The 72,089-nt window shown below is 38.3% G+C and overlaps 4 protein-coding genes across 6 annotated transcripts; 2 read left to right on the forward strand and 2 right to left on the reverse strand.

The window, feature by feature from the left end:
• The first annotated feature begins 12,559 nt into the window (after positions 1-12,559).
• Positions 12,560-15,519, forward strand: LOC145034581 (uncharacterized). The gene is made up of 5 exons (XM_078983027.1): positions 12,560-13,152; positions 13,240-13,410; positions 13,516-14,589; positions 14,685-14,892; positions 14,973-15,519. The coding sequence occupies exons 1-5, from the start codon at positions 12,691-12,693 to the stop codon at positions 15,287-15,289; spliced, it is 2,232 nt and encodes a 743-aa protein (XP_078839153.1). The 5' UTR covers positions 12,560-12,690; the 3' UTR covers positions 15,290-15,519.
• An 11,619-nt stretch (positions 15,520-27,138) lies between these two features.
• On the forward strand, positions 27,139-28,763 carry LOC145034598 (protein NUCLEAR FUSION DEFECTIVE 6, mitochondrial-like). 3 transcript variants are annotated; one of them, XM_078983061.1, is made up of 4 exons: positions 27,139-27,342; positions 27,629-27,750; positions 28,024-28,076; positions 28,262-28,444. In XM_078983061.1, exons 1-3 carry the CDS (start codon positions 27,197-27,199, stop codon positions 28,029-28,031), a joined length of 276 nt encoding a protein of 91 aa, XP_078839187.1. In that variant the 5' UTR covers positions 27,139-27,196; the 3' UTR covers positions 28,032-28,076; positions 28,262-28,444. The 3 variants fall into 3 exon arrangements, with proteins under 3 accessions (XP_078839187.1, XP_078839172.1, XP_078839179.1); XM_078983046.1 differs by lacking the exons at positions 28,024-28,076; positions 28,262-28,444 and adding an exon at positions 28,564-28,763; XM_078983053.1 differs by lacking the exon at positions 28,024-28,076.
• Positions 28,764-28,852: 89 nt separating this feature from the next.
• Positions 28,853-31,155, reverse strand: IDH-V (isocitrate dehydrogenase V). Its single transcript, XM_078983035.1, has 6 exons — positions 30,829-31,155; positions 30,087-30,407; positions 29,824-29,985; positions 29,649-29,723; positions 29,382-29,564; positions 28,853-29,313 (listed from the first exon to the last, which is right to left on the reverse strand). Exons 1-6 carry the CDS (start codon positions 31,018-31,020, stop codon positions 29,122-29,124), a joined length of 1,125 nt encoding a protein of 374 aa, XP_078839161.1. The 5' UTR covers positions 31,021-31,155; the 3' UTR covers positions 28,853-29,121.
• A 17,130-nt stretch (positions 31,156-48,285) lies between these two features.
• LOC145034619 (ethylene-insensitive protein 2.2-like) lies at positions 48,286-54,492 on the reverse strand. The gene is made up of 8 exons (XM_078983075.1): positions 54,233-54,492; positions 52,994-53,457; positions 52,789-52,875; positions 52,370-52,480; positions 52,062-52,274; positions 51,770-51,955; positions 49,172-51,652; positions 48,286-49,078 (listed from the first exon to the last, which is right to left on the reverse strand). Exons 2-8 carry the CDS (start codon positions 53,243-53,245, stop codon positions 48,737-48,739), a joined length of 3,672 nt encoding a protein of 1,223 aa, XP_078839201.1. The 5' UTR covers positions 53,246-53,457; positions 54,233-54,492; the 3' UTR covers positions 48,286-48,736.
• Positions 54,493-72,089: the final 17,597 nt, after the last annotated feature.

Here is a 72,089-nt window from a genome sequence, read left to right on the forward strand (position 1 = left end):
TTTGACATCTATAGAAAGGACAAAGATAGATTAGAACAAGAATCCCTAATCATCACCCAATAAGAAAAATTAGGGCTAGGATCCAACAATAACATTTACATACTAGAAAAGGGATGCCGTAATCTAATATGCAAATAAATTGAAGGTAAGTGAATGACGATTCACTAATTCTCCATTACAAAACTTAAACTATTAGTCCTAAGTGTTTTTGAGAATTCCTAGGTTCGGATGAGATTCATTGAACTATTCAATGGCATGTTTAAATCTCGATATGCCCCTCTTGTTTGTGACTGGGATGCCGAGGATCACAAAGCGGGTGTGAATTACCATGCAAATTCACATGGTGCCTTCATTGTAACGATCACCTATTCGATGTGCCGGTAAACCACACACGCTCCATCAAACTATGATAAACAATGAATCACCCTTTGCCACCTTCGCTTAGAACCAATTAGTGTGTCGGTAAACCACACACGCTCCACTAACTTCTTAGCAAGGTGAAAAGTGTAATTTCATGGGATTGCATCAATTCACTTTTCCTAAAGTAACTAAGATTGGGAAATTTTTAAAACGTGTAGTTACTTTGTGTTTCTTATTATACTTTTAATGAGAGGACGAGGTTGCCCTATCCTACCCGTTCGGCTAACGACCCTCCACCAATCAAGCAAGCGGTGGGTGTGAGTGTACACCCATTAAGCGCCATTTTATAGGCCGCAACCTTATACCCACCTTATAGATCGACTTCGTGAATGAGGCCTACTAGCGGTAAGACTAGCATTTAGTTATACATATATATATATATATATATATATATATATATATATATATATATATATATATATATATATATATATTATTCTAGTAATATCATATAAGTATAGGGTTGTATTTTAAAACCTTTTAAAATCTAGGGTTTGAAATTTAAGTTGTCTAAATTAAAACTTTTAATCACAAATATAAATTTCAAAACTTTAGGGTAGGTTTTAAACATTTAAAACATGGAGGATCAAATAAAAAATAATTCCAATTAACAATTAATATCCTAAGTATCTTTATTTGATTTATCTAAGATTTCTTTCAAGATAATTATCAAAATAATTAATCATTATCATATAAGGAAATTAAATATTTTATTAGATGATAAATATCTTTAATTAGATCAAGATAATAATCATATTTAGCAAAAAATCGGATTTAGATTGATCTAATTTGATTAAGGTAAGTTTCCATAAGATAATTATGAAAAAATCCCGAATCTGGCCATTCCTGACGCCTGGACTCGCCGAGTACACAAGGGGACTCGCCGAGTCAGGTCTACTCGCCGAGTCCACCTTGGAACTCGCCGAGTCAGTGACTCATAAACCCAAAAATCGAATTTTGCAGGTTTGTTTCAGTTAATCAAGCAACAATTTAAAGAAAACCAAGCTAGGCTCTGATACCACTGATGGGTTTTAGCCATAAGAACTTTCCTATGTGCGCATGCAAAACCCTGTTGCTCGGATCTAGGCTTTCTAATTAAACATGCTTTGAATCCAAGACTTCTAATAGCTAATTAGGTTAAATAACAATGATGAAACAGATCTAGAATCATACCTTTGAGTTCCTTGTTGATCTTGTTTGTCTTGGAGCTTCTAGAGTCACAAATGTCACTCCTCTAATGGCTTACAAACACCAATAGCAAGCAAGATGATTTAGGAGAGAGGAGAGGGGAGGAATTCAGCCAGAGGTTCCTTACTTTAGGTTGTGTGTCGAATTCCCTCACCCCTAGGGTCTATTTATACTTGTAGACTCCTTAAGGGTTTCAACCTAAACCCTAATTGGATAATCTTCTCTTAAGGCTATCCAAATCCATTCCATAGATAACCCTATGGACGATTTTGGCTTATCCAAGCCCTAGAAATCGTCCATCCTATCTAGGATAAGGATTTATAGTCTAAAGTGTAACTATCAAACAATTGACAGTTTATACCGTCTTATTTAATTAATCTCTTTAAGTCACCAAATTAATACCAATTAATTTATGACTTATATTAATCAAATAGCCATATATTATTCCTTATAATATTTACTCTCTCTTAACAAATCATCCTTCAAGTTGCTATGGTGAAGGCAACCCAAAAGTACCATGCACAACCGGATATAGTTATAGCCTTAGACACTATTCCAACAATAACAACTAGATCCTTGAATTTCCTTAGCTCTTGAAAGCAAGTACCACAAGTGTAGTACCTATAATGGCTCACAAACACACTAGGTGAAAGGATGAATATGGGAGACAGGAGAGAAGGGTATCTTGCCTTAGATTTCGTCCCTTTTAGGGTTTCCCAAGGGTTGGACGAAATCTTAGTGCCTTAGGGTGCTATTTATACTTAAGGCTAACTAGGGTTTCAAGGTGTAAACCCTAATCCCTTAGCTTAAGGCCTAAGCAAGTCCATGGACTCCTTTCCTTAAGCCCTTGGACGAAAACTCGAAGATCCTTATAGGATTTTCTTCAAGCCTTAACAAAGGTGATCCAATGGCCCAAAGCCTCAACTATTGAATAATTACAAAATAGCCACTGACTTCCTTTAATCCCAAAATTAATTCTAAATTAATTTCTAATTAAATACTAATTAATAATATGATTCCAAATTAATATATTATTCATATAATATTAATAAATCATATTTATACCCTAATTTATTATTCTTAACAATAAACCAACCTCTTTCCTCAACAATCATCCTGTTTAGTCACCAGTGTGAAGGCAACCCAAAAGAACCATGCACAATCGGGTCAAGTACATACCAAAATAGTTATGGACTTAGACACTAATCCAAAAAGAATTACATACCTCTTTGATGTAGATTATCTTCATTAAGCTTGAGTGCCTAGTGACCCAAGTGTAACACCTCAAATGGTTCACAGAACACCAAATACACATGGAATGACTTGAGAGAAATTGGAACACTTCATAAAATCGGCTAGCTCTTTGTATCACCCATAGTGGCCAATTTTGTCAACAATAAGATGCTTATAGAGTTAGTGACAATTAGGGTAAACCCTAATTGTCATGGCTTTCCATTTCCTTGGATCTATGGGTTCAAATACACCATGAAGCATCCATGGAGCATCTTATGGGTTTTAGCCCATCTTGAGAATCCATGAAGCATTAGCCCACTATACAAGTATGGATGATTTACACAATCAACCCATATATTTAATTAGTCTTCTCTTGATCACTTAATTAATCCTAGATTAATTCTTGATCAATACTAATTAAATAATCTTATTAATGTATTAGAACTTATAATATATTAAAAACCTTAAGTGTTATTTCCCTCATTATAGTCTATCCAAATGCACGATGTCATGCAACCCAAATGGACCATGTCAGGTCGTGTCAAGTGTTACCAATTATAGTTATGGACTTAGACATTAATCCAAAAACAATACCCACCAGAATACACATACACTATATTCTCTCATCCTAGAGGAAAGCTAGACATTACACAACTGGTCGGCAAACCCCACACAACTCATCCATGAAACTTCCACCAACCCTGTAGCACTCGTGTATGCTGGTCACACATAACACTGGACTCTATAGAAAGCTGAATATTTGGTTCTACCCTAAGCCGTTCGTCAAACAAGAACAGGAAATAAGGATAAACCAAACATTCTCAGGCTATAGAATCTTAGTTATGTACAACTGTGTTGCATACATTAAGAAACTACAGTAATGATGTCAATTTCATATAAGAAGAACCCTAGGCTATCGGGCATCATATAATCAGGAAATTCTATCATGCAATTCTTGAAGACCACTAGCCTATCACTAGCATATTTTCTAACAAATCATGTATCAATAAGATCAAAACTCAGCAAATATAACAAGTATAGGTATTTTGGGAACCACTCTCCTATTCGGGCTCTGGCTGACAGTACACACCATATATTCCTGAAAAATCAAAGTTAAGTCAAGGTCCATGTTCCTGATCCCAAGCCAACAATAAAAAAAGAACATGATAAGAGACCGAGTCGATGCCCTTAACCCAACTATTTGAGTATAATTTCTTTTTCAAAAACATTTTGCAAAAACTCTCGGATCCTAGTTTGAGACTAGATTCACACAAGTGTTCCTCCATATCATTCAAACTAGCGCTCTAATACCAACTTGTAATGTCCCATTTTTCCCAACCAAAAAAGTTCATTTTTATTAAGGTAAAACTTCCCAATTTATTATTCATTAATTAAGAAAACCATTTATTCTGAATTACATTTATTAAAAATCAGAGTATTGTAGAAACGCGGAATCTTCAATGTTGCTGATGAGTGTGTACAGTCCCGCCTTCTCCATTTAGCAATAACTGGTGATACCTGAAACCAAAAAAACAACTGGGCAAGCATAAAGCTTAGTGATTGTCCCCCAAAATACCACCATGTAAATAGATCACATATACAATCAAACATGTCGGGCCCAGTCAACCTCCGGGTCCAATCATCCTCGGGATGGAATACCCCAGGTTGGAATGCCAATATACAACAAATAACACATATACAATAACAACATGCAATGGGTCCACAGCTAAAAGATTGGATTACCCATGAGCCCACAACATAAGTCTGGCTTGCCCTCGGCCATTAGCTTATGTTTGGCTTCCTCCCCGAACAGATCAGTCCTTGGACTGAATACCACTAATTCCTCAGTATAAGTTTGGCATGCCCTTCCCAACCCTCAACTCACATATGGAATGCTCGTGAGCCCTTAGTATGAGTTTGGTATGCCCTCCCCTGCCCTTAGCTCATGTCTGGATTGCTCTAGGATTTGTTGGCTACCGCACGGAGCAGTGCAACCTCAATCCAACCCATACAATATGTCGACATATAAACAATTAAGATCAAGTAGGCACATAATACAGGAAAACAACAATCATATAGATCATTATTGTCTGCTAATCCTCTCACAACATACAACCCTGCTACCAACTAACCTCCATAGAATGTGTAACCATAAGTAACCAGAGGTGAGATAGCCACCCGAACAGATGGTCCTACTTTAGAGCCACAACCAAACAAGGAACATGCAAGAGATCCTACACCAAGAGTTCTCAGGCTATCCTATATGACCGTCGACAGTCCCTAAGGGCATTCCATAGATGATAACCATCAAGCACAGATAACATACAGTTCTAAAGGTTATTACCGCAGAGCAACATACTTAATACCATGAGACAGATCCAACTGATCACTACAAAATAGCAGCATACTCGATACCAGAACACAAATGTAACAAATCACTACAGCATAACAACATACTCAATACCAGAACACATATCCAACGGATCATTATAGCATAGCAACATACTAAATATCAACAATCCAAGGAATGCATGGCCGTATATACTCATAGGTGAGATAGTCACCCGGACAGGTGATCCTACTCTACAACCACAACCAAACAAGGAACATGTAAGAGAGTTTAGATCAAGAGTCCTCAGTCTACCCTGCCTGACTATATACTGTCCCTTGGGCATCCAAAAATCAGTCACTTTCAATCACCATAACTAACTGAGCTAGCTCATAAAGTTGATCTTCAATGCAAGGAGTGTTCATTTCTGAACCATACTTTTTTTAGTTTTGGGGTTTTAAATTAGAGTACCTACACAATGAGATCTAATCATAGAGAAACAAACTGATTAAATATAAACCAATCCCCGGAAACAGCGCCAAAATTTGGTGGTTGTCGAGGCCATCAAAATAAATACACTAAATATTACACACTAAAATAGTGTATAGTGATAAAGGGATCGTATCCATATATATATTTGTTCAATTTTATAACTCTATGAAAAATCTCTTTGTAAAAATACTTGTAAAATGACAATAAGAATAAAAATGGGTGTTTCGGTCTTTTTAAATACTTGAAATAAAACTAGGATTAAACTAAGATTTAAATGAACAATTCAATAAAAATAAGAGTTCGGTGTAAAGTCAATAAAAGAAAGATGGTTGCCTTAAAGTTTCCTCACTTTGACTTTTGATGAATATATCATTATAATCCAATGGTGCAATACTTGTTTTAAATCCTTAATTTGGCTATAGTAACCCAATAAGCTTGAGATTACCTAGAATTTTCTTAGTTATTAAAATAGTTAGAGAAGCTCATAACAATTTCCTTAGTCAAAGTCACAATTTCCATTAAGCATGTAATTAGTGAAAATGTCTTTTTTTTTTTTTAGAATTAAAGGTTTCAACAAAAACTGTTGTAAAGTTATAATCTTTTAACAAAACAAATATAATGTTACAGTAAACATTTGTCTAATTTTCATGAAAAGATACGTATTATAGGCATTTTATTTTAAGTAATGGAGATGGTGTTAGTTAGTCGTGTTAAGTGGCGATATGTAGATTTGCGGTTGAGGTAGCAGCGGTGGAGGAAAGTGCTTCGGTTTATATGTAACAGTCATGGAGATGGTGTTGGTGGTGGAGGATGGTGGCAGCGGTGGTTAGAGGCGGTTAGGAGTTCTTGTGTGTAGAAAGAGAGTTTCTTGAGAGAGAGAGAGAGAGTGAGAAAGAGAGAAAGAGAGTGACGACATGGGATGGGGGTGGAGGCAGATAACGGTAGATGGTCGTGATGCCGGATGGAGCAGATGTCGACAGCCAATGATAATTTTAGGGTTTGTAGAATGTTTAGAGAGAATGTAAGAGAATAAATTTTAGTGAGAAAAATAGATTAGATATTTGGAGGGACGACTGATCAGTTGTAGAAGAGAGACGTGAGCTAATTTCGTTAACAGAGATAATAAAGAGATAATAAGGTTTATTAGGGTTTAAAAAAGTCCATGTTATATATAGTGTTATGTATATTTTTTGATTGGTCAAATTCATTTGACAAGATTATCATCATATTTTAATATATTCTATTGAAATTAGATCTAATGATCTACAATGGAGATCCTTATTTTTAAGACTTGATCTTAAAATTTGGTGGGAGAGAGAGAGAGAGAGAGAGAGAGAAAGAGAGAGAAAGAGAGAAAGAGAGAGAGAGAGAGAGAGAGAGAGAGAGAGAGTTTTGATGAGCATATCATTATAATCCAATGGTGCAATACTTGTTTTAAATCCTTAATTTGGCTATAGTAACCCAATAAGCTTGAGATTACCTAAAATTTTCTTAGTTATTAAAATAGTTAGAGAAGCTCATAACAATTTCCTTAGTCAAACTCACAATTTCCATTAAGCATGTAATTAGTGAAAATGTCTTTTTTTTTTTTTTGAGAATTAAATGTTTCAACAAAAACTGTTGTAAAGTTATAATCTTTTAACAAAACAAATATAATGTTACAGTAAACATTTGTCTAATTTTCATGAAAAGATACGTATTATAGGCATTTTATTTTAAGTAATGGAGATGGTGTTAGTTAGTCGTGTTAAGTGGCGATATGTAGATTTGCGGTTGAGTTAGCAGCGGCAGAGGAAAGTGTTTCGGTTTATATGTAACAGTCATGGAGATGGTGTTGGTGGTGGAGGATGGTGGCGGCGGTGGTTAGAGGCGGTTAGGACTTCTTGGGTGTAGAAAGAGAGTTTCTTGAGAGAGAGAGAGAGAGAGAGAGAGTGACGACATGGGATGGGGGTGGAGGCAGATGACGGTAGATGGTGGTGATGCCGGATGGAGCTGATGTTGACAGCTATGACATCCCCAATTTCACGGCCAGAAAAGACCGATTTGTTTATGCTTTGTTTTATAAAAATCAGAGTAAATCCTTTTGATTTAAAAGAGTTGCGGAATTTGTTCCCAAAACAAAATATGATAAAATTTATCAAGACGTTTCTCAAAGAGAACGTATTTTCATTAAATAATAAAAAATCGGGATGTCATGTTCCGATACAGACCAAAAGCATAAACAATATAAAATAGACCTTACAACAGTTATTTATAACTACTGATCTATAATCCAAATTCTCTCGTCAAGACCACCAACTTATACCCTTGTGCCATTACCTGTAATGCAAAGAAAACTGAGTGGGTCAGGCTTGGGAGCCTGGTGAGCATATAGGGTTTTCAACCCACAATAATACATTTATTATATTCAATTATCAAACAATCAATCCAATTACCCACCCCCTATTATCTCCATTTATTTCTTAAAGATTTATCCTAAGAACCGACTATCCTTCATTCATATATTCCTAAGGAATTGGCACGAAATCCATTGCTGCCAAAGTTTATTTATCAAGTACTAAATCCATAGTTATCAGGCGCTAACTCCATAGTCACCAAGGTTCACTTAACAAGCGCTAACTCCATAGTCGCCAAGGTTTACTCAACAAGCGCTAACTCCATAGTAGCCAAGGTTTACTCAACGTGCGCTAACTCCATAGTCGCCAAGGTTCATCAAATAGGCACGAAGTCACATCGTTGCCAAGGTTTATACAATAGGCGCTAACCCCATAGTCACCAACTATCCCATCTACCCAAGTTCTACTCAACATTTTTGTAGATATAAATACTTACACAGTTTAAATCATTTAACACTTGTATAAAACGTCAATTCCACATCCATCTCAAATAGACAAATAATATATAAACACATAGCACATATTTCATAGCAAATACTTCATATTTATGTGTTAGAAGAAAGTAACCACACACTCACATGATCAGAAGATGATCGGATAGCACTACGGCTTGTAGAAGTAGTATTCTTCGGTGAAACTGGGATCACTTCACACACCGGGTTTCTCGCGGGCAGAGCTTCGGCTCGGAAACTCTTTTCTTCTCGGGATCTTCGGTGCTTCGGGACTTGCTTCGGGTCTCAGGGTTGATATCGGGGCTTCGGGGGGTTAAAATAGGGCTTAGAGGGTTTATCGGGAGTGGGAGAGAAGGGATGGAGCAACCATAGTCGGCTGGCCCTTCAAATCTATTTATAGGGCAAATTTGGCCCTTGCCACGTCGTGGGATCCTTTTGCCACGTCGTGGGCTTGATCGTCACTGCATGCGTCATCCCAAGTTACATCTGGGGGACTCCCGGAGCTGTCAGGAGACTTGCCACGTCATGGCACTGCTTGCCACGTCGTGGTCTCTGATAGTTTTGGGGTTTCGCTCCCCGAACTTCAGAAATTCATAACTTTCGCATACGAACTCCGTTTTCGACGTTCTTTATATCGACGCGAAGGTGAGATTATGATCTACAACTCTCGTTTAGACTCCATTGGCTAATTTTGACTTTATTTTTAATATATTATAAATATATTACTTATATATTATCTATAGTAGGCCGGGACAGGAAAACTCCGTTCGAAATTCATAACTCCTTCATCTGAACTCTGTTTTCGTCTGTCTTTTTATCGTTGGACTACTATTGAAGAAATCTTCGACTCTCGTTTAGATCACTAAGGATAGATATCTATCTATCTTAAATTCACTATTTACGTCGCGCTGGGTCACGCTAGGTCGTGTCGGTTCTGTCGCGAAACTTCGATAGGTCATAACTTCTTTGTTATAACTCGGATTTTGACGTTCTTTATATGCACGAAAACCTTGTGACATATACTACAACTTGGTTAAGATTAATACTTCTAAATAATCTTCCATCAAAAAGTCATTTTTGATGCTTATCATCTCTAAATTGACTAGCCCGGATCTACGAGCGTTACAAAAGCTAATGATAATTTTAGGGTTTGTAGAATGTTTAGAGAGAATGTAAGAGAATAAATTTTAGTGAGAAAATAGATTAGATATTTGGAGGGATGACTGATCAGTTGTAGAAGAGAGATGTGAGCTAATTTCGTTAACAGAGATAATAAGGAGATAATAAGGTTTATTAGGGTTTAAAAAAGTCCATGTTATATATAGTGTTATGTATATTTTTTGATTGGTCAAATTCATTTGACAAGATTATCATCATATTTTAATATATTCTATTGAAATTAGATCTAATGATCTACAATGGAGATCCTTATTTTTAAGACTTGGTCTTAAATTTTGGTGAGAGAGAGAGAGAGAGAGAGAGAGAAAGAGAGAGAGAGAGAGAGAGAGAGAGAGAGAGAGAGAGTTTTGATGAACATATCATTATAATCCAATGGTGCAATACTTGTTTAAATCCTTAATTTGGCTATAGTAACCCAATAAGCTTGAGATTACCTAGAATTTTCTTAGTTATTAAAATAGTTAGAGAAGCTCATAACAATTTCCTTAGTCAAAGTCACAATTTCCATTAAGCATGTATTTAGTGAAAATGTCTTTTTTTTTTTTTTTTTTTTTTGAGAATTAAAGGTTTCAACAAAAACTGTTGTAAAGTTATAATCTTTTAACAAAACAAATATAATGTTACATTAAACATTTGTCTAATTTTCATGAAAAGATACGTATTATATGCATTTTATTTGAAGTAATGGAGATGGTGTTAGTTAGTCGTGTTAAGTGGCGATATGTAGATTTGCGGTTGAGTTAGCAGCGGCGGAGGAAAGTGCGTCGGTTTATATGTAACAGTCATGGAGATGGTGTTGGTGGTGGAGGATGGTGGTGGCGGTGCTTAGAGGCGGTTAGGAGTTCTTGTGTATAGAAAGAGAGTTTCTTGAGAGAGAATGAGAGAGAGAGAGAGAGAGAGAGAGAGAGAGTGGATTTAAAATCAACAAGTGGTTGGATTTATACTCTAGTTGGTAGTGCTATTTCTTGGGCGAGCAAGAAACAGACATGCATAGCTCATTTAACGATGGAAGCGGAGCTAATTGCCTTAGCAGCAGCTGGCAAAGAGGCAGAGTGGATTCGAGATCTACTTATGGATATCCGTTTGTGGGCTGTTTCGATGCCTTCAATACCCATGTACTGTGACAGTGAGGCCACATTGTCTAAAGTGTATAATGTGGTATATAATGGGAAGTCAAGACATATAGGTCTGCGACACAATTTTGTGAGACAACTAATTGAAAGTGGTACCATCAAGGTTGTCTATGTCAAGACAAGTAAGAACATGGCAGATCCGTTTACCAAACCTCTGACGAGAGATTTGGTTACATCTACCACGAGAGTCATGGGTCTAAAACCACAATAGAATCGTTTAGTGATGGAAACCCAACTTAACATTAGTGCTCCTAATTTTCAGGTTTAACGAGTAACAACGAAATCACTAACGATAGAAGGTACTATCATTCGTGATAGATCCATGTGAGGTAGGATAGTACGTCGTTGCCGAGAATGAGGTTGAGTTACGACTCTTAACATAGTTTTGGAGACATCTAAGCAACGAAGATGTTGTAAAACTTTGCCTATATGATCTAGAGGTGGTGCCGCCTCAAGTGAAGATTAGTGGTTTATCTTCTAGAGTGTCATGAAAAGGATTTATAGCGCATGGCCATAATAACGCTCAGGGAGAACACAAATATGACTTGTGATGTGTGGGGGTAAACCGGAGAGGTCATTTAGGTTTATGGTTTAAACCTATAAGGATACCATTGAATCGGTCTCTTCTTGTTTGTTCTCACTAAACTAGGGTTTAATCTTCGTGACACTCAAGTGACATCATCTGTCTGAGTGAAAGGAAACTTACCAACTTGGTGGGGGATTGTTGGAACTTTATATATAAAGGAATTGCAAGTTGGCAATTTCCTTTGTATCCCACATTGGTGGGGGGAAGAAATTTGTGTGGGTTTATAAGCCTATTCCATTGGTAAGCCTTCAAAGGTTTTAGTGGATCAAAGGAATGGGCCAAGCCCACGCGCTAGCCTAGCCTAGCCTAGCACTAGCCGATGCCGCAAGTGCGCGATTTAGGCGCACTTTGCATCGGTCTCGCTGGAAGAGAGAGAGGTGTCATTGTTCCTTTTGAAAGTTGAAGTACATAATATTGCATATTTCATATTTGCATTGATTGAAAAAAATACAAAATATTGTTGCAACCCAAAAATTTACACCTGACAGCGACAAAGACTGCCAAATGTACGTGAAAATGGAGAACCCTCGAGACCATAGCGAATTTCTTCGACAGTGACAGGCTCTCTCCGCTGTCCGTAAAGCTGAAAATGACCCTTTCATCTCCTTAATCAAATGAATCAATGAAATAGTGTGTTCTAAAAGGTAAAAAAAAATCCTAAAAACACCTCCAGCTTTTCGATTTTTCAGGTGAGTAAGGAAGCTGCTGTTAAAATGGACTTGAAAATGGGGACTAATCTGAACTTAATTCTTCATCCTTTTAGCAAGAAAGCAAACAACACACTGATACTTGCATTTCGTCTTCTCTTCACTGTTTAATTCTTATATGAGTGGAGTCAAACTTGTATTTGATCTTTTTCATTTTTCATTTTGCATATGCTCTGTTTTCAAGGGTTTTGTGTTTTTTGATCACCCTGCCATTTTGCATATTAGGGCTTAAAAGGAGCATACTCTTTTCTTAATCACTGTAACTTTACACATACGTGTGTATTTTATGCACGTATGTGTCAATTTAAGGCTTATGTACACATACCTGTGTACATATCTCTCTATGTATACACCAAAAACCCTAATTTTAACACTTTATTTTATATGTGTTTAGGGTTTTTGATGTTTCTTGGTTTACCCCTTTTTGTAGAAACTATTATGCAAGTTTTCACATTCATGTATCTTGTTATATATATGATTTATATATATGTATGTATCTTCATCTGTATATGTTTTGTAGGTTGAAGAAGACCCAACAGATCAAATCGAAGAGGGTTCCCTGAAAAATTACTCAAATGAACGAAGACAAATCTTTTTCGAATCTTTCAATGTCAGAGAAAAGGAAGAGGCTTATGGCGATGGTGGATACGAGGAAAAATTCAAAGAGGAAAAGCCTTGAGATGCCTTACATGACTGAAAAGGGGGAAAAGACAAATAGCAAGAAACCCATCAATGGAGGTACTAAAATGATGAAATCAAACTCAAGCACATTCAAAAAAAAGCTCCAAAATAGCAGGCGGAAAGTGAAGAAGAAGAAGGTATCTCAAGTAGGTGATCATAATCATGTTGCTGCATCTCATGCTTCAAATGAGCGCAAGTTTAATTCATCTGAAATCGAAGAATATTGGGTCCCAGTTCATCTTTCTCATACGCAAATGGAACAATATTGTTCCTTGTTAAATTCCAACTTTGAGTCACTTTCATCGTCTTTAAGGGACAATTCTTCACTCAGTGACATTCTCACACAGACCCAAAAGGTTTGAATTTCTTTTGTGTTATTTGGTAAAAATGATTTTAATTTAATTATTTATTTTAATTTAATTTTTTTATTATTATTGTTGTAGTGCTGTGATCACCCGTATCTTGTGGACCCCACTTTACGTGAATCGTTGAAAAAAAATCTTCTCGTTGACCAATTGGATGCTGAAATCAGCGTGAGTGGAAAACTACAACTTCTTGACAAGCTTTTGTTAAAGATCAAAGAATGTGGTTTGAGAGTAATTGTTCTATTTCAGGTACCTAAGTTTGTAATTTTTGTATACTTAAAACTTTAAATAAGGATTATAAATTATAATGTTAAAAATAAGTAAATAACACTTTTTTTTGGTGACATATTACAGTCATTGGTTAGTTCCAAAACTATATCAATCGGAGACATTTTGGATGATCTTGTTGATAAAAGATTTGGTGAAGATTCTTACATACGTATCCATGGAAAGATTCTTTACAACCACGAACGCGAAAAGAGAAAAAAAGATTTGAAATTGTTCAACAATTTAGAAAATGGAAAATTTGTTTGTTTACTAGATTATCGCGCATGTCATCCCACCATTAAGCTTTCATCTATAGATGTGGTGATACTTTTCAACAGTGATTGGAACCCGTCAAATGACATAAAAGCCCTTCGAAAGCTCACCCTCGATTCAAACCGGTTACGAGTTTTGAGGTTATATTCGTCATTCACCATTGAAGAAAAAGCGCTGATTCTTTCAAAGAAAGGTTCGATTTATGACCACAATTCGGCTGGTATTAATTACAATAATTGCCACCGGTTGTTAGCATGGGGTGCATCTTATTTGTTAAAAAAGCTCTCTGAAGATCCAAAGTCAAAGTCAAAATCAGAAAACATTTGTTTCATGGATGATTTGGTTGATGAGTTGTCATCTCTATTGAACAAGAATGGGGATATTGAATGTTTAAAAGACTCGATGATATCAAAAGCACAGATTCACAAAGGAGTTTATTCTAAAAATATGTTATTGTTGGGTGAAAGTGAAGCACACACGAAGGAAACTTGTTCATACTTGATTGAAAATGGAGCACTTTTGTTTTGGACGAATTTGTTAAAAGAAACTCCATGGGAGAATTCATGTAGCAGATTATCTCGAAGGGCACAAAAGTCATTTCGACATGAACCTGAAAACGAAAGTGATATGGAAAATTTTCAGATCAAAACAACAATTACTCCCCCTTCTGTGAGAACAAGGGTGAGAAGTAAAAGAAGAGTGTGTACTCAAGGCGAGCAAAGTACAAGTTCTGCTGCAGAATGTACAAACAATCAACCTCAACAACCACAAAATCCGCCTGTAATCCCATCGGTTTCTGATCAATCTTGTAACGATGCCCCATTAGAAACGGAATTAGAAAACATCAAGAAAGAGCGAGAAAAAATCACGAAATTACATGAAGAAAAGGTAATGTAGGATTATATATTATATATTATATATTATATATTATATATTGATTTCTGTATTATTTAATGATAACGATTAACTTGTTGATTTTGTAGAAATCGATGCTAATTTCTGAATGTGAAAAGGAGATTATAGAGATACGGAAGAAGTACGATGGATTAATTGATGAATCTGAGATGTGTTTAACGAAGAAAATGAATGTTCTTGAACAATATTATGATCTTGTGTATGCGAATAAAGTATTGGCTGACACTTTGACACGTACATGTGATGATACTTTTGATGAAGAGAAAAGTGATAAAGGTATGCAAGTTGAATCTTTCTGCCATTTTTATTCATCACATCTTTCAAGGTCATTGTTTGTATTTCCTTTTTTATTGCAGAAATTGGTGTGATGAGAGTTCTTGAAATCCCTGCATCGACACTTGTACAATCAGTGAACCGATGTACAAGTACAACCAGCGTTCCAACTTTACGTGCTCCAGCTCCTCATTTAAGGTCAAGTTCTTCATTGTTTCCATCATTGCCCACTTTGTCAACTCCCCAAACACAAACAGAATTGAACAATGTGGATTATCAAGTAAACAATGAAAAGCTTCCTGTGTTTCAATCTTCAAACTTATGGCCTGAGTTGCTTGTGGAATTTGACACTTTATATGATATGGGTTTTCCAAGTTTGCCATTTTTGGATTCAAATTAAGGGAGATCTTGATCTTGTAAGTGTTGAAGTTCTAGTTTAAAAGGGGTTCATGGTGACATTCTTGGAGGTAAGGTTTGTGTTCATATGAAGTAGTTGGAAGCGTATAGACACGTAGTATGTGTAAAGAAATTTAGGATAGAAACACATCATGTGAACATCAGTATTTGTTGATCTAGCATGGTGAAAAAAAAAATCACCAAGTGATTGATATGGTTTCGAAAATGGTTTTGTAGGTCTTAGATTGAATGTTATATTTATATATATTGTTCAAGTAGATACCTATAAAGGCCCAAATTTAAAAAGAAAAAGAAATTTTGTTTGCGTACATGAATCTCAAACTTAATCATTAAATACACAAGTAACCAAAAAATGGATTAGGGTTTTAAGTTGGTTGAGAACTAGTAATATACTTCACTCTCACTGCTTATATTCCAATGTACATTTTCTTTTACTCATAATAACAACCTAAGTATGTCTTTACACCCATGTTTGTGGATAATTACAAAGTAGTCTTATGGTTAAATGAATATAAGGGGGAGTGGGTGTGGTTTCAACCGTGGTTCCGCCACATCATCACCCAAGACTCCGTCCCCTGTCTTTTTTACCGCACTTTCTCTCTCTTCACCCAAATACTACCTGTAACGTCCGAAAAATACAACCAGTTTAAAATTTTTAAAACAACCCGATTTTCATTAAAATGTTTACAAAAAGGTTTTCAATACATTTCATTTAAGTATCCCCAGAATCACGTTGTTACAGAATCATGAGGAACGGTACGATCGCGCCTTCGCCTTGCCACTATCTCCTGAAGAACCTGAAAAACATTAAGCCACAACTGTAAGCCCGAAAGCTTAGTGAGATACCCCCAAAATACCAACCACGCATACGCCTTTCCAGGCCGTGACCTTCCGGTCCAAAACATATGAATCATACATAACATAACAGCACATAGAACAATCATGCATATCGGGTCTACCGTGACTGGTCCGCCACATCGGGCCTTCAGTCCTTCGGATCCAACCTCCGGGTCTAGTCCTGTCCTTCGAGTCTACAGTGTGGTTGGACCGCCCGCATTGGGCCTTCAACCCTCCTGGTCCACTCTCCGAGTCTACAGTATGACTGGTCCGCCCGCATCGGGCCTTCAGTCGGCCTGGTCCACTCTCCGAGCCTCGGCATGTCTGGTCCGCCCACGCGGGGCCTACAGCCTATCCGGACCGCTCGCTGGGCCTTCGGAACAACCGGTCCGCCCTGGGTATCTTGGCCTACAGCACACAGCAGGACCCGCCTCAACCCATCCCTCATCCAAACAACCATGTGCACAAACATACAGTCATATAACAGTCATAATCAACAAACCGAGTAAACAGATCACATAGCATATCATTACTCTAACCGGGCTACCGACCTACCCGTTCACTAGCATAGCATTACCCTGCATATCGAGAACTGACCTTTACAAGGTCCTCTAGCATGTACCATCCTAACTACCAGGATGCAGACACAACCAGTACTAACATGATAATGTAACTGAATCTCAATACAATAAAGGGCCGGCCTTGGTGCCTTAGACCCTGTTGATATAGTGAGGATAACTCACCTCGAAACTGATGGCTGAAAGATAAGATCCCACTGCTCCGAACTCTGACACAACTCCTTCACTGAACAACAAACAATAACCCAATAAATACCCGTAATTACCAAAATACCCCTGGGGGACAACTGGTCAACCCTGGACAAGTCAAAGTCAACTCCTGACAGACCCTACTCGCCGAGTCAACCCTATGACTCGCCGAGTTCTTATGCTCAGAACTTCCCTCACTTAGCGACCCAACTCGCCGAGTCACCCCAGGACTCGCCGAGTGCAACAACTCTGAGTCCACTCGCACCCAACTCACCGAGTCGTCCCTCGACTCACCGATTCATCGACTCAACCAGAAATATTGGGACTTCCTCGACAAGACTCGCCGAGTCCAACTGAACTCGTCGAGTCCAAGCTCATCTTCAACCTACTCGCCGAGTTGTTCTTCCAACTCGTCGAGTTCAAGGCCATCTTCAAGCAACTCGTCGAGTCCACCCATGTGACTCGCCGAGTTCCACCGGTCTGAATCCATACAGAAGCATCTCAGGCCATGCAATTGATCCAAAACATAGATCCAACCTCCTACAATCCATCCATCACGTAAAGTGGCAAACTTTACGTGAATCTAACGAGATCTAAGCCATTTTCACCTTAAAACCTAGGCTTGGGACATGATAGCTTCATTCATAGCACAATGGTTGGGACTTTAATGCACTCAAAGACTTCTCCATTCCAGATCTGAGGTAGCAACCTCAGATCCACCCTCCAACACCAAAATGACACATAACCAAGCATCCCACACAACCCCAAATGATGAAACTAGAAATGCACAGCTCAAGGACGACGATATTACCTCCCAAAGATGCCTCAACAACAGCTAAGCACGAATCCAAGCAAAGCCCTTTGATCCAAACCACTTCTCCTTCAAGGTTCCTCCAAGCCACACCTCTCCAAGCTCCAATTTGCTCCACCAATGCTCTTCTCCACGAGATTAGGGTTTCTGGAACTCAAGGGGGGAATAAGAGAGGCTGTGGAGGGGTGTTATGTTCTTTATATAGGGCTCAACCCCGGAAATTAGGGCTTTCTTCATACAGCACCTACTCGCCGAGTCCATACTTGGGACTCGCCGAGTAGGCCACCCGGCACGCGACCCATCCGCGACCTGACTCGCCGAGTCCATTCATGGACTCGCCGAGTCACCCCTCTAAACTTACACTTTAAGCCCTTTAACTCTACTCTTGCGATTTCGGGATGTTACAACTCTCCCCCACTTAAATTAGGCTTCGCCCTCGAAGCCTTCGGCATCTCGTCTTCAATTTACTTCCCACTATGCGCCACTTGACCTTGACCGCGCCAAGCCCCTCAAAGTACAACCATAGAACCAGAGGCTCACTTCCTCCTTCCGTACGGTGTTTCCACCACCCACTCAAACCGACACCCATTGTACCTTCCGATAACCACACTCAACAACCGAGAATTACCCACGATGCCTTACCGCTCCAATTCTCATCTTCCACTTGACTCACATGGCTATAGAGCCACGAACACTCGGATTCCCGATCCGAATCCCACTCTACCCTTTCCGTGACGACCGAAAGACCCATTCTTCCATTTCGGAGCAACTCCCCCGAGTTCTCCTATCGCAATCACACATACACGCCGATCTAGCTCTAGCACCCTCAGGTGCGGATAACCTGACATACAGACAATATCCTCATCATCCTTCCAGGATAACCACTGATACATACCCAGAACCCTGATCATGATCTCACTGAGAGTCCAAGACTCTTGCTCTGCATCCCTTCCGAACTCCTCTCCCTGACTCCACGTCGCGATATTCCCCCTGCGCCCAAGGCAACATATCGAGCCGAATAAGCTTATATTCCGCTGCCGCACACACTACTCGAAGACCATCGACGGACCACAGTGATCGCGACTCCACACTGCCGCTTTCACTTCCGTGAATCGCTCTCCCTTACCGGAGTTTCATTCCTCCCTCTTCCTTTGCCAAGGAAACCACTCGTCTGCCCGCTCACCATGGCAGGCACCCTGGTGCTCATCCTATGCCACATTACCTCTTTACAGCGCACTCAACATCCATGCATTACCGCTACTCTGCCTCTCATCACAAGGACTCTCAAGCCCATGCACTACCTTTACCGCTCAAGATCGCTAGCCGGGGCCAGACCTCCCAATGTAATCCCATTGCGACATACGCAATCCATAATCTCTAACCGATCTAACAATACCCGCAGAGTCCTCAGCATGACTGGACCGCCTCCCCGGGCCTTCAGCCAAACTGGACCACTCTCAGAACCTTCAGCCAACCTGACTGGACCGTCTTCCGAGCCTTCGGCCTGACTGGTACGCCTACCGGCCTTCAGTCTATCCGGACCGCTCTACAATCAATCATCATTCCGAACTATCTCTTCGGGAAAATCCTCCCGTGCATACCGTTCTAGCCCTCTAGGGGTTCCGAACTCTACCTCCACCATACATACTCGATCCCGGCCTGCCCCCAAGCCTTCCTCAATCAACTGCTCTAGGTCTTAATTTCGCCCCGTACGCCTACTGCTCACCCGTACGAGCCTGTTCTCATCTGATAGAAATACCGCCGAATTCCCCAAGCGGCTAAACAACCTTCCACGCCCAACAATCATCCGGAGAATTTCCAATTCTCCCCCACTTAAGACACTGACAGAAAATCACCGGCCGCCATCACCGATCTCCCAAAGTGCCTCGCAGGAACCAACACATGCACTCCAGTGCGTTTCGCCATTACCGACAGCTTTCATACAAATCCTGCTCCCACGCTGTACCACTCGCTCGAAAGCGACTCAATCTTCATCTTTCCATTCTTCATACTGCAGAATCCAACTAGCCTCCAAACTAATACCGCATCCGCCACCAATCTTCACGAAGATAACCAATGATGGCCCGAAGCACAATCCCCAAACCATAACGATCCCTCAAGGAACACACGATACTAAAACAAAATCTCGATCACCACTCGCCAAACCCTCAAGGAACAACGAATACCACAAGAAACCCGAAACGCAATTCCAAAAGCCACCCAATGAAACCAGCAGATAACAATACCCACAACAATCATAAATAATCGAAACATCAGAAAGAAACATACCCGCAGAAGCAAGCTGAAAAACACGACCCTAAGCCCTTGGGGGCTCCGCTCCACCCTGACCTCCACCTGTGATCCTCAACGTAGCCGGTGCTGGAGCTTGCACCGATCCTGAAGCAATCTGTGGACAGTTGACCTTCAAATGTCCAACCTGATAACAATGATAGCATATCCTCAAATCCCGAACCGGCACCGACTGCCGACAATCCCTCGCATAGTGTCCCTCCTTCCCGCACTTGCGACATGCTCCACCGGACCGACAAACCCCGGCATGACCCCTTCCACACTTACCACAGACGTGGCCACCCAGATTTCCCATCCTGAAATTGACGGTCTTAGACCGTTTCGTCGCCGGCTGCGACTGCACCGGAGCTTGCCTCAGCTCCCGCATCTGTAACTCAATCTCTAACTCACGCCGCCTGGCGGCCTCCTGCAACTCTAGCAAAGTCTCGCACCTCTGCGCAGACACAAACTGTCTGATATCCCTCTTTAGCATGCTCAGATATCGGGACATCTGAGCCTGCTCCGAAGCGAACTCAGGGCAAAACATCGCCCGCTCAGTAAACATCCTGGTGATTTCCGTCACCGATTCTGAATCCTGTTTCAGCTCCAAGAACTCCTGAGCTAACCTCTCCCTCTCGACCTGAGGAACATAACGAGTACTGAACATCTCCCTGAACCGATCCCATGAAATCGCAGCCCTCTGCGCATCCGAGTACGATCCCGTGGTCAATCTCCACCAATCCTTTGCTCCGAGCCTCAACAGGTTCAAAGCACACCTCACCCTCTGATCAGCAGGGCATGAACACGTAAAGAAACATCCCTCCACATCTGATAACCACCTCATAGCAACGATCGGATCCTGAACTCCATCAAAAGTGGGAGGCTTCGTATTATCGAAGTCCCGATACTGAAAATCTCTACTGGCTCCTCCCCCTGCCGCCGCTACTGCTGCGGTAGCCGCCGCGGCAGCCGTCTCCGTGAGGGCCGCATAACGCTCATCAAAATACTCCACCATGGCGGTCTTGATCGACCCAAACAACTCTGGCAACTCAGCCCGAATCAATGCGGCAACCTCATCATGCATAATCTCGCGAATCCTCGCATCTAACTCGTGCGTGCTCATCTGACTGACCACCTCTGGCTGCACAGATCCACCCGGAATTCCCTCTCCGGCTCCTGATCCTGACCCGGATCCTCTCCCAGCGTGCCCTGAAATCTCCATACTGAAAATAAAACACCAAGTCTCAGACATAATCCACTATTCCGGGAACCGGCTCTCATCCCAACCCTAGAGGTCATGGTTTCCCTGCTACGCGTATGAGTCCGTGCTTTCAGTAGTACGGGCCCATACTACCTTCCACACCAACCCATATTTGTATGAAGTACTCCCACAACACCCTAGCGACACACATAACAACGCTCTATCCTCAACACTAGAGGAACACTAGAAATCTCTCACAAGAAACCCTAGGCTAGCAGGCATCATAAATCAGGCAACTCGGCAATAAATCCTGAAGATCCCTAGCCTAACTCTAGCTTGCTGTTCTATCAAAGCTCAATAAAACAATTGCCATGTATGATATTTTGGGGTTACTTACTGGCTCCGGCTGATCGTACCTCCGCGTCCTCCTTTACTTATTTTGAAAACCATTTTAATTTCTCTTTTTCAAAACTCTCCTCGATTTGAGACTGAAGTCACACAAGTGTTCCTCCAATTCACTCAAACCAAGGCTCTGATACCAACTTGTAACGTCCGAAAAATACAACCAGTTTAAAATTTTTAAAACAACCCGATTTTCATTAAAATGTTTACAAAAAGGTTTTCAATACATTTCATTTAAGTATCCCCAGAATCACGTTGTTACAGAATCATGAGGAACGGTACGATCGCGCCTTCGCCTTGCCACTATCTCCTGAAGAACCTGAAAAACATTAAGCCACAACTGTAAGCCCGAAAGCTTAGTGAGATACCCCCAAAATACCAACCACGCATACGCCTTTCCAGGCCGTGACCTTCCGGTCCAAAACATATGAATCATACATAACATAACAGCACATAGAACAATCATGCATATCGGGTCTACCGTGACTGGTCCGCCACATCGGGCCTTCAGTCCTTCGGATCCAACCTCCGGGTCTAGTCCTGTCCTTCGAGTCTACAGTGTGGTTGGACCGCCCGCATTGGGCCTTCAACCCTCCTGGTCCACTCTCCGAGTCTACAGTATGACTGGTCCGCCCGCATCGGGCCTTCAGTCGGCCTGGTCCACTCTCCGAGCCTCGGCATGTCTGGTCCGCCCACGCGGGGCCTACAGCCTATCCGGACCGCTCGCTGGGCCTTCGGAACAACCGGTCCGCCCTGGGTATCTTGGCCTACAGCACACAGCAGGACCCGCCTCAACCCATCCCTCATCCAAACAACCATGTGCACAAACATACAGTCATATAACAGTCATAATCAACAAACCGAGTAAACAGATCACATAGCATATCATTACTCTAACCGGGCTACCGACCTACCCGTTCACTAGCATAGCATTACCCTGCATATCGAGAACTGACCTTTACAAGGTCCTCTAGCATGTACCATCCTAACTACCAGGATGCAGACACAACCAGTACTAACATGATAATGTAACTGAATCTCAATACAATAAAGGGCCGGCCTTGGTGCCTTAGACCCTGTTGATATAGTGAGGATAACTCACCTCGAAACTGATGGCTGAAAGATAAGATCCCACTGCTCCGAACTCTGACACAACTCCTTCACTGAACAACAAACAATAACCCAATAAATACCCGTAATTACCAAAATACCCCTGGGGGACAACTGGTCAACCCTGGACAAGTCAAAGTCAACTCCTGACAGACCCTACTCGCCGAGTCAACCCTATGACTCGCCGAGTTCTTATGCTCAGAACTTCCCTCACTTAGCGACCCAACTCGCCGAGTCACCCCAGGACTCGCCGAGTGCAACAACTCTGAGTCCACTCGCACCCAACTCACCGAGTCGTCCCTCGACTCACCGATTCATCGACTCAACCAGAAATATTGGGACTTCCTCGACAAGACTCGCCGAGTCCAACTGAACTCGTCGAGTCCAAGCTCATCTTCAACCTACTCGCCGAGTTGTTCTTCCAACTCGTCGAGTTCAAGGCCATCTTCAAGCAACTCGTCGAGTCCACCCATGTGACTCGCCGAGTTCCACCGGTCTGAATCCATACAGAAGCATCTCAGGCCATGCAATTGATCCAAAACATAGATCCAACCTCCTACAATCCATCCATCACGTAAAGTGGCAAACTTTACGTGAATCTAACGAGATCTAAGCCATTTTCACCTTAAAACCTAGGCTTGGGACATGATAGCTTCATTCATAGCACAATGGTTGGGACTTTAATGCACTCAAAGACTTCTCCATTCCAGATCTGAGGTAGCAACCTCAGATCCACCCTCCAACACCAAAATGACACACAACCAAGCATCCCACACAACCCCAAATGATGAAACTAGAAATGCACAGCTCAAGGACGACGATATTACCTCCCAAAGATGCCTCAACAACAGCTAAGCACGAATCCAAGCAAAGCCCTTTGATCCAAACCACTTCTCCTTCAAGGTTCCTCCAAGCCACACCTCTCCAAGCTCCAATTTGCTCCACCAATGCTCTTCTCCACGAGATTAGGGTTTCTGGAACTCAAGGGGGGAATAAGAGAGGCTGTGGAGGGGTGTTATGTTCTTTATATAGGGCTCAACCCCGGAAATTAGGGCTTTCTTCATACAGCACCTACTCGCCGAGTCCATACTTGGGACTCGCCGAGTAGGCCACCCGGCACGCGACCCATCCGCGACCTGACTCGCCGAGTCCATTCATGGACTCGCCGAGTCACCCCTCTAAACTTACACTTTAAGCCCTTTAACTCTACTCTTGCGATTTCGGGATGTTACACTACCGCACTCTCCATTCTCTCTCTCTCTCTCTCTCTCTCTCTCTCATCTTTTTTTCTTCTTTCTTTTCTCTTTCCTAACCATTTTCCCACTCCCACCATGTGGTATCAAATTGATGAAATGAGAAAAAATATGAGTTGGTGTTTACATGGTATAAGAGTGAGTGCAGTTTCAATGGCATCACTCCCTCTAGTCTAAGGCTAAATGCAAAAAATAACAATGTACGAGAATATATATTTGTATAAGGTTAGTTTCGCGGGTGTTTGGTTTAGCTTTTGTGGGACAAAAGTCCTTTTTATAAAAGGACTTCTTGTAAAAGAACTTTTTATAAAAGTTATTTTTTAAAATGTGTTTGGATTAACTTTTGAAGGGAAAATGTTAGAAGTTAAAGTGTTTAGTTTAACTTTTACATGTAAAATGATAAAAAAAGACATGTTTAGGGTAGATGAGGGGTATATTGGTAATTTAATATTTTTAGCTGGTGAAAAGTTAGGAAAAATCAGGTAATAATGACTTTTCAAAAAGACTTAAATTACTCTATGGGAAAAATCATTTACAAAAATCCTTTTCCTTTTACCAAACATCTTTTGAGACTTTTTCTAAAATATAAAGTAAAAGTTAATTAAAAAGCTAAGCCAAACATCCACTTCATCTTAGAGAATCTCTAATGGTTAACCCATGTTAAGACTCAAAAAAAATTGTTAATTCATCGTTCCTATAACTTTAACCTATAATAAAATAACATCTTCAATGGTCAACGCCTTTCAATAATTTTTTTCTTAAATTAACTAATATATCTTTATCTATCTAAAATATTCTATAACCCCCCTCAATTAAATAGTGGTTTTTTAAACACGCATTATATCCAATATGTCACAAACATAAAAACATATAAATACAATTATGTCGGGTCTTTATTTTATATACATAAAATATGAAGAAAAAAAATATTACGTTATAGTTATAAAAAAATAAAAAGTATTTTAAAAACATTATATAGTTGATAAAAAAAATTATATTCATAAATAAATTTATATTATAAATAATAGAATGAATTATTTAGTAAACAAATAACAAATATCTTATACTATATTATAAATCATATTAGTCATATTTTAAATTTTAAGATGTATAAGTTAAAAAAGTTTTTTGTACAATTCAATTATACATAAATAATTCATTAATACTTACCAAAATTTTAAAGATTTGAATTAAAATTTTCAATTTGGAGTAAAATGAAAATTTTAAAATATTAAATTCATGTATATAAATTAATTTATATTTTTTAAAACTAAACATCAATATTAAATAATTTACATCAAAATATAAATATAAGGTATAAACATAAAAACTATTTGTCTAATAATTATTACCCATAAGAAACTATCCATCAAAAAATTATTTATCGTGTCGATGCTTTGCACGTGAAACATCTAATTTAAAACTCAAATATATTTAAGGGATAAAATGAAATGCTCCTAACGAATGACGACTTAGATGTATTAAGTGTAAAAGTATATATTGATCACTCAATATATATTATACGGTCAATAAAAAATCAAATAAACTCACTCATCCAATGATATTGACCATTTAATTAAAAAAAGGTAAATAATAATAAAGGAAAATGACTCTTGAGGGTAATTAACTTTTATGTTTGTACTCATTTGATCCATTTTTTTGTATTAAATATATCATCGAACTTGTTGTTTGCGTTCACCAAAACCCTTTTGACCGACTTTTGATATGTGATAGCCGGTCAAAGGGTTATGGTGAACACAAACACAAGTTCGATGGTATATTTAGTACAAAAAAAAGGAAATGGATCAAATGAAAACAAATGCAACAGTTGGTTACCCTCCTGATTCATTTTCCTTTTACTCATTCACAACAAATCTCACATCATCCCCTATTGATATTAATGACTTTATGAGATTCATTATTGTTTCTCTTCAAAACATAACCCACGAAAGAACATTATTCCTACATGTACTACTTTGTAATGCACTTGAATATTTATTAGGGAAATCTTGACTAAGCAGACGCATTTCATGACTACATTTACATTTCCAATCAAATGATTTATCGTATCATAGATTCTAAACAAGTCTACAAACGAGTGGTATCACAAGTGCTGTGATTTTTGAGTTTACTTAGCTTTAAGATCGAATTCATGGGATAAGAAACAACATCAATATGTACAATATCATGCTGCTTTTGTAGATACATCACCATAATATACCTTAAGATAAACGTTTATGGTGATAAATATACCTCTTATACACAGTCATATCCTTTTGCAGAGAGGTGTTGACAGCTAACCACAATAAGCATAACGTAGACCATGTTTTAACAAGGTTACCCCTTTGAAACACTCTTCATATACGTTATAGCCAAAGAAGGTTGCAATCTTTGATAATTTTGTAACTTTAATTTCATTTAAATTTTCGGGAAAAATGACTCAGGAGGGTAACCAACTGTTGAGTTCGTTCTCATTTGGTCTCTTTCCTTTTTTTTGTACTCAGTATACCATCAAACTTGTTCTTTGTGTTCACCATAACCCTTTGACCGGCTATCACAGGTCAAAAGGGTTATGATGAACGCAAACAACAAGTTCAATGGTATATTGAATACAAAAAAAGGAAAGAGATCAAATGAGTACAAACGCAAAAGTTAATTACCCTCAAGAGTCATTTTCCCTAATAATAAGCTAAGAAAAGCTCTCATTAAAAATGTTTTAAGACAAAAGTGTAAGGGTGAAAAGTTGTTGTGAGTGATCAGGCATCATCGAGTGATGCTGCGATTTGTTGAGAAATGTTCAAAACCGTCTTATAATTGTTCTAAATTAACATTGTGATACTTTCTTGTTTTTGATGTTTTCACTAGTATATATCCGATTAACATGAAGAAATACAAACTTTATCAAGTCCAAACGATTGTCGAACATCATATCTTCTTGGTCTATAATATTCACCTCAACCCACAAACACAAATTCTCGATGCATAATATAATCCCAAAGTACTTCATTTGTACAACTAATACATATACAATGTCTTAAACAAGGAATTATTTAAAAATATAATGTTGTAATGATATAAAATAAAAGGATAATACTATAATAAAACAATAAGAAGTACACTGCTATTTGTTGAAAACATATTTTGGTTTTAAACCCTTGGAAGTTGGAAGGCACATAAATTAGGCAAAAACCGTAAAACCCTCACATACGCACGCACAGAAATGGCGACTGCAGCAGCCGCAGCTCGATCTGTTTTCCGATCAACTTCTCTCCGTAACGCGGCGGCGAGGGCAGCATCCCAACCTAAAGCTGCGCCCTCTGCCTTTGGCATCCCTAGTCGGAATTCTCTATCTCAACGCATTTTCCGGTAATTAGTTATACGCATTCCCTCTCATATACGCTCCTCCACTCCCATGGATATGCTACTTTTCAAGTCCAAATTGATTTGAGTTTTGAAACTTTTGGTAAAAACAAACTTGCGAAGTGAATTGATTTTCTGTTCGCTTTCCAGTTAAATCGATATTCACTCTGTGTATACAAAGTACTAGATCCAGGTGTATCCTGAATTGAAAAGACTATCTGTATACATACATAATTATTTCATCCGTTCAAGTATGTAATGATTGGAAACTGTTGTTGGGGAAGTATTGCAGTTGTCCAGTAGAAATGAGTGCTTGTTTGGAGTCAATGCAACCTTTCCACACTGCTACTGCTTCGGCCTTGATGACATCCATGCTTACCCTTTCTCAAAACGGCTATGGTTGGCTCCCCGAAGGTGATAATTCAGTTTCCATTTATCCGCTTCTTTACATTGTTTAGCCTACAAATTCACTCATATCCATTTTGTGCAAGTCCTCACTCATTAAATGTGTAAAAGTCGATTGTTGTTAGTATGTGTTTCTGTAAGAGGGTTATGTAAATTTCATGCTATTTTCGACTTCCTTTTCCAAGATTGGATGGGTAGTTTTAGGGTTCATCGATCCAAAAACTCCTCCTCTAAAGTCTTCTCCTAATCATTTGGATATTTTTTTTCCTTCTTATTGATTAGGTATCTAACGAAGCGTCATAGGTCCCTCAATGTTCTTACCTCATGAGTTTTAGGTAAGTTTATGGAAATGGATAGGCCTTATTGAACCCTAGAACCAACATTCTTATTTTCATTTTCTTACCAAAACTTCCCAATACCTTTTCCATACCCTATTTTTACACCCATCACAAAATCTTTGTGTCTTGATAAATACAAGTTCATTTTCCTTAATAAAGTGGTGTACATGCTTCATTTGTAGGCGTTGACAAGACGAGATGAAGATGGAGAGAAGCAAAGATGGAATGAGTTGGACTTGTATTTTTTTTTTTTTTTTGAATAGGGAACATTTAGGTCCATTAGAGTTATATTTCGTGAACCAATAATGAAATATAAACTTTTGAAATGAATTTACCAGTTTGATATTGTGTTGGATTTTATGACATGGCTCACATTGATTTTTGTAGTTTTCAAATTCAAGTATACCATTATATGTAGTTGTGTATATGCAATTTGGTTTAGAGCGTGTGAAAAACAGACACTAATTTACTGTGTGTTGATCAGCTTGCAACAACGATGCATGATGGTTGAAGGAAGTTGAGAAAAGTAAGGAAATGAAGAAAGACAGATTGGAATTGGATGGATGAAGTTGGTATTTAGGTTCTGAAAGATGTGAACAATTTAAGGTTGTGAGAGATGCATTTCATTGCTATTTGATCTTGCAATATATACAGACAGACTTACACTGTTTTTATGGCTTTCAATCCAATGATTTTGAATCCAATTCTAATATAACCTTGTTTTTAAAGTAAACAAAAGAAATGAAATAAAAGAAGCAACCATGATCGATCCATCAAGTGAAAGTGATGATGAGACTTATTGATAAGTTACACGTAATAATACCAACGAATAAAATCATGCCAGCTAGTACAGCTTTCTCCTTTGAGTTTTGAGCAGTATGTTCGTATCTTTATCGCTCAAATAAAATCTTGACAAAAAAATAAAAAAAAAGTAAAAGAAAATCTTGTTCTGGGTGGGTCTAATTCATTCCCTCCTTACAAGTTACAACTCCAAATGTTCACATATTATAAATGCAAAATTGGTGTTATTGTAAGAAAAAAATCAAAGATGATCAATGATGGCTTTAGTGAAGTCAGTGGTTGTTGATGATCCCCCAAGATCACCAGTCCTGTACTTCCCTTCTGCAATTGTTTTCAACACAGCCTCCTGAATCTGATCAGCTTTTTCATTAAGATCCAAATGATGAAGCATCGACACAGCACTCAGTAACAATGCAGTTGGGTTTGCCAAATTCTATATAAATTATATAACCATAAGTCAATAATATTATTAAGTCAAAGTCAAAGTCAACAAATACCAACCTTTCCAGCAATATCAGGAGCTGAGCCATGAACAGCTTCAGCAAGAGCAATACCACCCTCTCCAATGTTCAAACTGGGTGTTAACCCTAATCCTCCAATTAGCCCAGCACACAGATCACTTATGATGTCACCATAAAGATTTGGCATCACTAAAACATCAAACAGTGTTGGATTCTTCACTAGCTGTCATCATTTATAATGTTAATGTCATATTTGAGCAATGAAATATATATATTTAAATAAAGGGATAAGAGGTTATATTCATACCATCATACAGCAATTGTCAATCACAACTTCCTCGTATTTAATCTCAGGGTATTTCTCAGCAACTTCACGACAACACTACAAGTGAGACAAAAAATAATAATAATAATAATCAGTATAATCCCCTGTAAAAATAATTAAGTTTTTTTATATATAATTTATTGGAAAATAGTAATACCTTCAGGAACAGACCATCAGACATCTGCATGATGTTGGCTTTGTGTACAGCAGATACCCTCTCCCTTCCATGGGCTTTAGCATAATAAAAAGCATATTCAGCCACCCTTAAACTGGCTTGACGTGTGATGATTTTAAGACTTTCAACAACTCCTCTCACCACCTATAATAATCGTTAGCTTTTGTAAATAAATGGGAATGATCTATACTTTTGAAGTCATTTTATTATGATATGATGAAATGAATCAAATCATATATGCTTACTTGATGTTCAAGACCACTGTATTCTCCTTCTGTGTTTTCACGAATAGTGACAAGGTTTACATCATCATAACGAGTCTTGTAACCAGGTAGACTGTAGCATGGTCTAACATTGGCATATAAGTTGAGTTCTTTTCTTAGGGTGAGGTTTAAGGAACGATGACCTTTACCAATTGGTGTAGCCATTGGGCCTTTTAACCCCACTTTGTTTTGTCTTACTGATTCTAGACTTTCCCATGTAACAAAGCTTTGAGTTCTTGGATCAACTTCTGTCCCCACAAAATGTTCTTCCCATTCGATTGGGACATCTGCAGCTGTGAATACCTGCAAATTGTGAAAGGAAACTTAACATCGCAATAGAGTTAACATTCTTTGTTGTTGAATCGAATTTGTAGCGATTTCACCCCCATGAATCTAACATGTTCATAAGTTCCATTGTTAGTTCGGTAATTAACTGCTTCGTTAGCCAACGATGTTTAAGGTCTCTATCAACGGAAGTACAAATTAGCTAGAACTATATCAATTGGTACAAAAGGAATCTAACAGTTATTAACTTTTGTGGAATCTACAAAGAAAAAAAAGTAAAAGTGTAAAACATTGAAACGCTTAAACCCTAAGCATAATATAACTATAGAGGAAGAGAAATGACACGATGAAATCCTAAACAGAAAAAAAAAAGTCAAAACATCACAATACTTCTACATGTATAAACAATAATCTGAGCATGAAATAAAACTGTTTGGACCTGTTTCACGGATTCGGCGATCTCGGGACCGATACCGTCGCCGGGGAAGAGAGTGGCGCGGATCAGATTGGAGCTGGAAGAATAGTTCCGATCGATCGATGAGAACAGTCCTAAACTAGGGCTTCTCGACATCGTGAAGACTTCATTGGTTGCGCGGCTGCGAAGGAGGCGTTTCGCAATTTGAAAAGCCATCGTTAACAACTCGCTGACTGAAAACAAGATCGGAGGTGACAAACTCAAATTACAGAGATTTTGAGGAATTGAGATGAAAAGAAAAGAAGGAATATAATTGCATTATTGGGGGAAGAAGGGTCTAATATGCTGCAATCGGGTCCACTGTTAAAATATTGTAATTGGGTGTTTAGATATTTGTTTTCAAAATTCCAGTTTTAGGAAACTACATCTGTCTAAAAGCTAACTGCGATTTCTTTAAGATTCAATCATTTAATTTCAGTTTTATTCATTTGCCAACAAAGATTTATTTACAGGATATGGACAAGGTTGATTGGTGCTTTACATATTTTATTATTATTTAATAAGTTTATGAAATTATGAGGAAAATCAAATATATTTTTTTTTCATATTGACATATTATATTTTGTCACTAAACCATTAGATCATACATTTTGGTTTTTGAAATTTTGGTTTTTGAATGGATATGAGAATAACATGTTATGGATCTAACATGGTCTTCCTTTTCACATATTTGAAGATTTTAAGAGTTGTGTTTCAATGTTGGATAGACAATTTTAAAATTGACTAATGCAAAATAGCAAAAAACTATAAAATATGTATGAAAATTAAACATGTATTTATACAATTTGTATTTGATAGTTTTGGTTATCTAGTATATGGAGATCCTTAATAGAATCTAAGAGATCATACATACTAATGTGATGACTATAAGACTTAAATTTTATGGATGTAGTTTTTAAAAGAATTACTTTTGCAACCTATAAAACATTAGCAATACAATTTGTTGTCTATTTTTCTTTCATCTCTATGTAATTGTGTTCATTAAAAAATATTATAGTCTTATAATGATTTAATTTCTATTTTGATGTTTGTGTGGAAATCATTAATCCCATTAGGCCTTTTTTTTTGAGGCAAGATGTTAAGTTTGGGTGTCTTGATACCTTAAAGGTGAGTCTTCACTCTTGACTAGGCACATTCTAGTTACATACACCCAAACTTTGAACCTAGTCAAATTTTGGACTTAACGAGCTTTTTCCCTATAGATTTTATATTAATGAATCCATACTAGTATACTATCTTTGATGGATCTTGTTCCTTGATGGGTAGGTCTATAACAAGTCCCCCAAGCTTATGTCTTCGTTTTTTTCCTGTTGTTTTATTTATTTTCCGATTTACATTTCCCTAGTAATTTACTAGAAAAGATAGATGTGTCTTTAAGAGGCCATCTTAGAACGACTGAATATATATATTTGTATAACATCACTTGTGCTTTAGAATAGTCAAATATATACAAATATGAGTACATACAATAAGCAACGTGCCTTTGTGCACATGGAAACATATGTATATACAATTACATAGAGTATTTGTTACTCTTATTATTCATAAAAATGATTTGACTTGACCTGCAGACTTGCCATTTAGTTAAAAAAATAAAATTGAACCAATCTTAAATCCCTAGAAGTTGGCAAGTTGTAGTTTGACAATTTGTCCATGAGTCCAAACTAATTTGCCCCTTATATAATGTGAAAATCATATAATTCCATCGGGAATAAGGTTGAAAACCACTTCTTTTTTTGGTTCTTGAAGAGGAGGGCATTTCCAAAAGATCAAATTGATCATATATCGATTGCCCAACAAATAAAATATTCACCCGATTCAAAAGACGAAAATCAACCACCCAACAAATCCAATCTTCAGCTAGTTCAAAAAAAGACGAAACTTGAATATTCCACAATCTAGAAATTATGTACCATAAGGAGTCGCCATTTTGGTGCAATCAAAACTCTTTTTTTCTTTTTAGTGAAAAATAAGATTTGAAACCTAAATACAATTAGACGAGTGAAATATCATATTATTAAATAAATGAGTTAAACATTGAAAACATAAAATAAAATAAGCACTTAATAAATAACAAGTGGATGATATAAAAATCAAAATATACGATGTTTTTCAATAATAATAACACAAATGTAATTTCATATAGTAATAAATAGAAAAATGAGGTCCGATTAAAAATGATCTAAGGTAGTTATTGCATTAGAATGCATAACTATCAAAGGTCAAACTAATTAGTTATTGCATTAGAATGTATAATCAATGGCCATTTTGACTTTTACCCTTAAATATATGTCAAAGGTCAAACTAATTAGTTTATATAGTGCCTCTTTAAGGTTTAAAAAAACCATACTCGACATTATGACATTATATATATTCAATAAAAATTAACTCATATATATAATAATTGAAAATGGAAGGCTATAATATTATTATTCTCGGCTGTCGGCACCATCAAACCATACATTATTCTTAATCAATTTATAAAGTGATATAATAATTAATGCGTTACAAATCTATAAAAACGATCGAACAAGCATTCCAACATGCAGGATCTGTAACTCATAAAGATAAAAAATATTGTAGTGTGAATTTTCATTTAATAAGAGCTAGTGGTCGACTAAGGAGGTGGAGAGAATTTAGTGGTGGTCGGAGCCCGAAGGAGGTGGAGATTGAGGTGGTGATGGAGGTTTTTGTGGTGATGATGTTGGCGGTGATGGTGGTGTCATGGTGGGGCTAGGGAATTGGAAAGGGACTTTGGGTACGAGAAAGTTGAACGGACTGATCATGCCGGCGTGGACTTCACCGGTGTTAGAAAATAAGAGTGCTATAAGTAGGAAAGAAAAGACGAATAGCTTCAACGGAGCCATTTTTCTGAGAAGTTAATATTGTAATTTCAGTTTTGTATGTGGTTTTATTTGTCTTGGATGGATTAGGGTTCCATGGATGCTCACTTTTTGTAGAGGTGGGTATCAACCAAATCTTTCGTTATCGATTTAAATTATATATCATCTCTAAAAAATTATATATCATCTCTAAAAAATTATTTATAGAGGTGGGTGTCAACTTCATCGTCGATGCTTTGGCTCATTTGGAGCTTTGGGTATCTTTTAGGAGTTTGGGCCTCCTTGGATTAAACCCAAAGATGGGTTTTGGGCCGATTAGGAAGTTGGGCCTTAGTGGGATTTTGATGCTATTGGTGGGCCTCAGATTTGGGCCAAGTGAGGAAAGGGTAAATGGACTTTTACCCTGAGTGTTGAACAATCGGACTTGAACCCTAGCTTTGGGTTGTGGACAAATTATTAATTTTGCATTATTTGTTGGTGTTAGTGTGAGGATTTTCCGGATCGGCAGTCCGAGCTTTTATCTGAGATATTTAGTAGTTTGAAGTACGTTTCCTCACCATGTTTAGCTGGTCTAAGACACCAATGTCGGCCCATGGTTTGTTATGTAGGATGTTAGACATCTGCATGACTCTTGCATGTGTATGTGCTTGTTATGATTATATGATTTGTACGTGGGCGGGGCCTGTTATGAGAGTTTAGGCGGGGCCCGTTATACTATGTGGGTGGGGCTCGATTATACTCGGTGGGTGGGGCCCATTAGATTCAGTGGGTGGGGCCTGTTATAGTATGATACGTGGTATTTTGGGGGACTCACTAAACTTTGTGTTTATTATTTTCAGTTTATGTTTCAGGTACTTTTGGTCTCAAAGAGAAGAGCCCGTAATGATTGCAAAGCACACACCACTTAATTCCGCATTTTGTGATTTACTATGATAATTATAATGTACCGATAAAATTTGATTACCTTGGTTTTATGACAATGATATGGTTTACTATTTTATGAATGTAAAAATGAAAAAATTTCGGGTCTTATTTTTGGGACGTTACAAGTTGGTATCAGAGCCCTTGTTTGAGGGATTCAGACATACTCTCGGGTGTGTCTGAACTCAAACTGAGGGGTTTGGCAAAGTTTTTCAAAAAGAAATGTTAAAAAAAAGGTTTTCTAATACTAGAAAGGGTGTGGTGCATGCAATCGACCGATGTAACGCCCGTAGATCCGGGCGAGTCAGTTTACAGATAATAGAGGTCGAAAACGACTTTTCGACAAAAGATTATTTAGAATAAATAATGTTAACCAAGCTGTAGAATATGTCTCAAGGGTTCCGTACATACAAAGAACGCCAAAATCCGAGTTATAACGAAGAAGTTATGGCCCGTCGAAGTTTTACGGTAAAATCGGCACAGCACCGAGAAGCGTAAATAGTGAATTTACGATAGAGATATATTTAGCCTTAGTGATCTAAACGAAATTCGTAGAATACATTAAACCGAGAGCGTCCATAAAAAGAACGCCCAAATCTGAATTTGTATGAGGAAGTTATGATTTTTCGAAGTTTCGGCTTAACAATGTACAACTCGTTGTTCGAATATTAGATCGAGCGGTTTTTAGCCGACACATCCTAAATGAGAATTGAAGATCTCATTAATAGGAGCGTAACAGTAAAAAGACAGATGAAAACGGACGTCGGATGAAGAAGTTATTGATTTTTAACGGACCAATTATGTCCCGGCCTGTTAAAAATATAACTTTTAAAATAAAGTCAAAATTAGCCGATGGAGTCTAAACGAAAGTTGTAGAGTATGTTCCCTTCTACGCGTGGATATAAAGAACGTCGAAAATGGAGCTCGTATGTGAAAGTTATGAATTTTTGAATTCGGGAAGGAAAATTATGAAACCTAATGCGAACTGGATGATGTGGCAGCATCTGGGTCGTAGCTTGTTGATTACGACTCAGCCATCAAATTCGGACACCTGGTCTCGCTACGCCTCGCGTACAAAGGAATGCCCAGTGTCCGAGGAGTGCCCTGCGTCCGAAGGGAACGTTGCGCGTACACCAAGCCTCCTGCGGTCCGAGAAATGGCCACGATGCACCACCAGCAAAGCGACATGTCCCACTACAAACACTCCGCGTCCGAGGCTACACCCTGCATAGACCGAGGACCTCCAGCCTATAAATTGAATGCGAGATTTCCCGGATTTTCACATAAAAATTCATACTCTCTCTCACTACTTTCTCTCTCTAGCCTATCCTAACCCCCTAAACCCTAGGGAACCCCCTAGCACCCGAAGGAAGCCCCGAGGCTCCCAAAGTCCCGAGAAAAAGGGTCTTTCGGGTCGGAAACGCTGCTCCAAGCGAAGCCCGATTTTCTATAAAACCCGCCGTAAGTGAGTTACGCCTACGCTATTTTTAATATAGCTTTTATTTAATTATAGTAACGTTATTAGGAACTTATAATAAGTACTTGGCTATTATTATGGGATATATAAGTATTGTTTAACGTTTGTATAATAGTAATAATAGCTAGACTATTAATTATTCCCGATGAATATTAGACTAAACTCTAGTGGTAGTGATACTAGGTTTTGTCCGAGGAAAATTATGTTAAGAGTAACGAAGTGTTGTCCGAGTGCCGAGTCACCACCTTCTCAGGTGAGTGCATGGTCCCTTTCATCTTACACATAGATATGAAGTATTTTTTTATAAACTACGTGTTATGTGTGCATATTATCTGTATAATTGCTATCTATGCTGGATGAACGATTTTATAGAAGTTTTATATAATTTAAAGTGTATATGTATTTATATCTACATAATATGTTGGGTAAAACATGGGTAGATGAAATATGAGTTGGATGATGAGTTGAGAGGTGATATAGACTAAGATGTAAGGGTAAGAGGTGGACGATGTGAGAAGCCTTGTTCCTAAATGATGGCCCCGTCATCTAGCAGAGTATGGATGACACCCACAGACTATTCTAGACAGTCCAGTGGAACACTAGAAGGCTCGCAACTTGTAGGTGTTGTAAACGATGTGTTCACTTGGTGTACTCTAAACCTTGGCGATCATGCAGACTTGATGCCTAAACCATGGTGACTATGCAGACTTAGTGCCTAAACCTTGGCGATCATGCAGATTTGATGCTTAAACCCTGGTGACCATGCAGACTTGGTGCCTAAACCCTGGCGACTAGGCGACTTAGTGCCTGTCGAGTAAATCCTAGCAACGATGGATTTCGTGCTGATTCCTTAGAATGATCCTTAGGAATTAATGAATGAGGAATGGCTAATTCTTAGGGTAGATTCTTAAGAGTAAAGAAGATAATGGGGATGGGTAATTGGGTTGATTGTTTGACATTTAAACATAATTATATTATTATGGATTGAAAACCCTATGTATTCACCAGGTTTCCCAACCTGACACACTCAGTTTATTTATATCACAAGTGTTGATATGAAGTCACATTATACTGAGAAATTAAGGAGATATAAATCACTAGTGATAATGTTTGTAAGTTCTGTTTATGCTCATATTTATGTATTAACGATGACATCCCAAATGTTTTAAAATGAATAAAAATACTTTTCTTCGGAAATGCCTTGATAACGTATTTATCAAGTTTTACTAGGAACAAATTCCGCAACATTTTTATTAAAAGAGGTACTCTGATTTTTATAAAGCATAAACAAAAATCGGTCTTTTCTGGCTGTGAAAATGGGGATGTCACAACCGAGCTCAAGTAAGTTTTCCCCAAAGTACACATACATTTTATCTGATATGATTTGATTTATGAATCTGTGAATCACATGTTAGTTAAGGCTAAGGATCTGCTTAGTGTTTGCATGATAGAATGTTAGGAGAGATGCCTTGTATGCCTATTGTATGAGCTTGTAGACTTTCATGGTAGTTCTGATTAGTCAGTGATAGATTGGTTTGATGTGTGTTGCCATGTAGCCTAGGAAGCATGTGATGCTAGATTGGGTATAATTTGTATGCGTAAGGCAATCGACAACGAGAGTGGAAGTTCCTAGCATGAGTTGTAGTATGTGAGATGGATGTTCTTGGTTATTCTATGGATTGGAATGTTATTGTATGAATATTGATTGCTTTTTGCTTTATGGAACTCTTAAGTGATGTAAGTTAACTATTAAGTGAATATGTCAAGTCACATGTGACAAGGGTTGGATAATCTTAGAGTGACGGATTTGACCATATTGCGCAACTCTTGTTTGAGTCTAACCATTGTAGGGATGAGTCTTTTACTCGAAGGATTATCTAATATTCTTGCATTTTTTTGTATTCATGAGGTGGGTAACTGACATTATAGGGTGTTCTTCAAAAGCTGATGGCAGGGTGAGGTTGGAAACCTAGGAAAGCCTATGAAGTGCTTCGGTAGATTTAGTTGTGCTATTTACCGAGCATTGTAATATCGTTTGAGATTGTGACTTATATGATTATGGATGATTCTTGAGGAAAGTATGGATAGGTGTGGAAGGTAGTATTTGGCCCATACTACTTAAAGCATAGGATCCATACTCGAATCGGGGAGAGTATTGGAGAATCTAGGAAGCCTGTGGGATGAGGATTCTTAGATATGTTCTGATTATTTATATGGTTGTTCGTCAAATTGGTGATGAGCACTCAGGAAGGAGGTTCGAGTTCGGATTCAAGCTCGTGCAGGTACTGGGTCGATCAATGAGCACATGCGGGAGTTCATCTCATCGGAGGTTACCTATCGTATTTTGGAATGGACTCCTGTGATCTTTGGTTCAGTCAAGGAGTGGATTTTGGAGCTCTTGGATGGTCATCTCGGGGCTTTTAGACCGCGATTGTAGCGGGGCAGTTAGGGGCTCATATGGAGCCCAAGCTAGTGGAACCATCGAATCCTTCAGGAAGGAGGATCCTATTGCTAGTTCTTGTCATATGGGATCGGAGGTGGGTTATGCACCATGTTTTTAGGGGGATCGTTCCCATGATTGGATTGCCACAGAGGTTTCGCGAGCCTGACGCGAAGAGTTACTCGATCATTGGGCTGATAGATTGGTTGCCAGGTTCGAGGGTCGCACCTTGGCTGTTTAGACAGTTAATGGGATGATCGAGGTAACCCAGGAGCAGAAGATTGATTCGAATAAGAAACTAAGGAAGAGGAAGGGGACTCCTGGTCCAACTCGACGATCTAAACAGTTAGACATCGTCATGGTTAATATGAGAGACCCGAAGGGCCGTGATGGTTGCACGAAGGATGAAGGGGCACGTGAGCATGTATGCGATAAGTCTAAGTGCAGCAGGTGTGGATGGGAGGGCCACATCCTCCAAGAATGCACCCTGGAGGTAGAATTGTGTCATCATTGTCATCAGTCTGGTCATTTTAGGGCGAATTCCCACACTTAGTGGTTGGGACATCTCATGTTCTATTGCAGGTGCTTCGACAAGAAGAGAAGGACATGATTTCTTCAAATGAAATTTCGGGTATATTATCTCTTGCTCTTCTCTTGATTATTATCTATATATATATTGCTTTCATATCTTGTTGGGTATGGGTAATTATTATCTCCGGGTTAGTTTTCTGTTTTTACCTAGGTTATATTATCAAGAACTGTTATATGCTTTTTTGCATGCCAAGAGTCATTCATGGGTCGTATCTTGCTGAGTGAGATTCCGTTGTTTGGGTGATTGTTCCGGTTTTTTGTTGGGTTCAGTTCAGTGATTTTAGAGTGGTTCATACGATCACCACTAGACCATATTGATGGCAATAAAATTTTTGAATGGTTGATTTGATATCCAAGTCTAAACAACCTTAGATAACAGCTTACATAAAAGAAAATGCATAGATTTCATTAGATGATAGCAAATTTATAAAGAAAAATACATTTTATATGTTCTTATAATAATAAAAATAGTATTCAATTATTCACTATGGATAAAAATTTGAATATTAATGGTATATCTTTATAGTGTAATACACATAGATAATACATATTATTGTGACAAATAATGTTTAATATATATTGAAATGAGTAAGGATTTGAAAAACAAAGACCCATCATTGGACATGAAGCAAACATTTTGAAAGAAATTCCATCAAATAAAAGGAGTTTACATTTCTAATATCTCTTGATACCTTTAGTTTTAATAGTATAATAAAACTAAATTTATGTGTAATTGGACCATGGACTATTTTCTTGGACCATTGATTTCAAAAGGGTAATAAGTTAAAGAATGGATGACTATGTGTCTACTAATATTGTGTTCATGCTTGTTTTTGTATTCACATATAACCATATAAGTATGTATTTACAACAATCAATATGGGATGAGAAAATGCTTCAACAAAAGGAGAAACAATGTTGGTTCGTATATGTTTATTATCTAATAGACTAATATTGCTCAGGAAATATAATAGAAGTGAAATGAGACATGTTACTAAGGAGGCTAAAATCATTTGCTTTGTATATTTAATCCCTTGTCTTTTTTACTTCTATTGGAAATGATGATCATAACTGGCTCTAAGATTGGTCGAAAATCCATTCTGATCAACTATTGTTTTGTAAAATTAGGATAAGTTCCCAATGGTGTTCACTTATATTATTAAAAAAAGTAATAAGAACTGCATCGATTTGTAATTATAAGAGAGAGATATATAGATATATATATTAGATAACCTCAATTATATCATCATATTAAACAATAATACAGTTTTTGTAATCATATTTAACACTAATAATTATAAAAAATGTTAAACAAAAATCGTTAAGAATCCATTCAACCTGAGTCCATCCATTTAAAATTACCAAAAGAATGAATGTTTTGACCCATAAACCAAGTGACCGGAACTAGCAAAAGCCAGGATACGATTTGATTCTAAGACCCTAGCTATAAGTTTTTTCACACATATTGACACCTAAAATTTTCCTAATTCGCTTTAGGAGTAATGTACTCCTCACCTGTAGTGAATTTTTTTGGTCAAATCAAGCAAATTATTACCATAGTAACAAATTACAAAGGGTACAAGCGAAAGTGTTAGCCGAAGGTATATAATGTGGGTTTACTTATTATTTACAACAACATAGTGAAAGGTTCAACACACAAACATGACACAATTGAGTTGTTCTCTCCTTTCTCTGGCTTTAATGACATGGTGACGTATATAATATCAAGATAGACAATGCCCCAAGAATCATCTAATTACTCATATTTTTTTACTCTAAAACAAGAGGAAAGGATAAATCAAATAGTTATAGTTAAAGTGTATATTCATTTGTATTAGCCAACAAATCTCATCAAAACCAAAGATAATCAACCACAAACATAAACTCATGTAGTAAAAGCAAAATTTATATATGTAATGTTTGTTCATCTATTTACATTAGAAGCCAACTAGAAACAAAGATAAGAGTGTTTGTTCATACTTGTAAACCTTGTCCTATTTTACCTTGTAAAGTTGTAAAGTACATATGTTATATGTATGTGCGCTAATTTGAACCCAATACTGGCATTCCTGTGAGGTTATGAAATGATGAAAATAATGAAGGGTTTGATCTTAAATGAGGGGCTGGAGCACGCAAAGTATGGCCACTTGTTGTACATCGGTTCTGTGATTGTACAAGTGTCGATGCAGGGATTTCACGAATCCTCACTCCCCTCATTTCTGTAAAATCAAAACAAATACAAAAAATAATCAACTTATGTTTAAAATTTTAATGGGTGAATAAAAGATTCCAACTCCCATAACCTTTATCAAGATAATCATCACAATCCTTTGTTAAAGTCTCAGCCAATACTTTATTGGCATACGCAAGATCATAATATCCTTCTAGAACCTTCATCTTTTTTGTTAGACACATCTCAGATTCATCTATCAAAGCATCGTACTTTTTCCGTATCTCTAACATCTCTTTTTCACACTCCGAATTTAGCATCGATTTCTACAAATAAAATAATAATCATTAGATTATATGTATCATGTATCATGTATGTATGTACAATTTTTTTATAGGAAACCTTTTGTTGATGTAGCTTTGTGGCTTGCTCTTGCTCCTTCTTGATATTTTGTAGCTCTGTTTCAAGAGGGGTAGTAATGGAATTTTGATCAGAAACCAATGGTATCATGGGTAAAGTTTGTGGTTGTGGAGATTGATTGTTTGGGGATTCACCAACATTATTTGTACTTGAAAATGAAGGAATTGAATATGGTAATTGTGTTGAATGATGTATAAAAAAAATTTTGGATGCCCCTGTATGAAAAATGTCACCAAATTAATAACACTAACAAGATATATAAATGATAAAAATCAAACATATATTGTTTTCTAAACTCCAATTTTCTTGTATACCTATCATTTTGCGTGCTTTTCTTTTACTCCTCATTTTTGTTCTCACAAAAGTTGAAGTAATTACATTCTTCTCAATAGTCTCTGTATCGCTTTCACTTTCAACTTCAAATCTTCCAAACCAGTAATAAGGGTTGCAGAATGACATTTTTACCCTCCGAGGTAGCCTGCTAGACGATTTTTGCGGTGTATGGATATGATGAGTTTCTTTGAACAAATTACTCCAAAATTATTTGGTTCATTTTCCATCAAGTACTCATCAATTGAGCAACTTTCCTTTGTGTGTGCTTCAGTTTCACCCATCAATAAGATATCTTTAGAATAAATTCCATCGTGTATCGTTGCTTTTGAAATGATTAAGCTTTTTAAACAATCAGTATTCTCAGTTTTATTCAGAAACATAGATGATAACTCGAGAACCAAATCATCTAAACTAGTGTCTGACTTTGACTTTGACTTGGTGGAGAGGTTATTGAACAAGTAGGATGCACCCCATGAAAGGAGCCGATGGCAAGTATTGTAATTAATGCAAGCTGTTCTGCTGTCGAGAATCGTGCCTTGTTTTGAAAGAATGAGAGATTTTTCTTCAATGGTGAAAGAGGAATAAAAGCGGAAGATTCGTAAATGCGAAGAATCGAGAGAAAGCTTGTGAAGGGCTTTTAAGTCATCTGAAGGGTTCCAGTCGCTGTTTAATAGTATGACTATATCCACCGATGAAAGTCTAATCGTTGATTGACAATCGTGATAATCTAATAAGCAAACAAACGCTCCACTCTCGATGTTGCTGAACATGTTTACAGCCTCTTTTCTCTTTGATATTGAAAGAATCTTTGGTTGGATACGTACGTATGAATCTTGCCCAAATCTTCTATCAACAAGATCTTCCAAAATATCTCCAATTGTTATCTTTTCTGAACTAACCACTGACTGTATCCCATGTTAAAAAAAAAGATTATTATTCAACAAAATAGTGTTATTATTTGAAGTATACTTATAAAAGGTTGGTATGTTAGATTACTTGTATAATTTAAGAGATATGAAATAAGTAATTATAGAAACTACAGGGACCCAAACTGTAAGTTTAGAATATAAAAACCTGGACCAAAAGTGTAGAGCATTGAAAACTATAGTGACCAAAAGTTTAAGTCACTCATTTATTGAAAATTAAAAACTACACTGACCAAAAATTAATTTCGGATAATTAAGACTACAGGGACCAGAAATGTAATTCATGCAAACTAAAAACTTCAGGGACCAAAAATGTAATTCCAGAAAATTATAACTATAGAGACCAAAAGTGTCTTTTTACTTATTTCCTTCTTGGTGATTTAAAGTACATTGACCAAAAGTGTAATTCCGGAAATTTTAAACTACAGGGACCAGAAATGTGATTTATGTAAACTAAAACCTCAGGGACCAAAAATGTAATTTCGGAAAATTAAAACTTTATGGACCAAAAGTGTCTTTTACTTATTTCCTTCTTGCAGATTAAAAAAATACATGGACCAATTCCGGAAATTTAAAACTATAAGGACCAGAAATGTGATTTATGAAAATTAAAACTACATGGACCAAAAATGTAATTCTAGAAGATTAAAACTACAGGGACCAAAAGTGTCATATTGTTAATTCCTACAAGTTAAAAGGTACAAAAATTACCTGAAAAAGAACAATTACTCTCAAACCATATCTTTTGATTTTTAACAAAAGCTTATCAAGAAGTTGAAGCTTCCCACTTGCATTAATTTCAGCACCCAATTTATCAACATCTTTCTTCAAAGATTTACGCAGAGTGGGGTCCACGAGATACGGGTGATCACAGCACTGCGAAAATAAATAATTATCAATGGATCGAATTAATTTATGAATTATTCACAAAAATAGAAATTTTCAGAACAAATTCAAACCTTCTGAGTTTTGGTAAGAATGTCATGAAGTGTAGCGTTGTTCCTTGAAGATGATGAAAGTGAAAGTGACTCAAAGTTGGAATTCAACAAGGAACAATATTGTTCCATTTGCATATGAGAAAGATGAAGTGGAACCCAATATTCTTCAATTTCAGATGAATTAAATTTTAATTCAAATGCAATAAAAGGCGATAGTTTTTCTTTCAATGTGTTGGCGTCCATGTCAGCATCCGTGTGTGTCTCTTCATATTTGGAATCAAGCAACGAAAGAAAATTTTGGTAGCTATGCTTCACATCCTGAAATTACACAAATTAGCTAATGATAATATGAAAATAACTTTTGAAAAAAAAATAAGCATACCAATATTTCACTAGTAATTGTTAGCAGCTTCATATCTGACACAAGCATTTTAATTTCCTTGAAATGCTTTGAGATTATGGGGCGTTGACATTCGTCTATTACTATCAATTCCCATTTTATGTGATCAAGCTTTTCAAAATCCTGTAACATGGGAAAATGAAAATACAAAAAGATTATATTATTATTATATACATATACATATATGATATACTTCAGATGTTATTAGTTTTGTACCTCAACAATGGCATCAGGAGAAGATAAAATGACTTGAAACTTTATAGATCCATTTTCAGTGTAGAATTGTGAGGATCTAATTGCATCTCTCACATCTTTGTTCTCTTTATATGTTATTACAACAACATTGGTTGAATTTGACCATTTGGAAAATTCAGATTCCCATAATGAAAGACATCTTGAAGCAGTTAAAATTAAAATAGGTTGTTTCACTTTTTCCAGCAATGATAATACAAAAAACACCACTTTAGTTATCCGATCCTAAAACATCCAAAATATAATGTTTAGTATGAATCCGTTAAAGAAATAAAGAGTATTGTAGATAAACAAGAAATTGTTTCACCTGTCCATCAAAGAAGACAGAATTCTGACCTTTTTTCCAATAATCACAAAGTTTGTTAACATGATCATGGACTTCACTTGATACCTTCAATTGAAACTCTGCCAGCTCAGCACTGCAATGTAATTTTATTGTGTGTTTCATATATGGAATAAAAATCCTTTGACACCACCAAAACACATCAAGGTATTATTGCAAGATTCAAGATTTTTTACCTATGGTTTTTTTCATGTTTAGAATCCGAGCAAGATTTCATGACAATTGTTGCATCAACTTTCATTGAAGCATCAAATGTGGTAATATGATCACCTCCTTGAGATATCTCCTTCATCTTTTTCCCAGCAATTTGGAACAACTTTTTGTATGTGTATGCATCTAATCTCTTCCCTTTGCCAAGCCTTTCTCTTTTCTTTAACATTGAAATACTTGAAAACGAATTCTCTTTGTTCATCTTAGTAATTCTTCTACACGGGTGTTGCTTGTTTTTCTGTGTTAGATCTTCTTCAACCTGCATAAGTTGGATATTGCTATGTGAGCAACATTGTGTTCAATACTCTATTGAATATCCATATTTGCTATACTTTTTCAGCCATAAATCTTTGTATATATTTTCCCACAACTTATGAACAATAACGCCAAATTTTAGTTAGGAAATGCAGAATGCTTCATACAGATGAATATATAACATATAGATTCCAAAAAGGGCATAACCAAGAAAACACCAAAAACCCCTAAATTAACACTTACATAGACAGCATATACTGTTTTCTACAAAGTGAAGAGAGAAACAAAAATGGGATATTCAGGCTGTTGGACATTTGCTATAAACCCTATTATCAACTAATCTAAATTACATATCAATATATCACTATACAAAAACTTTGATATCCCCTGCAAGCGAAACATGAAGCTTGGACTGAAGATAAACAAATCGAGTAGAAGAAAATCCTTGGTCTGAGTCATAGTAGGGATAGATCGCACCTATAGAGTCTGTGATATAGGAGCAGTCGCCGGTGGCGGAGGTGGTGATGGAATTTGGAGGGAAGAGTAAGAATCGTAAGGAGATAGTGATAATTTGGTATTTGTAGGGTTTTCAGTTGGATCACTGACGCTTTTTATGATATTTGTATGATCTAAACATGAATCTATCAACTAGTAAATTGATTCATCATAGCATGAAACAGAGAAAAGCAAAAATGAAATATAAATAACACAGAATTGAGACAGAACATTGTGCATATAGCAAACATTTACTCAGGGGTCAGTTTGGTATTACCACAGAAGATGGAAGAATTTGATGATGAAGCTGTTTCTGGAAAGACTCAAGTAACTCGAGCAATCATTTGCTTCAACATCAGCGACTAAATCATTCGTGGAGTATTTTCCATTCGAAAACAAGTCCTGATACCATGTCAAACGAGTTAGAACTCTTATGAACAAAGCAAATACGAAACTAAAAGAAGAATCATTAAGTGGGAATTGATCACTATTTTCAAGTACATTCTAATAATCGCAGCTTCCTCAGTCCTCACCCATCAAAAAAATCGAAATGCTAGAGGTGTTTTTAGGGTTTTTACCTTTTAGAACACTTCCATTGATTCATTTGATCATGGAGATGAAGGTATCATTCGGTTAACAAAAAGAAATCTCTGACATGTCAGTCAGAGAATTGCGTCGTGGCCTTGCGGGTTTTCCATTTTAACATACCTTTGCTGGAGGAGAAAATCCTATTTTCAAAGTTCATAATTAAATCAAATTAAACACTATTCTATGATTTTTTTTTAAATATAAAAAATAATAAGTTAAACAAAGTTCTGATTTATTTTAAATATTTTGGTTTAATTAAAAATTATATGAGTACAAAAGGTTTATCATTATGGCATCATTTAATTTCACAATGAAACAAAAGATTTTTTTTTCATAAATTGTAAAATAACAAGTACAAGATAATTATCACACACACGGAATGTGTCACTCTATATTTGTATGCGGTAAACAAAGACCTTTTTTCTAAAAAAAAATCAATGTAGTGCTCTAGCCTCCATTACAATAACTTAAAATTAGTTATACCACAGTTTCACTGTATATATATAAATAAACATGTCTTATTAATTAATCAACTATAGACGTTTTTTCTAAATGATCAACAATAAATTAGATTATTAGGTTGAAACTATCTCCAATTAGTGCCATCATTTTGTAATTATCTGTTACTTCATCAGCTTCTTATTAGTATTTTCAATAATAATAAAATCAGATTTCGAACCTTGAGCTCTAGCCATACAAATGGTAATCTTGCAACTTTACATTCCGTCACACATTTGCAATGTTCTAGCCTTCTAGGGACATTAAAGTTAACCCCTACCCCATACATGTTACATTTGTGGATGTTCAACTTCAATCGAAATGTCAAGCAAAAAACATCGCAACAGCCGAACCACATTGAAGATGTTTTCTTGTGACCATTTTCACATGAAAATAACATGCATAAAATTGTGGAAATTGCAAAATCTGATTCCTAACTTTAGCTCCATGAAAGAAATTTATATCCACAACATCTTCAATGGTGACATGTAACCTTTCTATGCGAGAATAAATAAAAACAAGAATAGAAGCCCTAGCCAAAAAGGAAACATCCTTTAATCCAACTAATCCATCTCTAATCAAAACCCATAAACTCATTGATCTTCTTCAGATAATCTCAACTAGAGAATCATACGTCTTTTTTCATTCAATATTAAAAAGCATAAGTTGTCTTCTTCTCATTTTTATACTATTCCACCGTCTCATTTACAATAAGTGATTTGTCAAGTATTTGGCGTTCCTTGATAAACATTGACGACTCGCTACCGATGACAATATCAACCACTTGAGATAAAATAATTGGCAAATATTTTTGTAATAATCTTATACTACACCAATCAAACTAATAGGATGGAAATTGGTTAGAAGAGTTGGGGTTGCAACTTTTGTAATCAAAGTGATAAAAGAAAATTCACATGACATTTGGCCTTTAACAAAAAATAAAATAACTCATATATCTTTTCAACACTTCCTAATATCTTTTTATAAAGAAAAAGTTGTACACATTTCGGTTTTTCTCGAGCTTTCTCTGGTTTGGAGCGTAAAGTAACCCAACGAAAATCCAATTGCATTCTCTTCCGATTCAAAAGAAAAAAAATTTGATATATGAAAGTGAGTTGCGTGCCTTTTAGCCAATGTACCAAATTGTTTGTGAAAAATACGCCAAACTATAAATCTCTTGATTTCTTTATAAAATTCTCTTCAACCATATTTAACCCAAACAACTTTATAAAAATAAAAAGCAAAAGCACACAAGTTTTCCAAATCAACCCAACATAAATTGATAATACTTGTTAACGAATACCTTGACTCGCTTTAGACGTTGTCAAATAAAGCAAATAATTTATTAAAAATCACGTTGAAACATTCGACTCAGTTTGTACTCGTTTCTATGTGAGAAAAACAAACCAAAAACATGTCTCGTTCGATAGTAGAACATCATGTCGCTAGCATAAAAATATTTACACCACATAACGACATCGATTCAGATCTACCAAAAAAAAAAAAACTTAAAAACATTCCATTATTCTACTTCAAACCCAAATCTAAAAACCACCAGTCCACCACCATCTTCATCATCAACCTCCTTGCTTCCCAATCTTCAACAGTTACAGGCTTTCACAGCAACATCCACCATTCCACGTGTACTCATGCACAAAATCTAAAACCTGGAAGAAGCTAAATAACAAAAGAGTAGAACATCGAGCTGTTCATCAATATCAAACAACTCAATAAACCAACACACAAAAGTCGCCGGAGCCAGAGCCGGAGACTTACGGGCTCCGGCTATACCCGTCCGGAGCCACCGCCATCAACCGCCGCTTGTATCTTTTGAGAACAGACGCCAGATTTTCTTTCCCTTTCGGAAACGCCACGTCACCGGCGGCAGTACCCGGTCGGCCTTTCCGGCAAGAGATGGCGGTCTCCACGTCTTTTACTATGTCCAACAGACTGGCGGCGGTGGTGGTTTTCCCTCTGCTCTGTTTCGCCGGAGGCGGCAGACTGGTGATGGATTTGGGCGGAGATGATCGCAGGTGGTATGCTTCCGGAAGCTGAAGGCAGAAACAAGGGCTTGATGCTGTACGAGGTTTCGAGAATGACGGCTCGATTATTCCCTAAATAGTTGATAACAATTTGTTTAATCTTAAATTATGAACCAATTTTAATCAAATTCATTTTAAAAATAATGGTAATAATAATTTTTTTACCTGAAGACGATTGAGAACATATGTGTATTTCCCCCAAAGTTCGGGCCTACTTTCCATTAAAGAAAGCTCGAGAATTCTATGTATACACCAAACACCAAAGCTTTTTATCAACTCAATTCTCCATACACAACCCTCACCACAATTTGGAACCGATGTCACTAAATACTTATTGTATTCAGTTTCATCAATTTTGGCCCCACCACCACCACGGGCACCTGCCCGGGTCACCTCATTCCCCTCAATTTCATACAGAAATCTCTCCCGGGCAGCCACCCGGTCAACAAGATCCTCATCTAACCCATCATTCTGCTTAAACAACCATTCAGACCCTTCAAGCTTCAACAGTTTGACAATACACAACCTAAATGACTTCAAAAGATTTGCTTCAGCATCTACTCCAGATGTAATAATAGCTTCTTGAGTGTTCAAATTAACCTTTTCAGCCAAACCAAATTGTTCAGATGGCTGTTTTGACCACATTGACCACGTGTCTGACCCCGACCCTAACCCAATTCCCGGCCCGTAACTGGAAACGGGTTGGTAAGCAGCAGCATCCCGGGACAAATTAGAATAAGACAGCCCGCCATAACCCGAGATTGTCCCGGACCTGTACAACGGGCCTGGGCCCGGATACACCGGTTGCCCATATCTCGGCCCGTTGTCTCTTTCGGGTAAAACTTTAGACTCCCGATTAGGAATCAACCCGGAAATATCCGGCATACTGTAATACTTCTTCTCATGCACATTCTCAACCGGGCCCGCAGGCTGATGATTGTAATAAGTTCTTTCGGGCTGCATCGAGGTGTTTCTGGACACAACCGGGTCGGGAAAACCCGGTGGCTTCGCGGGTCGTAACCCGTTTTGTTGGGTTCTTGTTAAAGAAACCGGAGATTTGTAGTTCGACGAGGCATTCCCAATTGATGGTGATTTAGGAGAAACCGAGTCCATTTGGAAGTAATCGGAATTTCTTTGTTTAGTTTGATTGATTAAGGATTTAATTTGGGACCCGTGAACAGTAGCGGGTTGATCCGCATACCCACTGGAAGCCTGTGGTAGGCGTAAACTATGGTAACGTTTCTCCGGGTCCATATTGAGGCCCGGGTTTTGAGTATATGCATCGAGTAATTGTTGATAGTTTGACAATAGAGAAGACGACCCACGAGGTACCACATAAACCGAATCGGATAACCCGGTGGACACATTCGGGTTAAACCCGTTAAATTCGGTTTCCGGGTTTACCATTTTGGATATAAACGGGTTTGTGTTTGGGTTTGGGTTTGGGTTTGGGCAGGGCTTCGCTTTAGAATCTATCCCAAGTAACTTATCGAGTTTATTCGTTTTAGCATCTTGTGTGGCTTCACCATGTAAATCAAAAAGAAGTTTCCAGAAATCGTCTAAATTTGTAGCCAACTGTCGTCTAGCAGCCCGGCCCAAGCCCGCTAGCTTTGAAAGGCTTCCGGGCCCACTTCCTATATCGTCTGTTTTCACATTAAGACTCCTAAATGAGCCCGGCCCATTAGAAGTTGGAGATTGATTCAATTGATTCGATTGGTTCAACTGATTCAATACAGTTACAGACACAACTTTTGGTTCTTCTTCTTCTTCAGGCTCCCATGGGTCCCGCTCATGAACTTTCAAAATACTTGAACTTCCATCAATTATCAATCTCTTTTCAACCGAATCATCATCATCATCTTCTTCTTCTTCTTTCTTCTTCACTGTTTCCACGATCGTAAGATCCGAAGAATTTTCTTCAATGGTAGTCACATGGGGCCCGTTTTCATAATCCAGAATCTCCTCGGGCAAATTAAAATCAGAATCACATTCATTCTCACGGGCCAAACCCGTTACGGTTTCTTGCTTTTCAATCAAATCATCGACTGTTGTAGACCGGGTTTCTTGAATCTCGACCCGTTTTAAATCGGGTCGGGTGCTTACAGATTTCAATGGGGTTACAACAAGCCAAAGCATAAGTGAGATGGAAAAAAAAGCAGTTACAAGAACTGCAATATACGGGACCGACATCCCGGGCCCCATTGTCCACCTCAGATTACTCGCCCAATCACTGTTTCCAAACACAGTTTCCACCACAAACACAACCCCCAAAACAAGCATCCCAATGTAGGTGATCCAGACTAAGTACTCAACAAATTGAGAGATTTTGTTGACACCCATTATTGATCTTGATGAAGCAACACGAAAAACTGGGATCACAGATGATGGAAGTAAAAGGGCTATGATAATTTGCGTGAACACCATGAGTTGATATGACCCTTCAGCTCCCGAATGATATGAACACAATAAAGCAGGAATTATTGCGATTAATCTGATTGTTGAGTGATGACACCAACCAGGAATGTTGACTTTGAAAAAGTTTTGAAGCACGGTTTGACCACTGAACTTCCAGGTCAAAGCTGTTGTGTGATTTGAAAGTAGTAGAACCAGAATTAAAGCAAATGGCGCCATGAGTGTCTTAAAAACCTGGAATTTATTGACAAATCATAAAGTATTTAAGAAGAATGTTTATAGTTTCATAATATTTAAGAGATTTTGAGAATTGAAATGATAGATGATATTATTTATAAAAAAAAACGTAACCTGATCCATTAAAGACAACGCGTCTTGGAAAGTAAGTAAATCGAGTCCAGTATTGTAGAACACATTTACTGCTGAATTCATGAGAATATAATTAATTACGAAAATGCCACTGAAACCACAGACTATGGCGAAAAGATGATCATGACATAAATCTTGCTTTGAAACTTGTGTGGGTCCCGGATTTTGCTGCAAAACGTATGAAAAAAGAGAAAGTTAACGACACTATATAAAGAAAAGGAAAAACAAAATGCATTGTTTAACAAATAAAGGGTAAAAAAGTACTTTTACATACCTGAACGATTGATGAATGGAGATAAAAATTATGAGGCATGATGCTAGCACCAAGAAGACTCATCAATGCAAACACACTTTCCCCATTTAACCTCATAAAATTTCCACCCATTGAAAGTGACGTGTCACGCTGACTCATCAGCACTCCAAAAAGATATGAAAGTAAAGCAACGGTTGCTAAACGTATACATATAAACTTTGCTTTTCCAGTCTCCTAAATAAATCATTATTATTATCAAATCAAAAGTCAAAACATGTCCAAAAAAGATATACATTATAACATTTACAATCAAAAAAGATTTAACTTACCAAATAACTCGAGAAAATCGGAAATAGAAACGCGTCAATTGAAGTCAAAAGAACACAAGAAAAGAGACCGATTCCAAATGTAAGATTTAGCGCATGTGCTGTGCCCAAAATCTTTCAAATTTGGCAAACTTTATACGTTAGTATGTAGATTGTAGAAGAAATTAAAATAGAAAATTACAAAAATACCATTATACTTTGGGCTAATTTGAAGTTTAAGTGTTTAGCCAATACTTTATTTATTCCAATCAAACCATAAAGCTTCAAACTTTTTTCCAAAATAACGGTTAATTTGGAAAAATGTTTGAAACTTTCACGGGTTGATAAGAAAAAGATAAAGTTTTAATGGTTAAAGTATAAAATTTCCCAAAATATATCGGTTTTTCTATAATTTGCCCTAGATAATTTAATAAAAAATCTACCATAGAAAGGTCTAACGCAATCATAGATAGTTCTGCTTGTATCCCTAAGAACACACACGTTGCCATGTCATACTCCATACTGCAAATCTACATCATCATAAAGAAATTAAAAAAGTAACCTCATTAACAAAATATGAAATTTGTAAGATGTAATATTATTAAAAAAAAAAAAAAAAAAAAAAAAAAAAAAAAAAAAAAGTAAAACCTGTGCAAGATCTTTTCCTGTGACAATGGCAATAGAAGCTGAAAGGTAATGACAAAGAACAGCAGCTAAACTAAAAATAAACATAAGTATGATAAGATCATAGCCAAAACGAGCTCCTCCTTCAATGGTTGCAACCCATTTTCCTGGATCTATATATGAAATTGCTATAAAAAGAACAGGTAAAACAGCTGGAATTAGTCTTTGTGTCATGTTTGATTGCTGTTTTATGATCATTGTGTCTGTTGTCTCCATTTCTGAATCAAGGTTTAATAATGGTGAAACAAGATTGTAGTCATGTCAAGGGGTTTCAACTTTCAACTTTCAACTTTCAATCACATGATAGTTGTTGACATAGCAAGATTTTGACACTTGTTGTGGTCACGATCATAACCACCTTCATGTCAAGTTTGAATGATTAATGTTTAAATTCGACATGAATCAATCAAATCGAGTGAATGTAAATCCTGATTCATGAAAACAAAAGGAGATGTTATAACTTATAAAAGAAATGTAACGAATAATAATAATTATAAATGTATTAGGTTAAGCGAGGGTGAAGGAAATATCAAGATAAACAAAGCATATTGAAAAGACGTGGATCTTTGAGTTTAAGTTTGCTTAGAACATGTATTCATCAAGTTTGACCAATATGAGAAGAAAAAAGCCAATGAGAGACAATTTTATATTCCAAATTGCTTCTTTTTTAAAGATTTCAAAATTAGTCAGCTAGGTTGTTTGTGGCTGATCGTGTGCAAAATTGATTAAAAAAGTTGTCTTTGAGATTCCAAATACTTTTTTCCCGGGAAGGATGGAAGGAAATTTGATATCAGAAATTAAACGAATTCATATAAAGTTACTCAAAGTTCTAATCTTTTCAAATTAACTTCATAAACACCCAAATCAATTCGCAAGAATTACATAATTACTCGAAAACAAATAGCGAAAGTCATAAGACCATAAAAGTTAATAAGGAAATCAGATCTTCATCATCACCGTAAACCCCAAAACCCCAAATTCAAGAAAGATAATTAGAGTCGTAAAGAGCTAAAGCATTAAGGCTTAAATACTGGGATCTGATAAGATTTGTGTATCTATATCTATTCTTAGAAACCCAGAAAACTACGTGAATACAAGCAAAAACCCATGTCAGATAACTTGAAGAAAAAAAGTCAAACTCGGCGGATTGTTAACATTGATCAATCTGTATCTAGGGTTTTGTTGTCGTGACAAAGCCGTTACCTTTGTTGCTGATGGCTGTTCTTCCAGATGTTTCGTTTTGTGGGTTTTGTTGAATGAAAGCTGAAGAAGATCAATGATATGTCATCTGGTCAGAGTTAGATCAGATGGGGTCTAATAAAGATCGTAGGTGCGAGAGAAAACGATCTCTCCAGGAGAGAGAGAGAGAGAGAGAGAGAGAGAGAGAGAGAGAGAGAGATGGGGTAATTAACTGTGGATATGGCTATGGAGAAGAGAGAGAATACATACACTATATGAGCGAATACTAAATGGTTGAATACTAATAAATGGTGTAATAATTGTTTTAGCAGTGGCCGACGGAAGCTATCTTTGAGTCAGAGCAGCCAAGTGACTCCCGGTAAATAAAAATGGAAGAAAGAAAGCTTCTTTTTCACTTTGGTTGTTAAAACCTTGGGATAATATCATTTTATCACTAGTAATTTTTGTCTTTTGTTTTTTTAAATAGTCATTTTTTTTAATATTGGTGTCTTCGGCACAAAACATTTTGGAGTGTTTGAAAGTTTCTAGCTTATAGCGTAAAGTTTCGTTTGACACTACAAGTTTTTAGCATTTAGTTTAAATAAAACACTCTAAATTCAAAAGTCACCTCATGTAACGTTAACAAAACGTTACTAGCTACTAACTACCCGTTATCCTCTACCATCTACCCGTTACCTGCTACACAGCTAGTTTTGCCGAAAACACCCTAAGTCATTAAACTTTCATTTTAGTTGTCAAATAAGTCATTTTTGGAAGGGAGAAGGGAATAGCTAGTTACAAGATGATGTAGCATGCTATTTGTCATCTTAGTCAAGGGATTAGAGCCCAATTAAGACTACCGGGGAGATTATTAAAATGCAGAAGGTAGTTTTGAGATCTAAACAGGGCTCTAATGGTGTCAGTGGCGGTGGAAAGAGGAATACATGGAAATCTGATTGTAAGGAAGAGAGTGTTTCCATTGATGGGATTAAGAGAAGTCTAGTTTAAAGAAGCATATCAAACTCGATCTTTATCAAGAAAGGGGGTACGAGTATTGATTTAAGTAATGAAGTTGAGAAAGTGAAACCATTGTCAAGAAAAGGAAACTGAATCAGAGATGAATCCAACAATGGAGTTGAAGAAATTAAAGGGGAACCAAAGATGATAATAAGATAATGAAAAATAAATATCATTCAGATTGGAGCTTAGACAAACTAAATGTTGTTTGTGAGGAGAAATTGATATTAGGTGACTTGGGAAAAGTCAAATCTCCTCTGATTTTTACTCAAGATTATAAAGAAAACGAATAAGCTTTGACGATACGATTCATATGTATGAATAGTCTTATTAGTAAATTACATGACTTTGTCAGACATCTTTCCCACCTCCATATTTCTTAGTCAAATCCTCCTTGACTCCCTCAAGAAAAGCCATCGGACTCCCTAAATGCATCCGCAACAAGGTAGTTGAAGGTGTGGCCATCCCAGTTAATTTCCTCGTATGATTTACAAAGCATTCAAGTTAATGTTCTCTTTGTTAAAATTCAAACTGGACAACCCTTAATGTATCTTATACAAGCCCCGTATGCATCTTTTTCCGTTGTGAAGAACAAATTTGTAACAACCCAAAAATACAGATAAAATTTTGTTTTTAAATTTTTTTGAGACTGGAGACTCGCATTTCTGGAAAGTATTTCTTTAAGAACAGCTTCGTGAGTTCTGTCCAAGTGGTGATGGTACCAAATTGGAGTTCATATAACAATTCTCTTGTTGAATCTTGAAGTGAAAAGGGGAGTGCCCTTAACTTTATGTGATCTTCAGTGACAACATAAGGCTTCATTCTTAAACAAACCACATGAAATTCCTTGAGGAATTTATGTGGGTCTTCATTTTCTAATCCTTTAAAAGTGGGAAGAAGATGAATCAGCCTAGATTCAAGTTCAAACTTTTAGGGTTCCGGAAAGGTGATGCAGAGGGGTTACTGATTGACTTCTTGAGTAGCCCACTCTCTAAGAGTCTTTTTTTGCTTCGTCTCCACTCATGTTTGATTCTTCATATTTGGTTTCGGTTTGATTCTTCATATTCGGTTTCTGAAGATTCTATGGTTTCAGATTTAACGGAAGAGAGTGGGGAATATGTTTTATAAGGGTTGTTTTGAGGAGAATATGGGGGGTACTTTTGGAATAAACAGATCTGATTCCTTCCACAAGGGAGTGCCTTGTGGTGTGCAGTATGAACCAAAGAGACTAGCTAATCATTTCTTTATTGTTGCTTCTTTCTTCAGTTTCCTTGCAGTTCGCTCGATTTCTGGATCAAAAGCTAAAGGTGTACCTAAACGAAAAATCCTCGCCATAAAACTATTTGAAAACACTGTGTCCCCGGCAACGGTGCCAATTTGTTAAGACCGGTTGTCACACCCGATCTAAACAGATAAATTAATCATTGCTTGTTGCACTAAAAATATAGCACATGAAAGTAAGGTTGAATCCTCATGGACATAGCCTAATGGTCAATGCCTTTTTGCATCAGACACATTCTAGTCAAGAAACATAAATTATTAAAGAGGGGGATTTCGATTAAAACTAAAAACTAGAAATGCAGTTATAATAAATTAAACGAAAATCAATAATAAAAGTGGTTTCAACTCTGTTGTGACTTTCCTAATCATCCAACTAACCCAGATCTTATTGTTTGAGATGCGTTCTATCTAAGTTGTACTGAGAAAAATTAATAAGCTCTAGTATAATCTATTTTACCTAAACTAGTTAATCAAAAAAAAACTCTTTGAATTAACCCTAACTTTGTATTGTTCAAATAAACAGGCTTTTAATTAAATCATAAAGCATCTTTATAATCCATGTAAAATTCCCAGCAATACCCAATACTTCTCACAAGCTCGGAAGTGTAAAGATATGATTTTTCAGTTTATACCAAAGTTAAATCCCAAACACGGAACCAATCTGATACTTGTTACTTTTACCAGTTGACAAGAAGATTTACGGATTCTATTAACTGATTAACTAGAATGATAAAAAAACCTAGCTAGGTGATCAGACTAATATGAATTTAAAACCAAACATTCATTAAGTTCAAAACTGAAAAGGCTAGATAGAAACACAAAAAGAAAATAAGATCTGATAACCGATCACATGAAAAGTACTAGGGCATGTTCTTCAAAGTGATGCGCCCATACTTCGTAATCTTAGGTGTAGAGAACAGGAACCCTTGTAGTGGATCCAATGTTGTTTGAGATGTTAATGGGATTGGTTTGAGAATCGTTGTGTGACATAATGAGCTTATCCTTTGGATCTGCTAAACTTGAGATTAAGGTTTTATCAAACACTAGAAATACCGTCGACAGGAAGAAAACGACCTTAATATATTTGACAAAAGCGGAAACCCTAAGGAATTCTTCACACAGAAGGAATGCGTATGAGTAACACAGTCTCCTGCTCTGATACCAATTGTTGGAATGATATTCCTTAATGATTGATAGATTCAAGCAGAATAATAAATGATAACGTAACAGATAACACAATAAAGAACACATGAATGGTTTAACTGGTGTCAAATGATTAAACTTTAACACCTCAGAAGCGCTCGATTAAGAACTTCGAATGTAGAGGTGCTTAGGATTACAAAGCAATAATGATGATAATAATGACTGCCGTATCTAAGGCATACATGCATGCACAATAAATAACGTAACCCTAATCTATAATCACGGGTGGACAGGCCCAATCCGGATATACAAAAACGAGCCCATGACGCAACATTAAATACCCAACACATTTAGTTTAGAAGATTGATCGGTAAATGTTTCTTTTATCTAGTTTAGTTTCGTTTTTTGTAACATCCGAAAAATACAACCAATTTAAAATTTTCAAAACAACCTGATTTTCATTAAAATGTTTACAAAAATGTTTTCAATACAAGTCATTTGAGTATTCCCAGAATCACATTGCTACAAAATCATGAGGAGCGGTACGATCGCGCCTTCGCCTTGCCACAGTCTCCTGAAGAACCTGAAAAACATTAAACCACAACTGTAAGCCCGAAAGCTTAGTGAGATACCCCCAAAATACCAACCACGTATACGCCCTTCCAGGCTACGACCTTCCGGTCCAAAACATATAAAACATACATAACATAACAGATCATAGAACAGCCATGCATATCGGGTCTACCGTGTGACTGGTCCGCCGTATCGGGCCTTCAGTCCAACGGATCCATCCTCCAGGTCTAGTCATGTCCTTCGAGTCTACAGTGGGATTGGTCCGCCCGCATCGGGCCTTCAACCCACCTGGTCCACTCTCCGAGTCTACAGTGGGATTGGTCCGCCCGCATCGGGCCTTCAACCCACCTGGTCCACTCTCCGAGTCTACAGTGTGACTGGTCCGCCCGCATCGGGCCTTCAGTCGGCCTAGTCCACTCTCCGAGCCTCGGCACGTCTGGTCCGCCCTCGTGGGGCCTACAGCCTATCCGGACCGCTCGCTGGGCCTTCGGAACAACCGGTCCGCCATGGGTATCTTGGCCTACAGCACAAAGCAGGACCCGCCTCAACCCATCTCCAGTCCAAACAACCATGTGCACAAAACATACATTCATATAACAGTCATAGTCAACAAACTGAGCAAGCAGATCACATAGCATATCATTACCCTAACCGGGTTACCGACCTAACCGGTCACTAGCATAGCATCACTCTGTATATCGGGAAAACTGACCTTAGCAAGGCCTCCTAGCATGTACCATCCTAGCTACCAGGATGCAGACACATCAAACAATAACATAATAACCATAACCGAATCTCAATACAATAAAGGGCCGGCCTTGGTGCCTTAGACCCTGTTGATATAGTGAGGATAACTCACCTCGAAACTGCCGGCTGAAAAGATAAGATCCCGCTGCTCCGAACTCTGGCACGAACTCCTTCACTAAACATCAAAACATACAACTCAATAAATACCCTTAATTACCAGAATACCCCTGGAAGACAACTGGTCAACCTTGGACGAGTCAAGGTCAACCCCTGACTGACCCTACTCGCCGAGTCATCCCGATGACTCGCCGAGTCCTTATGCTCAGAACCTCCCTCAATTAGCGACCCAACTCGCCGAGTCACTCCAAGACTCGTCGAGTCCAACAACTCTGAGTCCACCCGCACCCAACTCACCGAGTCATCCCTTGACTCACCGATTCATCGACTCAACCAGAAATATTGGGACTTCCTCGACAAGACTCGCCGAGTCCAAATGGACTCGTCGAGTCCAAGGCCATCTTCAACCTACTCGCCGAGTTGTTCTTCCAACTCGTCGAGTCCTAGGCCATCTTCAAGCAACTCGTCGAGTCCACCCATGTGACTCGTCGAGTACCACCTATCTGAATCCATACAGAGGCATCTCAGGCCATGCAATTGATCCAAAACATAGATCCAACCTCCTACAATCCATCCATCACGTAAAGTGGCAAACTTTACGTGAATCTAACGAGATTTAAGCCATATTCACCTTAAAACCAAGGTTTGGGACATGGTGGCTCCACTAAGCACTCAAACACAGGAACTTTAATGCACTCTAGGCCTTCAATATTCCAGATCTGAGGTAGCAACCTCAGATCTATCCTCCAAACTCCAAAACATTCCAAGACATACTCCCCACAAACCCCAAAATGATGAAACTAGGAATGCACAGCCTAAGGACGAAGATATTACCTCCAAAAGATGCCTCAATAGCAGTCAAACTCGAATCCAAGCAAAGCCCCTTTGATCCAAGCCACTTCTCCTTCAAGATCCCTTCAAACAACACCTCTCCAAGCTCTAATTTGCTCCACAATTGATCTCTCCACGTATTTAGGGTTTCTGGAACTCAAGGGGGGGAATAAGGGAGGCTGTGGAGGAGTATAATGCTCTTTATATAGGGCTCAACCCCGAAAATTAGGGTTTTCTCCATACAGCACCTACTCGCCGAGTCCATCTAGGGACTCGCCGAGTAGGCCACTTGACACGCGACCATGACCGCGACCTGACTCGCCGAGTCATCCATGGACTCGCCGAGTCATCCTCTAAAACTTACACTTTCAGTCCTTCAACTCTACTCTTGCGATTCCGGGATGTTACAATTGAAGTGGGTTAGATCTGATCCCACATCGGCTTGGAAGGAGAACGAAATATTTCCTTATAAAGGGGTGTGGATACCTTCCTTGTCACAACGCGTTTTAAAGCCGTGAGGGCAACAGATCCCATAAGAACTCTGCAGTTAAGCGTGCTCGGGCGGGAGTAGTACCGGGATGGGTGACCCCCTGGGAAGTCCTCGTGCCGAGTGGCCCAAAGCGGACAATATTGTGATACGTACCAGAGGGGGGTGTTACAGTTGGTATCAGAGCCTTGGTTTGAGTGAATTGGAGGAACACTTGTGTGACTCCAGTCTCAAATCGAGGAGAGTTTTCAAAAAGAGAATTTAAAATGGTTTTCAAAATAAGTAAAGGAGGACGCGGAGGTACGATCAGCCGGAGCCAGTAAGTAACCCCAAAATACCATACATGACAATTGTTTTATTGGGCTTTGATAGAACAGCATGCTAGAGTTAGGCTAGGGATCTTCAGGATTTATTGATAAGTTGCCTGATTTATGATGCCTGCTAGCCTAGGGTTCCTCGTGAGAGATTTCTAGTGTTCCTCTAGTTGTGAGGATAGAGCGTTGTTATGTGTGTCGCTAGGGTGTTGTGGGAGTACTTCATACAAATATGGGTTGGTGTGGAAGGTAGTATGGGCCCGTACTACTGAAAGCACGGACTCATACGCGTATCAGGGAAACCATGACCTCTAGGGTCGGGATGAGAGCTGGTTCCCGGGTTAGTGGAATGTGTTTGAGATTTGGTGTTTTATTTTCAGAATGGAGATTTTAGGGCACACTGGGAGTGGATCCGGGTCAGGATCAGGAGCCGGAGAGGGAGTTCCGGGTGGGTCTGTACAACCCGAGGTTGTCAGCCAGATGAGTACGCATGAGTTGGATGCGAGGATTCGTGAGATCTTGCATGATGAGGTTGCTGCGTTGTTTCGGGCTGAGCTGCCAGAGTTGTTTGGGTCGATCAAGACCGCCATGGTGGAGTATTTTGATGAGCGCTATGCGGCTCTCACGGAGACGGCTGCCGCGGCGGCTACCGCAGCAGTAGCAGCGGCAGGGGGAGGAGCCAGTAGAGGTTTTCAGTATCGGGACTTCGATAATACGAAGCCTCCCACTTTTGATGGAGTTCAGGATCCGATCGTTGCTATGAGATGGTTATCAGATGTGGAGGGATGTTTCTTCACGTGTTCATGCCCTGCTGATCAGAGGGTGAGGTGTGCTTTGAACCTGTTGAGGCTCGGAGCAAAGGATTGGTGGAGACTGACCACAGGGTCGTACTCGGATGCGCAGAGGGCTGCGATTTCATGGGATCGGTTCAGAGAGATGTTCAACACTCGTTATGTTCCGCAGGTCGAGAGGGAGAGGTTGGCTCAGGAGTTCTTGGAGCTGAAACAGGATTCGGAATCGGTGACGGAAATCACCAGGATGTTTACTGAGAGGGCGATGTTTTGCCCTGAGTTCGCTTCGGAGCAGGCTCAGATGTCCCGATATCTGAGTATGCTAAAGAGAGACATCAGACAGTTTGTGTCTACGCAGAGGTGCGAGACTTTGCTGGAGTTGCAGGAGGCCGCCAGGCGGCGTGAGTTAGAGATTGAGTTACAAATGCATGAGCTAAGGCAAGCTCCGATTCAGTCGCAGCCGGCGACGAAACGGTCTAAGACCGTTGATTCCAGGATGGGAGATCAGGGTAGCCACGTCTGTGGAAAGTGTGGAAGGGGCCACGTCGGGGTTTGTCGGTCCGGTGGAGCGTGCCGCAAGTACGGAAAGGAGGGACACTATGCGAGGGATTGTCAGCAGTCAGTGCCGGTTCGGGATTTGAGGATATGCTATCATTGTCATCAGGTTGGACATTTGAAGGTCAACTGTCCACAGCTTGCTACAGGACCGGTGCAGGCTCCAGCACCGGCTACGTTGAGGATCACAGGTGGAGATCAGGGTGGAGCTGAGCCCCCAAGGGCTTAGGGTCGTGTTTTTCAGCTTGCTGCTGCGGGTATGTTTCTTTCTGATGTTTGATTATTTATGATTGTTGTGGAGTATTGTTATCTGTTGGTTTCGTTGAATTGCGTTTCGGGTTTTCGTGTGGTATCCGTTGTTTCTTGAGGGTTTGGCAAGTTGTGATCGAGATTTCGTTTTAGTATATTTTGTTCCCTGAAGGATCGTTATGGTTATGGATTTGTACTTCGAGCTATCGTTGATTATCTTTGTGAGGATTGGTGGCGAATGCGGCGTTGGTTTGAAGGCCAGTTAGATTCTGTAGTCTGAGGAATTGATAGTTGAAGATTGGGTTCCTTTCGAGCAGGTTGTGCAGCATGGGAACATGATTGTATGAAAGTTGTTGGTGCTGGTGAAAAACATTTTTGAGTGCATGTGTCGATTCCTGCAAGGTTGCTTGGGGAGATCGGTGATGGCGACCGGTGACTAACTGTCAGTGTCTTAAGTGGGGGGAGAATTGGAAATTCTCCGGATGATCGTTGGGCCTGAGAGGTTGTTTAGCTGCTTGGGAAATTCAGCGGTATTTCTATTAGTCGAGAGCAGGCTCGCATGAGTGAGTAACAGGCGTGCGGGGCAGAATACAGACCTAGAGCAGTTGATTGAGGAAGGCATGGGAGCAGGCCGGGATCGAGCATGTATGATGGAGATAGAGTTCGGAACCCCTAGAGGGCTAGAACGGTATATGCGGGAGGATTTCCCGAAGGGATGGTTCGGAGTGATGAATGCTAGTTGAGCGGTCCGGATAGACTGTAAGCCGGTAGGCGTACCAGTCAGACCGAAGGCTCGGAGGACGGTCCAGTCAGATTGGCTGAAGGTTCTGAGAGTGGTCCAGATTGGCTGAAGGCCTGGGGAGGCGGCCCAGTCATGCTGAAGACTCTGCGAGTATTGTTGGATCGGATTAAGGTTATGGGTTGCGTATGTTGCAGTGTGATTACATTGGGAGGTCTGGCCCCGGGTAGCAATCTTGAGCAGTGAAGGTAGTGCATGGGCTTGAGAGTCCCTATGATGAGAGTCAGAGTAGTGGTGATGCATAGATGTTGGGTACGCTTTAAAGAGGTAATGTAGCGTGGGATGAGCACCATGGTGCCTGTCATGGTGACTGGGCGGACAAGCGGTTCCTTGGTAAGGAAAGAGGGAGGAATGAAATCCCAAAAGGGAGTGCGAATTCATGGAAGTGAAAGCGGTAGTGTAGAGTTATGATTGGAGTGGTCCGTCGATGGTCCTTGAGTAGTGTGTTGCAGCGGTGGAATAAAAGCTCATTCGACTTGATATGTTGCTTTGGGCGCGGAGGGAATACCGCAATGTAGAGCCAGGGAGAGGGATTCGGAAGGGATACAGAGAAAGAGTCTTGGACTCTCAGTGTGATTCTGATCAGGGTTTTGGCTACGTTTTAGCGGTTCATCCTGGAAGGATGTTCGAGGATATCATCAGTGTATCAGTTTTTCCAAACCTGAGGGTGCTAGAGCTAGATCAGCATGTGTGTGTGATTGCGAGAGGAGAACTCGGGGGAGTTGCTCCGAAATGGAAGAATGGGTCTTTCGGTCGTCATGGGATGGATAGAGTGGAATTCGGATCGGGAATCCGATGGTCCGTGGCTTTATAGCCATACGAGTCAAGTGAAGGACGAGAATTGGAGCAGTAAGCCATCATGGGTAATTCTCGGTTGTTGAGTGTGGTTATCGGAGGGTACAGTTGGTGCCCGGTTTGAGTAGGTGGTGGGGACACCGTATGGAAGGAGAAACTGAGCTTCTAGTTCTATGGTTGTACCTTGAGGGACTTGGTTCGGTCAAGGTCAAGTGGTGCGTCGTGGGAAGTAATTTGAAGATGAGATGCCGAAGGCTTCGAGGACGAAGCCTAATTTAAGTGGGGGAGAATTGTAACATCCCGGAATCGCAAGAGTAGAGTTGAAGGGCTGAAAGTGTAAGTTTTAGAGGATGACTCGGCGAGTCCATGGATGACTCGGCGAGTCAGGTCGCGGTCATGGTCGCATGTCAAGTGGCCTACTCGGCGAGTCCCTAGATGGACTCGGCGAGTAGGTGCTGTATGGAGAAAACCCTAATTTTCGGGGTTGAGCCCTATATAAAGAGCATTATACTCCTCCACAGCCTCCCTTATTCTCCCCCTTGAGTTCCAGAAACCCTAAATACGTGGAGAGATCAATTGTGGAGCAAATTAGAGCTTGGAGAGGTGTTGTTTGAAGGGATCTTGAAGGAGAAGTGGCTTGGATCAAAGGGGCTTTGCTTGGATTCGAGTTTGACTGCTATTGAGGCATCTTTTGGAGGTAATATCTTCGTCCTTAGGCTGTGCATTCCTAGTTTCATCATTTTGGGGTTTGTGGGGAGTATGTCTTGGAATGTTTTGGAGTTTGGAGGATAGATCTGAGGTTGCTACCTCAGATCTGGAATATTGAAGGCCTAGAGTGCATTAAAGTTCATGTGTTTGAGTGCTTAGTGGAGCCACCATGTCCCAAACCTTGGTTTTAAGGTGAATATGGCTTAAATCTCGTTAGATTCACGTAAAGTTTGCCACTTTACGTGATGGATGGATTGTAGGAGGTTGGATCTATGTTTTGGATCAATTGCATGGCCTGAGATGCCTCTGTATGGATTCAGATAGGTGGTACTCGACGAGTCACATGGGTGGACTCGACGAGTTGCTTGAAGATGGCCTAGGACTCGACGAGTTGGAAGAACAACTCGGCGAGTAGGTTGAAGATGGCCTTGGACTCGACGAGTCCATTTGGACTCGGCGAGTCTTGTCGAGGAAGTCCCAATATTTCTGGTTGAGTCGATGAATCGGTGAGTCAAGGGATGACTCGGTGATTTGGGTGCGGGTGGACTCAGAGTTGTTGGACTCGACGAGTCTTGGAGTGACTCGGCGAGTTGGGTCGCTAATTGAGGGAGGTTCTGAGCATAAGGACTCGGCGAGTCATCGGGATGACTCGGCGAGTAGGGTCAGTCAGGGGTTGACCTTGACTCGTCCAAGGTTGACCAGTTGTCTTCCAGGGGTATTCTGGTAATTAAGGGTATTTATTGAGTTGTATGTTTTGATGTTTAGTGAAGGAGTTCGTGCCAGAGTTCGGAGCAGCGGGATCTTATCTTTTCAGCCGGCAGTTTCGAGGTGAGTTATCCTCACTATATCAACAGGGTCTAAGGCACCAAGGCCGGCCCTTTATTGTATTGAGATTCGGTTATGGTTATTATGTTATTGTTTGATGTGTCTGCATCCTGGTAGCTAGGATGGTACATGCTAGGAGGCCTTGCTAAGGTCAGTTTTCCCGATATACAGAGTGATGCTATGCTAGTGACCGGTTAGGTCGGTAACCCGGTTAGGGTAATGATATGCTATGTGATCTGCTTGCTCAGTTTGTTGACTATGACTGTTATATGAATGTATGTTTTGTGCACATGGTTGTTTGGACTGGAGATGGGTTGAGGCGGGTCCTGCTTTGTGCTGTAGGCCAAGATACCCAGGGCGGACCGGTTGTTCCGAAGGCCCAGCGAGCGGTCCGGATAGGTTGTAGGCCCCACGAGGGCGGACCAGACGTGCCGAGTCTCGGAGAGTGGACCAGGCCGACTGAAGGCCCGATGCGGGCGGACCAGTCACACTGTAGACTCGGAGAGTGGACCAGGTGGGTTGAAGGCCCGATGCGGGCGGACCAATCCCACTGTAGACTCGGAGAGTGGACCAGGTGGGTTGAAGGCCCGATGCGGGCGGACCAATCCCACTGTAGACTCGAAGGACATGACTAGACCTGGAGGATGGATCCGTTGGACTGAAGGCCCGATACGGCGGACCAGTCACACGGTAGACCCGATATGCATGGTTGTTCTATGATCTGTTATGTTATGTATGTTTTATATGTTTTGGACCGGAAGGTCGTAGCCTGGAAGGGCGTATACGTGGTTGGTATTTTGGGGGTATCTCACTAAGCTTTCGGGCTTACAGTTGTGGTTTAATGTTTTTCAGGTTCTTCAGGAGACTGTGGCAAGGCGAAGGCGCGATCGTACCGCTCCTCATGATTTTGTAGCAATGTGATTCTGGGAATACTCAAATGACTTGTATTGAAAACCTTTTTGTAAACATTTTAATGAAAATCAGGTTGTTTTGAAAATTTTAAATTGGTTGTATTTTTCGGATGTTACAAAAAACGAAACTAAACTAGATAAAAGAAACATTTACCGATCAATATTCTAAACTAAATGTGTTGGGTATTTAATGTTGCGTCATGGGCTCGTTTTTGTATATCCGGATTGGGCCTGTCCACCCTTGATTATAGATTAGGGTTACGTTATTTATTGTGCATGCATGTATGCCTTAGATACGGCAGTCATTATTATCATCATTATTGCTTTGTAATCCTAAGCACCTCTACATTCGAAGTTCTTAATCGAGCGCTTCTGAGGTGTTAAAGTTTAATCATTTGACACCAGTTAAACCATTCATGTGTTCTTTATTGTGTTATCTATTACGTTATCATTTATTATTCTGCTTGAATCTATCAATCATTAAGGAATATCATTCCAACAATTGGTATCAGAGCAGTAGACTGTGTTATTCATACGCATTCCTTCTGTGTGAAGAATTCCTTAGGGTTTCCGCTTTTGTCAAATATATTAAGGTCGTTTTCTTCTTGTCGACGGTATTTCTAGTGTTTGATAAAACCTTAATCTCAAGTTTAGCAGATCCAAAGGATAAGCTCATTATGTCACACAACGATTCTCAAACCAATCCCATTAACATCTCAAACAACATTGGATCCACTACAAGGGTTCCTGTTCTCTACACCTAAGATTACGAAGTATGGGCGTATCACTTTGAAGATTACGTGATTGGATCTAAAGATAACGGTTATCTCGCCTGGGAAGCTATAAAAATCGGTCCGTTTATTCATTCTGGAACAAATCGGATAGTGAAGACTCAAAAAGAGTATAATCAGCTTTTGGTGGACGTAGAGAAGATACCACAAGACGAAAAAGATAAGTTGTTGTGTAATCTCAAAGCCTTGAGGGTGATCATATTTGCCTTACAAGCCAATACCTTCCGTCTGGTCAATTCATGCACTACCGCTAAAGAGATATGGGACAGACTGAAAGAAATGTATTCAACCGACGAGGATCTATAGCATTCGATCCAAACCCTATTGCTCTCTGAGTTTGAAGCATTTGCTCAAAAACCTGAAGAGACACTACTTCAGACGTTTGATCGTTACAATGATCTGCTGATCAAGATGATGAAGCATGGTATTGAAAGGAAGGAGATCGAACAGAAAGTAACGTTCTTGAATGGTTTGAGACCTGAGTGGATGGTAGTGGTCTCAACAGTAAAGGCTCATGAACAATTTAAATCATACTCACTGGCGACACTGATGAGTATTCTAAAATCACATGAAAGCACAATAACTAAAGAAGCGAAGGTTGTGTTAGGTGAAGGTTCTCTGGCTCTGGTTTCAAAGAACAAAAGTGTGGCTAAAGAGGAAGAAGAATCTGACATTTCAGAATGTGATCTAACCGATGAGGAGTACGCATTGATGGTGACAAACCCAAAGAAGTTTACTCGAAAGAAGTTTCCAGCCAATAAGAACTGAAACTGGCAAGGAAGCTATAGCTCTGAGAAGGTGAAGGAAGAGACGAAGAACAATTCTCAGAAGGAAGATGAAAAGAAAGAAAGCAAGCTTATGGGAGATTCAGGGTATAATTGTAACTACTATCACTGTCATGGCAAGAACCACTTTGCCAAGGACTGTATGTTGAGAAAGATGGCTGAGAAAAGGGATGGTGAAGATGATGAAGCTTATTACATGCAAAAGTTGGAAGAAATAAAGAAAAAGAAGGCAACTAATGTTTCAATGAATGCCCTGATTGTGCAGGAAAATGTGGATGAAGATGAGTTCAGTGGTGTTGAAGTCTGGTCAACCGATTCTGAGGATGAAGAAGTGAGAAAACCCTCACATGGAAGAGCATATGTGGAAAGAGAGGAATCTACTAGTTCGGCTGGGAAATATCTAATGGTTACTGTTGGAAGATCATCCGAAGATGAGCATAAGGAGCCGAACCTAACTGAGGATAAGTGTTTTGCAGCCAAGCCTGTGAGTGAAAGGATCAACGACTGCAATCGGTTGATTAAAAAGGTACAAACGATCCTTGAATCACTTAAAGTTCCTGTCACTAATTATAAAGAAGAAGTAAACGAACTAAAATTTAAATTTTCCAACTTTAAGTGGTAGTCTCATGCAAACTCGCCTAGTGAATTCTAACCTAACTGATCAACTCAGCAGGGAGTCTTCCAAGAGTGAGGAAAGGAAGGCATGGATACAGCTGAAGGAGCAGGATTTAATTAGAACTAGGGATGAGATTATTTATTTACAAAGAGACAACTTAAAGTTTTTGAAAAAATGAAATGTTTTTTGTTTGATTGCAAAACGCTTATATACCAATATAAATCAGTTGCACCTAGATTGTGAAATAGGGAAAAAGATTCATAAGATGAGTTTACCCTTCCTTGAATTTAAGGAGGATGAAGTTATTGCCGAATGTGAATCAATAATGTCCTCAGATGAGCTTTCGGTCACTTACAGATATGGACTAAACAAGATTGAGACCTGTATTGACTCCAAGGAGCACAAATGTATGCTTAAAAATCTTTTGGATGAAATGATAGGTTGAAAATTAAGTTCGAGACCATACAAACATTTGACTCGTAAAATGCCAAATTATGTTCAGAACATAAAATAAATGTAGAAAACACGTCTAAATTTGATGAAGAAAGTGGGATGAGTGATATCTTAGTCGATGATGTGGTAGATTGTTCTGAGTTTTTGCAGAGCAAAACCGAGACTGAAAAACCCCTCATATCTGAAAACTTAGTTGAATATGATCGCTTGTCTAAAGACAAATCAAAGAAACTTAAAGAGAAATCAATGGTCTATCAAAAGGTTCAAATGCTACCAAATTAAGTGTACGATGTTAAAGGTGTCAGCGAAAAACAAACAGTTGAATTGAAAATCTTGGTTGACACAGACAATGTTGAAGGGTGTGACGATTACTTCTGGTACGCCCCTATCGATAATGCAGACGAAACCGTCGGCTTATCAGAACGAACATCGTGTAGGGTAAGGGGAAGGTACGTTGCTGAACCCATTAACAAAACCTCAAGTTTTGATAAACCAAGCTCAAGTGGAACCAAAGAGATACCAGACGAATCAAAGAAAGCATCCAATGTATCTTCCAAGACAACCGAAGTTCACAAGGAGAAGCCGAAGTCAAGCTTCAATATTCATAAATCTCAAAAGCAGCTGGCTGAACAGAAACGGGAAAGAAATCAGAGATACATGAAAAATCTGCATGAGCGAAAACGATTTTGGTAGTCTCAAAACCCTAACCATGTTCCTTCCAAGAAAGAAACAAATGTCAAAGGAAATGACAAGTCAAAGAACAACCAACTGTCCACTTTCAGTCCAAACTCTTACTATTCTCGGAAACGAAAGCCCAGTTTTAGTCCTAACCTATCTCAGAACCGAACTTCTAGTCTCAGTTCCAGCCCCAGATCTCAGAACCGAACTTCAAATCTAAATCTAGCTCCAACAAGATCGAAAAGTGATATATGAAACGACGATGTGAGTGTGATTCATGTAAGCTTCCAAGGTCCGTTCTTCAAAAATCTTTGTTTTAAAAAAAACTTATGCATTTCGTAGATGCATAGTTCATTGGTTCACTTTCTAAAAAGGAGTTAAGTGTTGAACTTTATATATATATATATATATATATATATATATATATATATATATATATATATATATATATATATATATATAGAGAGAGAGAGAGAGAGAGAGAGAGTTAGATTCAAATGTTTTTAGCAATTATTGTGTGCCTAAATGCACCAATGAGAATTCAAGAAATAATTAAATAAAAAAAGGGTATTTTTGGTTTTTTGCATTTTTAATTAATGGGGTCATTTAATAAAATCCCTGCAATTAAGGAAACAAAATAAATAGGTTTGACCTCTCTCTTTTATCTCACGTTAGTTCTTCTTCTTCTTCACCTACAAAAGAAAAGGAAATCAAGGAAGTCGGCCATAACTTCACTCCTCACAGCAACCCATCTCGTCACTTGTCCTCCATCCTTCTTTCACTTCTGTTCCTGTTATCGTGCAATTGCGAACACAACTGATCGTGAAATAAAGACCAACACTTCCTTGAACACTTTTCTAGATGGCTTTCTTAATGTCAAATCTTCGATTTTAGAGGTTTTTTTCTTAGCTGGTCGCAATCAAGTTCACAATATGAAGTTTAGATTCATCAGGTTCATTATTTTCTCCTTCTTTGACTTCATATATTTCTATTTTGTCCTTCTTTGACTTCATATATTTCTGTAATCCAAGTAAATCTCGTTTTTTTCTGATATATTTGATATGATTCTGTCATGGACTCCATGTGTTCGATAAATTGCCTCAATGAAAAAACAGTTAATAATATTTAAGTTTTTAATTTGTCTCCAACAAGAAATATGATGCCATTTTCTCTAACCAGAACTTCGAAAAATTAACAGTGTAATTTTTATGTACAGAGCAATGGTCTCAATTTGGTAATTGCCACAAAATTATGATTATGAGCGTATCTGACAGCAATTCTATCGGAATGGAAGATCAACATTTAATTATGTCATAATGGAATCTCGATTTTATGGCATGAAATCTCAAATTACTTGTTAGTATTTGAAGGTATACACTTTTTTTTTTTTTTTTTTTTTTTTTTTTTTTTTTTTTTTTTGTAAATTTAGTCACATTCATGTATTTATTAATTACATATGCTGTATGTTTCATCAAATGGAGTATAAAGATATGAGCATCTTATTTTGCCCGCCAAATGTTTGTTAAAATGTTTGAATAAGATATTTCAACCAATTTTTTTGTAATCTTTGAACTATCATATCTCTCTCATACTAACTTGGAATTATCTGGAAAAAAAAAATTCTGCATATTCTCCTTTGTGTTAGCTACAAGTTAGGTTCTAATGTCATTTTAATTGGATTAATGTTGGCTAAGTTGTAGTCCTTCGAACATGGAATGTTACAATTGTATTCTATGTATTCTATCAGAATAAAATCGATGTATTCTGCCAGAATGTATTATATGTATTTTGTCATATTCTATGTATTATACCAGAATATATTAATTGATAGTTAATTGCAAGTAACATGTTTTTAACAATTATTATTTTTTGTTGTATTTGTGATAGGAATGGTTGGAAGAAGGCGTTGAAGACCTAATAAGAATAACTTGAAGAATAAATAAAGTTTGATCATACTCACAATTTAAGAATGTTGTTATCTTTTAAGAATTCTAATCATTTTTGTTGATATTCTTTTAGAATATGTATAATTATATTAAAATGTATAAGGATTATAGTCTGTAAGAATATGTATGAATTTGTATTTAAGTTCGGATTTATAAGAATATATTAGAATGTTTGTTATTTTCAACATCTGATTCAAGAATTTTATTTTTCTTCAATAATATTCTATTAGAATAAAATTATGAAAGAGCATCATTCTAACAAAAATTATTCTGACAGAATAAAATCGGTTATGTTTACAAATTACGTTAGAATTAAAATTGAATTAATTAAAAAATTCAGATTTTTTTAAATTAGGAGAATTAATCATCCCTAAAAATCCAAAAATTTCCTTTTATAAATGTAGTTGATTGTCCAAAATGCCTTTTTGCTAAAAATTGTGTGATTATATGGTACTTTTTACCCCATTGT

This window comes from Lactuca saligna, chromosome 1 (assembly GCF_052625555.1).
Source record: "Lactuca saligna cultivar CGN05327 chromosome 1, ASM5262555v1, whole genome shotgun sequence".
NCBI lineage: Eukaryota > Viridiplantae > Streptophyta > Magnoliopsida > Asterales > Asteraceae > Lactuca > Lactuca saligna.

What these genes read in the sequence shown, in the direction of transcription:
- LOC145034581 (XM_078983027.1), top strand. Translation starts at nt 12,691, where the DNA reads ATGAACGAAGACAAATCTTTTTCGAATCTTTCAATGTCAGAGAAAAGG. An exon ending in GAGTAATTGTTCTATTTCAG is followed by an intron (nt 13,411 to 13,515) that starts GTACCTAAGTTT and finishes GACATATTACAG; the next exon opens with TCATTGGTTAGTTCCAAAAC. An exon ending in TGAAGAGAAAAGTGATAAAG is followed by an intron (nt 14,893 to 14,972) that starts GTATGCAAGTTG and finishes TTTTTATTGCAG; the next exon opens with AAATTGGTGTGATGAGAGTT.
- LOC145034598 (XM_078983046.1), top strand. Translation starts at nt 27,197, where the DNA reads ATGGCGACTGCAGCAGCCGCAGCTCGATCTGTTTTCCGATCAACTTCT. An exon ending in CTATCTCAACGCATTTTCCG is followed by an intron (nt 27,343 to 27,628) that starts GTAATTAGTTAT and finishes GAAGTATTGCAG; the next exon opens with TTGTCCAGTAGAAATGAGTG. An exon ending in CTATGGTTGGCTCCCCGAAG is followed by an intron (nt 27,751 to 28,563) that starts GTGATAATTCAG and finishes TGTGTTGATCAG; the next exon opens with CTTGCAACAACGATGCATGA.
- IDH-V (XM_078983035.1), bottom strand. Translation starts at nt 31,020, where the DNA reads ATGGCTTTTCAAATTGCGAAACGCCTCCTTCGCAGCCGCGCAACCAAT. An exon ending in TCGCCGAATCCGTGAAACAG is followed by an intron (nt 30,408 to 30,828) that starts GTCCAAACAGTT and finishes CACAATTTGCAG; the next exon opens with GTATTCACAGCTGCAGATGT. An exon ending in ACAGTGGTCTTGAACATCAA is followed by an intron (nt 29,986 to 30,086) that starts GTAAGCATATAT and finishes CGATTATTATAG; the next exon opens with GTGGTGAGAGGAGTTGTTGA.
- LOC145034619 (XM_078983075.1), bottom strand. Translation starts at nt 53,245, where the DNA reads ATGGAGACAACAGACACAATGATCATAAAACAGCAATCAAACATGACA. An exon ending in CGATTTTCTCGAGTTATTTG is followed by an intron (nt 52,275 to 52,369) that starts GTAAGTTAAATC and finishes TGATTTATTTAG; the next exon opens with GAGACTGGAAAAGCAAAGTT. An exon ending in ATGTTCTCAATCGTCTTCAG is followed by an intron (nt 49,079 to 49,171) that starts GTAAAAAAATTA and finishes TCAACTATTTAG; the next exon opens with GGAATAATCGAGCCGTCATT.